We start from the raw sequence: 71,764 nt of genomic DNA on the forward strand, positions 1-71,764 counted from the left end.
ATTCTTTTATATAGCCACAGCACAATTCTCAAAATCAGGAACTTAGTATTGATAGAATACTATTTAAAATCTACACCTTATTTAGATTTTGCCAATTACACCAACAACATCTTTTATACCAAAAGTATCTGATCTCACATTGCATTCACTTGTCATATCTCTTTAATCTCTTTTAATATGGAACAGGTCCTGTCTTTCTTTTATGATATTAGCAATTATTTTATAGTATGGCTCTAAATTTTGTCCGGCATCCCCTCCTCATAAGGGAAAAAGAGAGACTAGAGAGGAGACACTGAGCAGACTCCATTTCAGCCAAATGATCAACATTAATATCACCAGCCATTGCACAGATTGACATCATTTGCTTTCTGATATGATGCAATAAGAACATATAATTTCTGTGCTATTCCTGACAAAAATGCATAAACTGAATCTAATGCCATTATTTTATTTCTTGTAATATGCCAAAATCATTCAAGCAAAATAGCTTCTTTTTCATGCTTTCCTTGTCTCTCTGTTGTAATTGCATGATGAACCATGTAAAATTATATCACAAATATTGAGTTCAACTACCTTATTTGCCTTAAGATCTAGATCATTTGCAAGAGAAGGGTGAGTGCTACAAAAAAGAATGCCAAGTATGTTTTCTTGCTCATATTCACATACCAGTTTCTGAGCTTCCAAAATGTGCTCCACCTTTTGTATCCAACTAATTATGTTCTCACTATTTCTCTGTATATAAATATGTAGACCCAGAATCTGGGACGTTGAAGGGAAAATTTAGTTCCCATCCAATGCTTCAGAATTAGAAAGACACAATATTGTTCATTGTGTTGTTTTTGAACCAATTCCTGAAATTGATTTAGGCTTCTCACTCAGATCAAAATATTTTAAGAAGATCTTACAGTATTCGTTAAAATGAATTTTCTATTTTTCCCACAAATGCCCAAGTATAACATTGCTATTATTTGCATAGAGAATGAAAGCTATATTTTTCCCATTGTCTAATAGCAAAGTATGGCAAAATTCAAATTTTCAGACCCATATGAAGTTTCAATCCTCATGAAACCCAAGCTATATGGAAATGAAAAGAAACATGTTGTCTTTATCAGCATTTGTTATTTATCTTCCTTCACCATATTTCATTCATTTTATTCCTTTCATTTTGTATCAGGGATTAATCTGTAATGTCTGATTTTAATTATAAATCCCCTTTATACAGAACTTTCTAAATATGATTTTTCATATAATGTATTCCTGACTTTAAAAACCGTGGACAGGGAATGTCAACAGCTTCTAATAACTTCCTTTTAAAGATTACATGAGTAATGATCCAGGGAATGGGGCAAATGAGAACCACTGGGAAAAAAAAATCAAAGAGGTAAAAGCAAACATAAATCAGTAAGTAAAAATAGAGCCAGATTTGCTTTCAAAACAGAATAGTCTCCTCCCTAGTAACACGAGTGATGCTTCTCACTCACTGAATGGGCCCAGGATTGTCCCTTAACCTTGCCATTCTTCCTGTTTTCCCTACAGAACAAGATTGATAACCAGACCTCTCTCATATTAGGTCAATTTTAGGTAGCCCCCCCCCAATTATTATGGTAAATTAGTAGAATGTGTTTTTTAACATATTTTTAATGAACCACATAATGAAATTTCACACTAGGCTTTAGTATTTTGTTACAATTTCTCTAGAATATGGTTTTAAACTAATTAGGTAGTGTTATTAAAACAAAGGTGGTGTTATTGCTGCTCTTTTTTAATCAATTCCCTGTACATAATATTTGAGTGAGTTACTCTGCAGAACAAAAATATTTGACTACATCAGTGAGCCAATTATGCCATCATCCTATGCACATTTCTGGTCACCTAGAAAATTGAATAGTGGGTTTTTTTTTTTCTTTTTTACTCCCACTGAGTGAGCTTGTTGGCTAAATAAAGAAACAAATTATTAGATGCACTTTGGAAGTAGGGACTCTCTCCATAGCACAATCGTGTTAAGAAAATTCCATTTATTTCCACATTCCTGAAGATCTGCAGTCTCTCTGCTCAAAACCCCTCCAAGCTCTGGTCAGCTTCCCTCTGGCCTTGTACACAAAGGCTTCAGGTCCCAAGTGCAGGGAAGTCAAGCTGAATCCAATTCACCTTAAATCATTTCATCAGCTTTAGAACTGCACCTTCAAATATAACCATAAAAAAATATCAGTCCATCAAATGCGCATTCCAATATCATTAGCATGTTTTCTCACTTGCAGTTTGGAGGACTTGGTTAGGATTCTTTTTGATATTTTCATAATGCCTGACATCCATCTCTCCTGTGCCTCCCTGTGTTTTTCCTTCTCTCATGCTTCCCTTAGGTTTTAGCACTACATCCACCTTTTCCTAGCAATTCTCTCTGATTAAAATCAGTTCTGACTAGTTCTGGCTTTCCCTCCTATCCATTTTCCTTTTAGACTGGGTCAAACATTTCCATATATAAGTGGGTTTTAACCTCATATATATTGTTTCCCTAATAAAATAAATATTCCCAGGGGCACCTGGGTGGCTCAGTCAGTGAAGCCTCTACCTTTGGCTCAGGTCATGATCCTAGGGTCCTGGGATTCAGCCCCACGTCAAGCTCCCTGCTCAGCAGAGCATCTGCTTCTCCCTCTCCCTTTGGCTACCCCTCCCCCTGTTTGTGCTCTCTCTTTCTCTCTCTCTCTCTCTCTCTTTCTCTCTCTGTGTGTGTGTCAAATAAATAAATAAAATATTTTTTAAAAAAGAAATAAGATACATATTTCCAAAGGATAGAGGAATCCTACTGCAATGACTTCTCACCTCCAGATTGTGCAGTGGCTAGTGCAGGTTGTGGGATAACACATACACTTAGAACCTGGCCTGGCACAGAGAAGCCCCGATAAAGGGTAGTCATCGTCATCATTACCTCAGTGCACTGAAGACAAGTAACAGGCAACTAACAAATATTGATGCATAGTTCACTCATATATTTGATTTTAATTTTTGAGCTCCATTCTCCCATGGTTAAGTGACACACATCAATAAGTTACCAAGATTTGAAAACTTCATTAAATGATGAGCAGCAGCGAATTAGTAGTGTTTTCATCAGTTATTCACAAGCTATCAGAGCACCTGGGTACCTCAGTTGATTAAACATCCAATTTTGACTCAGGTCATGATCTCAGGGTGATGAGATCGACCCCAGCTTTGGGCTTCCCACACAGCAGGGAGTCTGTGTCCCCTTTCCCTCTGCCCTTCCCCATCCCTCACTTGTTCACACACTCTCTCTCTCAATCTCTCTGAAATAAATAAATCTTTTCCCCCAAAGGTTCACAAACAACCATCATTGCAGAACTATAATCTGGTTCAATCAAAAACAGTCCAGGACTGGGCGCCTGGGTAGCTCAGTCAGTTAAGTGATTGCCTTCAGCTCAGGTTATGACCCCAGATCATGATCGAGCCCCACATCAGGCTCCCTGCTCAGCGGGGAAGTCTGCTTCTCCCTCTCCATCTGCCTCTCCCCTCGCTCATGCTCTCTCTCATGCACTCTTTCTCTCTCTCAAATAATTAAATAAAATATTTTTAAAAATAAATTAAAAAAAAACAGTCCAGAACTTTATTATTATTACATTTCTCAGAGGAAAGAGCAATTACGTTATCAATCATCACAAAACTTTCAAGAGAATCTGTAAATGTTAATGTGTGTGTTATGGATGTGCTTGTGTTCTTGTGTGCTTTTAACAAACAGACCTGAGGAATCATAGGACAGGTGCTTAAGCTGTTTCCATGGTGAGTATTAGGAGTGAATTGCAGGGGCAAATTTGGTGGAAGAGAAGAACAAAGAATTGGACGGTAGAGGAACTGAAGGTTTGTCCTGGCCCAACCACTTATGACCTTAGGCAAGTGATTCACCTTTCTGAGCCCTAAGCAAGTGATTCCTTTCTGAACTTGACATAATGGTTCCTTATGTTCCTCCCAGTTCTAACGCTAGTCTTCAAAGTCCCCACACAAAACAGTTAGAACATTATTCAAACTAGTTCTTCCTTATAGTGGACTGCATTTAGTTGAATTGGAATCTATATTAAAAAACATTGTATGGATTTAATTTATATTAAAGATATAAAAGATATCACTCCAAAGCTACATTACAGAATTTTTTTTTTTTCTCTCAGGTCTTCAGGGAAAGAAAGAGATTAACAATACTAAGGCTTCTCCCACGTTTTTGTATACCTCAGACTTGTTTGAGGATTCTGATGTAAGATCTTAGAAATTACAGTTATTCTAAAATGTCCTGTTTTGGTAGTTGGACCATCAAACCTTAGACCAGTGTTTCTCAACCTCAGGACTATTGACATTTTGCTATATCTTTATTCTGGAAATGGTCCTATATATTGTGCGAGTTTTTTAATAATATTTTTTAAATTTATTTATTTGAGAGAGAGAGCCAGTGCGTTCAGAGAGGGGCAGGAGGGGGGAAAGGAAGGATGACACACTGGGTGCTGAGTACTCAGTGCAGAGCCCAACTCAGGGCTCTATCTCACAACGCCAAGATTTTGTCCTGAGCCAAAACCAAGAGTCTGACAATCAACTGAGCTCCCCAGGTCCCTGTCCTATGTAATGTTTAATGTTTAGAAGTGTTCCTGGTCTCTACCCTCTAGAGAAGCAGCACCCCACACCCCAAATTATGACAGTTAGAAAATGTCTCCAGATAGGAGCACCTGGGTGGCTTACTCAGTTAAGGGTCGGACTCTTGGTTTTGGCTCAGGTCATGATCTTGCAGTCGTGAGATTGAACCCAAATCTGGCTCTGTGCTCATCATGGAGTTTGCTTGGCATTCATTCTCCCTCTGCCCTTCCCACTCTTGCTGTCTCTCTCTCTAAAATCAATAATATAAAAAAATCTTTAAAAAAATAAAAAGAGGGATGCCTAGGTGGCTCAGTGGTTGAGCATCTGCCTTTGGCTCAGGGTGTGATCCCGGAGTCCTGGGGTCGAGTCCCACATCGGGCTTTGTGCATGGAGCCTGCTTCTCGCTCTGCCTGCGTCTCTGCCTCTCTCTCTCTCTCTCTCTCTCTCTCTGTGTGTGTCTCATGAATAAATAAATAAAATCTTAAAAAAAGAAAAGAAAATGTCTCCAGATGTTTCCAAATGTCCCCTGGGGATGAAGGTCACAACCACATTAGGATCACTGCCTAGACAGAAAGCCAACAGCCTACCACATGCTGTATGTATCTCTTTTATTTCCTTTCTATTCATTTCTCACTTTCTTTCTCCATTATCTTTCTTTCCTTTCTTCCATTTTAATTCCTTTTTCCTCCTCCTTTTATTCTTCTCCTTTTCTCTTTTCTGTGTCTAATACATGTGACTTAGTTTTGCCACCATCTAACTGGCCCCTGGAAGTCAGAGAAAAACTGACTCTGGGCCCTGATGAACACCCATAAAATAGCTGTGAGGTTAAGGGGACAGTTCTGAAGTCAAAGTCGGGCTCAAATCCTATTTCTGTCATTTACCCATTTTATGACAGTTTGGAAAGGTTGCTTAATCTCTTTGGTCTTTGGTTTCCTCATCTGAAAACTGGAGTGAGAATGCCTTTTTCATAGGCCTTGTGAAGAGTAAATTAAGTTAGCTCAAGTGCTTCATGTGCTTAGCTTAAGGCATGGGACATTTGTGAAGTTTCAATGGGTGGCAGCTATTATTGAATAATATGAGGTCACTAGAAAGAAGGACACCGTGTTTGATCACATGAAGAGATTTCATAATAAAGATCATAATAGAAGAGATCATAATAGAAATTGAAGCATTATTACTCTCAGTTGTCAAATACAGAGAATCTAATCAGTCCACAGAAAATAAATGTAAAGGGCAAAGTTAACAATGGTTATCCTTTTGAGTCTTTGTGCCTAGTTAAATCCACAAATTGCTAATTTAATTGAAGTGTCTATAACGTGAACATTTCATAAAGGAAGAGCTGCATTTATTTTCAAATGAAAGCTGTTGTTACTAGAATTTGTTAATGTAATAATCCTTCCAAAAGCAATGGCTCTCTTCTTCTTTTGAAGAAAAAAATAAGTATTGGCTGGAAACAATAGTTGAACTCACCAAATAATGTTCAGAGAAAATTTTTGAAACACCCTGATGCCAAAAGGCTAGAGCTGGTATGCTTCTATGCTTCAAATAGATCTAATATGGCTTGGAAGGCCTTAGACCTCTCTGGTTTCTGTAGCTGAAACCAGTTTGTTCTTTGGAGTCACTTGGATAAAAGGCCACTTTGCATCATCATCACATTCTCTAAAATTGTGTTTCTCATTTTCTGGTGCTGTCTTTATAACTAGATCTGAAATAAAAGGTATTTGCAAAAATGATATCAAGCTCACTGATTTTTAAAAAAAATTTAAAAAGAGCCATTGCCCAAAGATACCAGGTTAAGAATAAGCAACAGTCAGATTTGCATTACAGAGTTGTGAAAATCAGAAGGGTCTCTGCCAGGTAAAGATCCTCCATGAGCGGGGCACCCCGGTGGCTCAGCGGTTTAGTGCTGCCTTCAGCCTAGGGCATGATCCTGGAGACTTGGAATTGAGTCCCATGTCAGGCTCCCTGCCTGGAGCCTGCTTCTCCCTCTACCTGTGTCTCTGCCTCTGTGTGTGTGTGTGTGTTTCATGAATGAATAAATAAAATCATAAAAAAAAGTAACAGTGAAAGTTTTATAAAGAATCTTCATCTCTCTGCAGTTAAGGAAAGTTTTGGAAAGGATTGCTTTTCTATTTGTTGTGTGCTTATTAAATCACCTAAATATTTTCTGCTCTTATTGTTGTTTTAAAATTATTTATTTTTTATTTTATTTTTTTTTAATTATTTATTTTTTAATATACCTTTCTGTGAGTTAAGATGACACATTGTTACTGTAATATGGAGAGCAAAAAGATTTGCTTATACAAAAGAACCCAGAAATAAAAAAGTTACTGTGCATTGTTTAGAGCAACAAAGCTATAATAGCTTAAAGATTTTTGAAAATTGCTCAAAGGGAGTCTGGTTTGGAGTGTGATCATTAGATAAATCTTCTACAAAGGATTTATTTCTTTTAGGGATCAAATGTTTCTCAAAAATGGTTGTGAACAAATGCCTAAAAGGCCCTTCATCCATACTCTAAGTAAATAAATTTCCTTTTTTTCATTCTATAAAACCACCAACAGAAAATGTTAAATATGCAGAAAAAGTGATAATGACAGAAGCAAAACAATCAGAGACTGACAGACCAATAAGGCTATTGAGTATAATTGCTGTAATGTTATTTCTACTAATAGAAATCAGATAATATATGCAGTACATGGAAACATGGGCTCAGTAAATGTGTACAATTCCCCAATCAGATAACACTTCTACAGAAACAATGGGATCTTCTACATATATCTCTCAATGCCAGTCCTTTAAAATTATTAATCTGCTAAACTCAGAATGCTCAGCATCAAGCTGAGCACGTGGAGTAGAATCACAATATGGTGTCATTGGAAAGGACCTCCCGCCCAGCACTACCACATTCCTCACTGAGGTCATCCAGGCTCTGTTCGAATCCTGTAGGGATTGGCAGATTCAGCACAATCAAAGCTGCTTTGTCCAGTACATCCAATTTTTAGAGAAATGTTTTTTTCTCACACCAAGTTAAATCAACCTCCTGGTGTAACATCCTTCTACTGATCTTTGCTCTTTATCGTTAGAGGAAGAGAATTATTTCACCTAAAATGCTTTGAGCACATTTGCACCAGCCACTTTGCTATATACTGACTATATAGCAATGAACAAAACAAATGCCAACTTCTTTCTCCATCTCTTCCTTCTTCTCCAAGACCAACCCCTAATATTAGAAGACAGAGTTGACATCCCTACATTTTCTCTGTTCTAGGATGGCTATCCCAGTTTTCTCAACTCTTTTTCCTTTGACATGGCTTCCAGGATTTTTAAAAATTGGATTGCTTTCTTTTAGAGACCTTTTGGTTTATCAATGACAATCTCAAAGCAGGCCACTAAAGTGGAACACGGTGCCAAAAATTCAGTTTGATCAGCACATAGGACTATGGCATTGCAACTTCTCCAGCACTGAACACATGAACTTTACTAATGCAACCTGAGAGGTCACTCACTATCTGTGTTTACGAGTCTCAATAAGTTGTCAGATGGAATGTTGATGTGATTGTTGTGTTTCAGACACCATAAAGATCCCACGCAGTGAAAAACTTTTCTTTTTTTTTTTTTTTTTTTTCCTGAGGGGAAGAGAAGCAGGGATGGAAGGAGAGAGAAGATCTCAAGCAAGCTCCAAGCCCAGCGCCCAGTGCAGAGCCTGATGCAGGGCTCACTCTCACAACCCTGAGATCATGACCTGAACCAAAACTAAGGGTTGGATACTTAACCAAATGAGCCACCCAGGCGCCCCAACTATAGATATTTTATTATCTTCCTCTGTCAGTCTCTGATTCTCCCCTTCACATCTACCATTTTTGTTGCTTTTGTGTTTGTCAAAATTATGGATTTGGGGATTTGTTCCAGCATATTAGCCTGTCGAAATGTTTTTGATTCCTTATCCTGTAACACTGTATTGACTCTTCTTCCCAATGTTTAACACCTGAAAATAACGAACACATCTTCTATTTCTTCTTCTGATTCACCTATTTTTTTAAAGATATTAGAATAAGACTAAGGACAAAGTCCCATGCAAACTATTGAAACTACTGCCTCACATTGGTTTCCATTAATCAATCACTTTGGGAGAGAATTACTCAAGTAGCTGTAAAGCTATGATGGTAGCAGTAGACAGAACATACCAAGTGGTTTTCTTTAGCTGGAGGCCATGATACATATTTTATATGTATTATTTCATTTAATCATCATGACAACCCCATCCAATGGTCATTGCTATGTACATGTTTCAGATAATTAATGAGTCTCATATATGGAAGTATGTTCAAAATATTCCAGATAAGGAAATTGAGGCTGAGGGACGTTAAGTAATTTTCCTACTAACCAAGAGAGTAAATGGCAGATCTGGAATTCACATACATCTGTCCCACTCCAAAGCTCATGTCCTTAATCAAAAGACAGACTCCTCTCAAATATCATGGTATCACACAACTCAGTTGGAAGAGCCAATGAGAAATTCTTGAAATGTGTTTGACAGCTCTAGGTACATTATGTCCCTGATACTTGGTCTAGTAAACCTTAAAAAAGGAAGGGGGAATGCATGGAACAGTCTATTCTTCTTGAATCTATGTTGATTCCTAGGGATTTCCTCTTTCCCTTCCAGAATACATGACTAACCACTCTGACAGCTGAAACTATCATTTTCCTGGCTAAACCATAGCACAGGTGCCCACCTGTGGTTTCTAGTACCCACCATTTTCCTCTTTCTGAAAACTGAAGTGTTTTCCAGCCTCTGCTATTAGCCATTGCTTCCCTTTTACATATTTTATCAAAGGTTACTGACCATAATTTCAAGATCAAAACCACAAACTCTTTTAGTACATTAGGATATAATTATTCTAGATTTAGATGCTTGACCTCTTTCAAAGTGCCAATGAGGTAGTATTAAAATTATACCCTCCTCCTAGAGCTGTATTCTTATCCTTTGTTTGCTTTCTTCTCAGATGATATTCCTAAAAACTGTGTGTGTGTGTGTGTGTGTGTGTGTGTGTGTGTGATTAGTATTTATCAAAAGATCAGGGTCAATTCTCTTAAACTCTCCCCCCAGAGGATCCCTGAGAGTTGAGATTCTGCTGTAAAGTGTTCAAAAAGGAACATTTCATTTTAAACTTTTCTTTAATTACTATTTAATGCTTTCATAAATCTCACAAAGTCCATTTCTAAGAAAGAAAATTGGATATCATCCAGTAAATTTGCCTCATTTTATAGATAAGAAAACTGAGATCTGAAAAGGTCAAAGGACATACCCATGGTGACATAGCTGATAAGTGGAAGAAACATCCTATGTTAAGGGAATAAAAAGTCATAAAATGAATATCATTTTCTATTTTATTAAAATGCATAAATGTGATTTTTAGGAAGTAGTTCCATGGTAATGTTAATTTCTCCCAAATGTCCCTTGTACTTAAGAGACATTTCAGTCCTGATGTTTTACATTGTATGTGTTTATTCATGCTTTAAAGGTTATATTTCTGCTCTACATCTTTCCATGTCTTTATTTGCAAATTTTTACTCACAGATATGTATTGGTCTATTGGTTGCATTTTGAAACCAAATTGTTTAGTGTTCTCACCCTTTGAGATTGCTCCTTCTTAAAGCAATAATATGGAAAATGTCCACAATGATGGAAATACCTGTCCTCCCGCATTAGTCACGCCAGGGAAAATGCGCACCTCTCACATTTTGTATATGAAATATCCATTGGTATTGGGAACAACTGTACTGTGGCTGTTTGCATCATTTACCCCAACCGCCCCCCCCATCTTCCATTTCTTAACCTCTTTATCTCCAGGAGATAGAAATTTAAAAATTGTCCCCTTGGCAATTTTATATCTCCCTACAATTAAACAGAATAAGCATAAGGACTTCAGAACATCTAAAATTTGTGATAAAAAAATAAAAAATAAAATAAAATATGTGATAAAATTACTATTGCTCCTCAAAAGCCCAATAGAAAGTAGAAGTTTTCACAGTCACAGTGAATTTCATTCTTACAAGTGATTTCAACTAATCACTTTACAAATTCACAAGTACACAACTATTTTAATACTACAGTTAAAATAATAAATGTTATTCCCTTTTCAATGTTTGCCCCACTCTGTATATGTAAATCTACAGATATTTTCATCCCCATTTAATTTTTGTAAACACTTGGGGATCCCTGGGTGTCTCAGTGGTTTAGCGCCTGCCTTTGGCCCAGGGCGAGATCCTGGAGACCCGGGATCAAGTTCCGCGTCAGGCTCCTGGCATGGAGCCTGCTTCTCCCTCCTCCTGTGTCTCTGCTTCTCTCTCTCTCTATGTCTATCATAAATAATAAATTTTTTTTTAATTTTTGTAAACACTCTTATGGAAGAATCAGCTCCTCCTACTTTGTTTCCTTGTACCCAGACCATCAAAACCTACGTGATATCAAAGCCTTATAAATCCCAGGGCAGGTGCTTGAATTGTGTTTTCACACATTTGACAATAATTTTTCCAAATCGATGTTAAAAATATATGATCAAGGAATGCCTGGGGGGCTCGGCGATTGAGCTGGCTGCCTTCTGCTCAGGGCGTGATCCCAGGGTCCTGGGATCCAGTCACGCACTGGGCTCCTTGCATGGAGCCTGCTTCTCCCTCTGCCTTTCTCTCTCTGTGTCTCTCATGAATAAATAAATAAAATCTTTTTTTAAAAATATATGATCAAGATTCTTTTAAAAAGTATGATCATGAGAAAGCTTCAAGATAGAAACATGTTAGAAAAATAGAGTCAGGCTGTCACCAATAAAAAGTGCAACTGTCATATCTTATTAATAAATTTGGTGGATAATAGTGATTCTGACAGGTGAGAGGTGGAAGTGGCATCTGCACATGTCAGAGTAAGTCAACGCTTCATTTTCTCTCTTCCTTTGCCTGTTTGTAAATCCAGGACAAAAACAACTCTGGAAAAACTTAATTCAAAAATACCGTCATCTTAATTTCAGAAGGAAAGGGGGAAGGAAGGAAGGAAGGAAGGAAGGAAGACAGCATTATAATGCTGTGAATAAAGTGTTCAACATATGGTTAGAAGGCCAGCCCTATGGTTAGTATGCCCATCCCCACTTTCCAACCAGGACCTTAAGTGAGGCCCTGGCACCCAGAATGAGAAGAGTCAGGGTCTTGATTTGACACAATAATCCTAATTTAAAATCTTGGCCTTTTCCATTTGATTATTCTTGTTTGTGGATGATTTAAAAAAAAAAAAAACCAGGCAGCGCATATAATGTGTAAAAGAAAAAGTAGTCTATCAGGCAGCTGCAAAGGAAGATAGTTTATGAACTTGAAATCGGACGTGCCAAGATGAGAAATAGGAGAAGGAAGGAAGTCTGAGAAAATTAGCTAATTCATAATTATATTTTTAGAAAAAAAAAGGATACATGAGACATGAAAGTGCTAGTAGTTGATCTTGATTTAATATAATGGTATTTGTCAGTAACTTTTTTTTAATAAAAGAAGTTATAAACCTACTCCGAAAACCTCCAGCAGAGGGCTCTATCCTAGGTGCGTTAGCTTTCTATTGGTGCCGCCTATATTTATCGGAAAATACTCCATTTGAGGCTAAGAGGGCATTATTAACTCTCCTCTCTGCTCTTAAGAACGGAAATAAATATAAGTGAAAGGGGAAAATACGAATATAACTGTCTCGGCTGTCTCCAGCAAGCTTTTTACCTAGGCGACTGCCCTGAAAAAGAAATACAGGCATAAAGCAAGACGAAAGGAAAAGTGAAACGATGAAAATGCATATTTTACTCGTTTATCTTCCTTTCCACACCAGAGTTTGTTTCGCCTTTGTGTTTGTTTTGTTTCGCATCTATTAAAAGTCCTCCTGGGGATCTTTTCCTACTTCACGTGATTGGAGGTTAAAGCGAAATGTAGCAGAAAGTTAAGAGCAAGCGAAGCAGGTTCAACTAAGGAAAATTTTCTCAGTAGAGATTGAGCTTTGAGTTGCACATTTTTTGAGACTTTTGGACTTTTTAGATCCTGAAACAATCGTTTCAAAAACTAGTAGGTATAACAAGAATTGAATTTTTAAAACGCTTTTAGGGATAACAGGTTTTCAAGAACGGAAAGAAATCGCTAAAAAAGAAATTGAGCGGCCGTGCAGGATTTGCTTTATAAAAATCCCGACAGAGGGCGCTGTTGCCCGCTCGATGACTGAGCGCAGGCTCCCAAGGAAAGATTTCCCTTGCAATTTCTAGGATTTTTTTGAATAATGCCCATGTTGAAAAATTGACGCAGGTTTTAATTATCGTTACGTATTTCTTTGCATACTCTTTATACATGTGTGTATATTTTTAAAGTTATGCTTTATTCTTAATAAAACCAGATTTTTTTTCAGTTTTCCTAAAGAATTTATATAAATTTTAACCAAATATTTCAAGATGTTTCTAATCTCAAAAATACCTAATATTAGCATAAAATAAAATTGCATATGCAAATTTTGAAATTATACACATACAAGGCTATAAAACAGCTATGTTAATAAATTTTAAATAGTTTTACATATGAAAGTATCTTTCATGGGGTTTTTTGGTTTGTTTTATACTTAGAGTCTATTTATTTTAGGCTAATCAATGATATACCAGAAAGAGATTTAAGATATTTCGGGGGGGGGAGGAATTAAGATTTTTTTTCAAGTGCTTTTTATTTGGGTTGGGATGATCTTTAGATTTAAAGAGATAATGGAGCTATTGACTTGAAAGGAAAAGAATTATTCTCATTAATAAATTTTGTCTAGAGCATCTCAATTTCCATGTGTATAATATTTGTCTCGCAAAATATTGATCTGAGACTGACTTTAGTTCTGGAAAGGGTGAGAAGGAATGGTAAAACCCTTTCCAAGTTCTACCACACAATGAAATTGGAAAGGATGCCTTCCCACGTCCAAACCAGCTCTGGGGGCAAAGAAGAAAATCTCTGCTCATGCTCCCAGTGGGAAATCTGTATAGATTTTGTATGGTTTAAGGTGTTAATATTTAACGTAGAGGAAAAGAAGAAGGAAGGAAGGAAGGAAGGAAGGAAGGAAGGAAGGAAGGAAGGAAGGAAGGAAGGAAGGAAGGAAGGAAGGAAGAAGGGTGAGAGGGAGCCAGAAAAGGAAAGGCAAAACAGGAAAATTATAACTGGAAATGAAAAAAGGGTGGGTTTATTCCTCAAGTTCTTTCTGAAGCACCTTTTTTGTGCTCCTTTTATTGGACTTATAGCTAAGAAATCAAATTAAAAACCTGCAGAATTGTTCGTTCTGCATGATACGAAGCTTCTCCCTGTGTTTCATCGAGTCCACGGCGGTTGTCCGGAGCCCTCTCCTGGAAGAGCGTCGGTCCCCCGCGCACACGGCCGCGCTCAGCAGTCGTGAGATTTACAGACAATCGCCCTTTGCAGATTCGCTCTTATCAGGTTTAATAACTTCCACCCAAATTGCCCCGGTCCCTCTTCATTCCCTCCTGTCATTTATTTTCTGCCCCAGGGGCAGAGATCCTCCACTGGATTTCCCTTCTGGCTGTGGGAATCCTTCCGTACTCTGAAAGGGAGTAGAAAAATAGAAGGGGGTGGGAAAAAAAAAGAGGAATGAGGTGAGTATTCCATTTCGTGATGAAATTCGTAAACTCTGTGCCTTAAAGGGCACCCATTTTCAAGGTTTGGTTAACTTTGTTATCATTGTTTATGTGGTCCTTTTTGGTAAAAAAAAAAAAAAAAAAAATACACAGTTCACTAAGGAAAAAAATGCATTCCAAACAAAAACAAAATCCATACACACTAAAATATTTTTCACTATCTCTTTGAAGAATATTCTTTAAATCTTCCATACGTTCAGGTGAACATTTCTTGACTGTCCATGATTAAAACCACTTAAAAGTTATAGACCACAGATGCAAATATAATGTCCTATGCCTCTGCAATGAAGGCTCGAAATTAACGTCGTACGAATGCGTGCGTGTGTTGCTCCCAACATGTGAAAAAAAAACCCACCTCATGATATGGAGACTCTAGCCAAGGCACATGGAATTCGTTGAAAATGCACACAAACAACCATTAAAACGACAAGACAGACTGAGGTGTTCAAACAGTAAGTTTCCAAATGTGTAGTGCAAAATGACCAAAAAATACTAGAAATAGTGTGGTGAGCTGGCTTTTTTTGTTGTTGTTATTCTACACTGACAGAGGTACAGTTTGCAAAAAAAAAAAAAAAAAAAAAAAAGTTTGTAGACATCAATACAGAGAGATTGCCCTAAAAAAATCCTCAAATCCATCTTCAAAATACCCTCCTGCTGAACACACATGAATAGGAGCTTTTGTGTATGAAAATCTCAGCAATGGTCCCCCTTTTAAAATCTACATAGAAAATGGGGGACTGTTGGTCCCATGGCTTCTCATTATGAATCGTAAAGACTTTAGTCAGTGGCTACAATGATTCATCATTTTCCATACAGAGGTTTTTAAATGTGTATATTTATATTAATCACACTGAAGACTATCTCTCCTTTAAATGTATGTTTAGAGTCTGTAGACTCTGTGTGACCCAGGGGTGCTTATATAACTCAATGTGGGTGTCCGGGTGTAAATACGTGTTTATGATTTTTTTTATAATATATATGTCTGTGGGTAGCATCTAACTCCTGTGTATGTAATAATGTTTTTCTCTCTGCTGAGGCTTACTTCTCCAGCCTATTGTTTGAGACAACAGATATAAGTTGCGATGGGAGAGGAGCGTCGGATTTGGTGTGTATCCCCCATTTCCAATTATAGATGGATCATTACAGACAGCGGAGTCCTGAGAAGCCAGACATCTGCTCCTCACATGAATGCACTCACCTCCTAGAGACCAGGCTGCCATCATGCTCTGGAAGCTCGTGGAGAATGTCAAGTACGAAGATATCTATGAGGTGAGCCGACACCCCCAGATGCATCTTAGAGCTTTGCAGATAGAGAATTTGAGCTTCTTGACACCCCAACTGATATATATTTTTCAGCTATTTAGTCGTAGATTCCCGGCCGGTTTTCTCAGCTTTCTCTAACTTTTAGAAAAGCTGGTTGGGGAGAGACTTCGCTATTCGGAAAAAGAACTTTAAGGCTGAAATCTGGCTACTTTAAGTTAGGAGATTTCTCTCTCTCTCTCTCTCTCTCTCTTTCTTTTTTCTTTTATTTTTCTTCCTCTCTTCCTCGCCCCCCCCCCCTCCTTAGGCTCTGATGGGGAATGTGGTGCTACTGAATGTGGGCAGACAAAATAGAGACTAGTAAAGGCAGAGGCTCTCCTCGTTTTGAGTGTGGGAGAGAATTAGATTTTCAAGCCTCATTCGTAACAGACTCGGGCTCTTAATTTTTATTTTCAATAATATTTCTGAAATCGACAACAAACGGATCCAAGTAGGGGACAGAAAATGAGAAGGAGGGAGGTAGATAGACGGTTAGAGGGGTGTAGACAGAGCACCAGCAAAGGAGTCCTAGCAGATCTTTTTAATCTTTTTTCTTTTTCTTTTTTTTTTTTTCTCGTGTTTTGCTTATTTTGAGGGTCAGTGCGTCCAACCACCGCAAGTGTGGGCATTTTGGACGCGGCGCTCTGCCCTTGCTCGGCGCGCAGGGCGCTCCAGCGCCGGGGGCAGCGTAACTGTCGCTCCGGCCGGAGACGCGGCTGGTCCGCCCGGCGGGGCCGGGGCCGGGGCCGGGGCGGGGGCCGGGGCCGGGGCCGGGGCCGGGGCCGGGGCCGGGGCCGGGGCCGCGCCCGCCCTGCCCTCCTCGGTCCGGGGCGCCCGCTGCGGCGGGGCGGGGAGGGCGCGGCGGCCGAGGCCCGCGGAACTTCGCTCGGAGCCGGGGGCCTCTGGGACCCCGAGCTCGGCGCCAGGGGCACGGGGAGCGGAGGCTCCGGGAGGCGTCGAGGGAGGGGACGCGGGCAGAGCCAGGAGGCAGGGCGAGCGCGGCGCGGGCCGGGCGGGTGACGCACCCAGACCGCGAGCCGCAAAGTTGGGGAGAGGAGGGAGCGCGGGAAGCGGAGTCCCGGGCGCGGAGCCGCAGCGGCGCTCGAAGGGCCGTGCCCAACGGTGGCGGCGGGACGCACGGAGGCTCCCCGAACCGAGGGCGGCGGGCGGGGGGTGGGGAGAAAAAGAGAGCCCTCGGCTCGGGGACGCTCCGGAGAGCCCGGCGGGGAGCCGCCTCGCGGATCCCTGGCGGCGCGGGGAGGCGGCCGCTGAGCCCCGACCGCCGCCGAGGGCCCAGGGCTACCCCGCGGACCCGGGGTGCCGAGGCCCCGCGGGCAGCCAGTGCCCCAGCTCCCGCCGGCCCGGGCTCCTAATTCTGGGGGGTGTGTGAGAGAGAGGGAGGGAGGGAGACAGGACACAGACGGAGACAGAGATGGAGGGGATTTCGTCTTTCTGCGGAACGACGATCAGGGTTTTCCTTTCCCCTTTGTGCCTGTGTATTGACTGTAACGAAGAGCCGCGCCTCCGCCCGGTGGGGTTTGTTTCGGTTCGGCCTCCTTTTCTTTCTTTAACAGGCGGGATAATGGTAAAGTCGTAGGCGCTAGAGCGAGCGGTCCTGGAGAATGTGAGCGCCCGGCGTGGGCTAGGCGTGGGCGCACAGGGGGCCGCGGCGTGTCAATAGCTCGGGATGTACACAGAGGGGTTCCCGTGGCTTCCCAAAAGCCCAAAAGTAAGCAGCATCGAACTTGTTCTTTGCTGATGAAAAGTAGACTGGCTACATGGGAGAGGAGGGAGGGAGGGCAGAAGGGACGGAGGGAGAGAGAAGGAGGGGTGGAGTGGAAGAGGGGTAGAGAGAGGAGAATAAAATGAGAGGGAGGGGGGAAGAGAGGGAGAGAAGACAGGGGAGAGGGGTGTGTGTGTGTGAGAGAGAGAGAGAGAGAGAGGAGGGAGGGAGGGAGGGAGGAAAGGAGGGAGAGGAGAGAGAATATTGCAGGTATCCCTATTTGCCTAAATTCTCTGCTCAAAAATGTAGGAGAACCCGCAGCCCCGTGGAAGGAACCTTTTTCAGTCCGGAGGAAGGTTGAACTTTAACAGAAATGGCAGTCAGGCCAGTTGAACGGGTTCCTGAAACATCCAAAAAGGTTTTCTGTTGCCCCTGGCTTTGCCTGGAAAGGATAAGTTTAGTGTACTTCAAGATTGATTGCATATATTTTAAATTGGGGTAAAAAAAATCACAGACCGTATGAGCAGTAAGGAGGGAGAGGCTACACAAGAGACGAAAAGCCCCCATCTCACCCCTGTCCTTTAATAAATAAGCATGATCTCCAATATTCACTGCAACTCTGCAAACGTCACTGTAAACAACCAGGCCCACAGGTTTACTTTTCTCTCCCCTCCAAATGATGAGGCAACGCCTTTTTGTTTTTTAATCTGCACATGAAGCACCTAGGGCGATCAGTTCTTCCCATTAGGAAAGTCCCTCTCCAGGAACCAGGACACCTACGTTCTGTACAAGCCCCCAGCGATGCTCTCCCTCACTGCCTTGTCCAAAGGAGCAGGGGCTGCGTTATGCGTGTCCCGGCTCAGTTAATTGAAGTTCTGCCTCTTTCCTGCTAAACTTTTCCCCCAGTCTGCCTTTGCCAGCCCCCTCGTCTGATTACATCTAGTAATTCTCCACTGAATGAACGTCATTTACAATAGTAGGGGAGCTCTGCGCTCGCTGCTGCTTCACGCTCCATTTGTCCTCCATTCTCCCTTTAAAGTACTCGTGTAATATTAATAGTCATGAATATCAATTATTATGAGGCGGTGTAGGCAAGCGGAGGGAGGAAGGGGCGCCCGAGCAGTCTGAGCCCAGCTTCGGGTGGAAGAGGACTGCATCTGGAGCCCCGAAGAGCGGCAGAAGAAAAGAGGCCAAAAAGACAGCAAGAGACCGATGAACAGATCTGTCTGTGTGTGACAGGCATCGCCAATCTTGTTTGGGGGTGGTGGTGGGGGATTTTTTTTTTTTTTTGATGGCTTGTCCTGGAAACCCCTCAAGCTCGGCTCCTGTGTCCAGCTCGTTTCTCTGCTGGACTCCTTGATTTTTTTAAAAAAAATCATTGTTTGATTTTGAGCAGTAACCAGGCTTTTTTTTCCAGATGTTAGTCCACACCTATTCATCCATGGTGAGTTTGGATTCACGTTGTACCAGAATTGCATGCTCCCTCCTCTCACTGTCTCTCTGTCTCTCCGTCTCCGTGCGTGTGTCTCACTCTCTCTGTCTCTGTCTTCCTTTGAGCGCCTTTGGCTTGGTAATTTAGCACCATAATTGGACGAGGCTGCAGCTGCTTCTCTCTGCATTGTGTGTTCTCCGTCTGAGCTCCATGAGTCAGCTGGGGAGGGGGGAGGCCGCAGAGAAAAACTTTTTATTTGCCATTGCAGTTTGGAAATTTAGGTGACTATTTTTCACAAAACAAAACAAAAAAAACAAAAAACCATAGGGACTTTACCAAGGCATTTCCACAGAGGAGAGGGAGAAACTTAAACAGTCCTTTCACACACACCTCCCCTTCCCCTTCCACTTCCAGTTTGCCACTCTGGATTGAACCAACACTAAGTTGTCTGGGCTTTTTCTTGTTTTCCCCTCTCAACCCCACGTCCTTCATTTTCACACCCTGGCATAAAACAGCACTAGATACAGAAAAGCAACCTAGAAATAACTCCTCGGAACCACAATTCAACTTAATTTAACATGGGTTCAGGATAAGATTTCAAAGGAGATCCATTTCAATCAAACACTATTTAAATTATTTAATTCCTCTTGGGGAGGGAGGGGTGACTGGGAACTCCGAGCAGGCAAATTCCTCAGGGCTCCCGGAATTCTCAGGTTTGCGCGGGGAGCTCTTGGTCAGCTGGCTGGGTTGCCAGGGGAGGCAGAAGTTGGTTTTGAACAGGAGTAGCCGCACAGCAAATAGTATGAAGTTTTATTTGTTATGCTTTGGACCTCTGGAAGAGTCAGGAAGAATAGTTGAAAACCCCCAGAAGAGGAAATACTCTGTGTAAGCCTCCTATATTTTTAACTAAGGAATTTAGAATTGCTGCCCTTACCTATAGTTACTGTACCCTCACCCCTCAGGCCCACTTTGCACTCCGAACATAGGGCTCAGATGTCGGGTAAGTGGGTGGTGATTCTCCCCCATTTTTTCCCCCAAAGCCTGGAGTTTGGAATTGCTGAAATCATGTGCCCTCTGAGTCAACTTGGGAGTTATAAGTTTCAGACTCTTGCTTCCCTGTCCTGGGAAGAATATACGAAGCCGAGCTTCTCCATTAGTCGCTTGTATTTTTTTTTTCTTCCTCTCTCTCTCTCTCTCTCTCTCTCTCTCTCCCTCCCTCCCTCCCTCTGTCTCTCTCTGTCACTCTGTTTCTCTCTCTCCTTCTCTCCGCTCCCAGGACCGGCACGATGGCGTCCCGAGCCACAGCTCCAGGCTCTCGCAGCTGGGCTCGGTATCCCAAGGACCTTACTCCAGCGCCCCGCCGCTGTCCCACACCCCGTCGTCAGACTTCCAGCCGCCCTACTTCCCGCCTCCCTACCAGCCGCTCCCCTACCATCAGAGCCAGGATCCCTACTCCCACGTCAACGACCCCTACTCTCTGAACCCACTGCACCAGCCCCAGCAGCATCCCTGGGGGCAACGGCAGCGGCAAGAAGTGGGTTCGGAAGCCGGCTCTCTCCTGCCCCAGCCTCGGGCAGCCTTGCCCCAGCTCTCGGGCCTCGACCCCCGGAGGGACTACCACTCGGTCCGCCGGCCAGACGTGCTGCTGCATTCGGCGCACCACGGCCTGGACGCGGGCATGGGTGACAGCCTCTCGCTGCACGGCCTCGGCCATCCCGGAATGGAAGACGTCCAGGTAACCACAAACAAACAAACGAAAAGGACAATAAATAAATAAATAGTGAATGCCCCAGGAGATAGGAGGGATGGGGGAGGGGCAGCTCTGTATCCTTTGGGGGAGGTAGTTTTCATCTTTAGAACAGGAATAGCTGGACACCACAATATAACTGTTAATACATGTATGGCTCTGTAGTGGCAATTCGATTTCTGGAGGCCCAATTATGAAAGCTGGAACCACTAGAAATCATAAAGGAGAAAAACCTATGTGTGTATGTTGATAGTTTAGCATCATCAGAATTAAGGCTAGATGTTTTTTGTCTTGCCCTAGCTACTTCCTATTCTCTTGTACTTTGTGCTAGCAAGCTGGGTACCCTTCGCAACTCACTCTCCATGGACGTCCCATAGTGGGCCTGGCCCCCAGACAAGGCAGGTGAAAGACTGGGCTGCCTAGAGCCTGGAGCTTCAGCATGGAGGGATAGGGTCCTCTTGCACTCCAGAAGTTCCTGCTGGAATTTAAGCGTGACGGTGCACATGGGAAGAAAAACATGTGCTGTGATTGTCCAAACCAGGACCCACTTTGAATGACTCATAAGCTGCTGAGCCCTTTTTCAAGATAAGTGATTTCCAGAGTCATCTTCCCAAGAAATGGAATAAATGTGGGGAGAGACCCAGAAAGCCATAATCCGCTTGGGAGTCCGAGAGGAGACAGACCATTTTGGAGAATGTTTTCACCTTTTGATCCATTAAATGACTGGGGAGCAATATTCTCCACATCCCTCTTCAATCCTCCCCCTCCTTTAATACTCTCCTCTCCCCAAAGCCACTATCCCAGTTAAAGAGGCATCACGTGTTTGTTTCTTAAAACAAAAGGCTCAAAACACTCCCCCCACCCACCCACTCCCTAACCCATCTGCAACCTACACAATGGAGACTGATTTGGTTGAGAATACTTGGTTAAACTAAACAAAGAAACATCAAAGAAATGATTTCTAAAAACTGTCTGGGTGATTCTGAGCAGGTTTCCTTTTGCTCCCTAATTTAAATAGTCTGCAGAAAAGATAAATATGGTTGAAAGGTGTTTGACACTTCTGTCTCATTGGCATAGTTGTATATATTACGCATCATTTCAGCCATACCTCCAAAGCAAAGAAAAATGAAATGGGGAAGAAAAGAAGAGTACTTGAGTCCTTCTTTACCTTACTTGGAAAAAAAAAATGTATTTTGAACGGTTAAAATGTGGTGACAGCACCAAATGCTGCCTGTGTGTAGTCTATGATGGTTTATTGCTTTAGAGGAGATTCTGTTATTTATTATTTCCAAGAATGATGGAATCACCTGATTTGTGGCTGGATTTACCCATAGTAATAAGAATGGTAGTGTTGTTGATTTAATCAAGCTTGAGTATTCTATCTGGAGAAATTGCTCGTTTCGGAATACCATACAAGAAGGAAATATTTAATAGCTTCAAAAAAATGTATTGGGGTAATATGTGTGTTGGGGGGGAGCTAAGTTCTTAAATTAACCTTTCTGAGTAGGGCTCAAAGTGCTAGATAATGAAAGTGGATCAACCCATCACCACTGCTGTTGGCAATGCTAACACACTGGCCGCATCACCATCACCCTGCAGGCCGGGTGACTCAGTCAACTGAACCCAGGAGTTCTCTCAAAAGAGGGAATAGATTTCTTTGGTTTCAGTTTAGTTTAGTTTTAGTTTTGTTTTGGTTTTTTTTTTTTTGTTTTGTTTTTGTTTTTTTTTGTTGTTGTTTTTTTTAAGGTATAATTGTAAGGGGTTTTGGGCGTTTAGCCAAAGGTAGAGGAGAGAACAGGACCAGTTCAGTGTGTATTGGGGAGGACACCCTCTTCAAAGCGTCGTGCCACAGGCTGAGTTCTTGCGTCGGAACACGGACCGCGAGGTGCAAAGAGCCCAGAGGAGAGAAGGTGCAGGCCCCGGCCCACGCAGGCTCCCCGCCCACGCACCTCTGCCTGGTTCCTCCCCCAGCAGCTTCGCAGCAGCCCGTCTGGCGAGGTGGGGCTGCTCGCGGGGCTTTCTCTGGACGACCCTCAGTGCAGGGGGTCGAGGAGGGGGGCTGCTATCCTGCGCCAGTCCCGGGCAGCGGGGAAGATCTCTGCCCCCGCGGCGTTGACAGGCCTCCCGAGGCCTGGGTGTGCTTGACAAGGGGCAGGTGACAAAGAAAGGCAGGGGAAGAGGTGTACCTAGGACCAGACCCACGAATGCAGAGGCTGTGCCTCATCTGCTGCATCCCGGAGGATCCACTTCCGAATTAGGGATCTGGAGCGCCGAGGGGTTGGGGTGGGGGCAGCTGAAGTGACACGAGCCAGAGGGGATCTCACCGTTCCTTTGCAGCTACGGATTGGGTTGGCTGCGCCCGACCAGTCTTTAAAAGGGGACCAGAGCGTGTCTCCACCTGGACCTCAGTCAGTTGTTCGATCTTAGGAACCTAGTGTGTGTTCAGGCTCCCTCCTTCCTCCACCCAGCCCCGGACCAGGGCGCTGCTGGGCCGATGGGCCTCAAAGCGAGGGGTACTCACCTGGCGGAGTGGTTGGTATGGGGGGTATGTTGGGTGACCCAGACATACACGCGGAGGGCCACCGCCCCGACCTTGAGAGAAGAGAAGGAGGGGAGCTAATTAACCAAATGCTTCTAATATTTTTTAAATGAAACTATAAAACCCTGTCAATTTCTATTTCAATTTACTCACAGGGGCTATTAAACTAGCAAATCGCTGTTTGGGTTCTGGGTATGCTACATTTCACCCATTGTGTGTATGTGTGTTGGGGGGTGCAGTGTTAAAAACTCAGGAACACAGCATCAGGAAGAAAGATGGAGTGAGATGACACCTAGTTTGGAGTTTTGTTGTCGTGAACACCTCTCTTCTTCCAATCTTTGCTCTCTAACCTCTCATCACCTCTACCACCCCTGAGTATAAACATACAAGGATATTGTCAAACCCACCACACACACACACACACACACACACACACACTCAAACACGCCCTAGTGTCTTAAAGCAACCCCTGGTATCACTTTTAACTAAAGAAGTCTAGTAATTACGAGTCTGAGTTGTTTTTCTGCGCTTCCGCATGCAGTCCTAATTAAATCTTTACGATCCTCCCTGTGACGATTAAGCGCCAGCATGCTGCGTGAATATCCTGTACAAAAACCCAGCAGGCGGCCGTAATTAGATAGAAAATCAGACAAGAGCCTTCTCATTAACTACCACAACTACCCCACGTCGCTGATGAGGCGTATATACATATTTACGTATGGACGTGAGGGTGAGGTGTGGGGGCGCCGGGATCCTGGCCCCTGAGATCCCGGGCCTGCCCGCCCACAGACACGGGGGAGTATTTTTGTCTTGGGTGGACACCTCGCGCTGCAGACACGTGAGCATGGCAAGGCGTGAATCTTGAGCGTGTGTGTGCACGCGCGCGTGTGCGTCGTGGGGGCTCCTGAGGAGTTTCGAACAAGTTATGTGAAGTATTTTTTAAAGACGCTTTTCACTATTAATATGCACATGACATGTTGCAACATGGAAAACCGTTCTTAAGGAGAATAGCAATTTTCCTCACCTTTCCGACAACTGAAGAGTGACTATTAAAAACGAAAAGAAACAAATTAACATGCTCCCTTCGTGATTAGATCATCTCATTTCTAATGTACTGCTTGTTTGGGGTAGACAGTCTCTTCCTTGTGATGAACACACACCCTGTCTGGGGATGCAGCCTGAGTGGGTGGAAGGTGCTGTGAAAACACAATCTCACTCTCAAGCCCTTTGCTTTTTACTTCTTTGTAGAATGGGTGACAGATTGGTCCAAACTTAGGTTTGAGAATCAGGGAAAACAGCAGTACATTCCAGAAAGACTTAGCATTTATTTTTCACTGGGGTGGGTGCGTGGGTGGAGGAAGGAATACAATGCTTTTGGATGCCCTGGGATGCACAACCAGAACTCTGTTCTTGTGCATCCTGACAGTAAGAAACTCATTCCAACAGCTATTTCCCCTCAGAAGTCCTGCCAACCCCCAGGGTTGAAACTTTCCTTCTTTAGGATAAGGCTGTGGCACAGAAGATGAATGCTCTTTGCCATTACCTAGGTGCTGACTGGGAGGATCCAGAGTCTCTGTATCTGTGTCTGTAGTTACTTGCCATCCTAACAGGTGTGCTCCTTGCCGGGAAGTAGCAGCAGCAGCAGCAGCATTGGGAGGGGGAGCAAATCGTGCAGGTTCCTCTGAGGGATTATCATGCAGCAAGAAATTCATAGCACACTAGGACGTGTATGGACTGCATGGGTGTGCGGTCCTGCCAGCTTGCAAACGTGTTCTTATGTGTTGCTGTTTGCATTCCATTCCAAATTGCTCAGACTTTAATTAAAATCCCATAATGTAAACTATTATGTATTTGTAAAATAACTCTAGGGTTAAGATGCGCGGGGATAGAATTGAAAACAGAAATTATTCTTACCAATATTGTTGAAAATATTTCAGCTATTGCCAAATTTTCACAATTCATAAGAGCAAATAATATAAAACTTTATATGTCTGTGTAACATCTATGTTTAATATAATAACTAAAGCAATACTGCATCCCAGATGTCTCTCATAGTTTCCTTTTTCCTCTGCTTCCATTGGAAGAATTTATAATTTGGGTGAATTTCATTTCTATGTTGATTTGGAGGTAATAATGATAATAATAAAACCTCCCTTTGTGAATTAATATAAATGGAAATAACAGAAACTCCAGTTTGGAATGACATGATTTATGTGTGCAATTCTTTAATATCCAGTCAATTTGAATAGTGATGTTTTTATATTCACAGTCAGTTGAAGATGCCAATAACAGCGGCATGAATCTATTGGACCAGTCTGTCATAAAAAAAGGTATGGATTATTCCTCCCAAAAGTAAGCAAAGTTTTCCTGTGCAGTCATGTCTTCATGAGTTTTCACTTTGGGGGAATTAGTTATTTTATAAGACAGAAATGTTTGTTCACAATCATAGGACAGAGGATGTCTAGGTGAAAAAAGGCCTGTCTGGAAGAAGGAAATTGGGGGAGGGGGGAAACGGCAACCAAAGGCAGAAACCCAGATAAGAGACAGAGGGACAGAGACTATTGCCATTTTTCTCATGGTACATTTGGTGGCAATTCTACATACATCTTAAATAACTGAACTAACATCATGTATGGAACTGGCTAGGAAACACTGCTTTAAAAAATGTGCTATAATTATTTCATTGGTAAGTGGAGTTTGCTGAGCTAAACCCTAAGTTGTTGAGACAGTTCTTGTTTTTGCATTTGATTGTTTTGTGTGTGTGGTGATTCTGTTCCCAGCTCTCTGTGTTTTATGAGTTGTCTCTTATTTTTTTTAAATTGTGCCAAATGTGTTGCCAAATATGCACATCCTGAGAAGTTGAGACAGCCTATGCACATTTCTAAATCTTTCTACATATGCATTCATGATTTAGTGTGACTGTGGAATCACCCCATACTGTTAAAGGGCATGTGATATTAACAAATGTTTGCAGTCTCTTGTACAGCTGTAAGCAAAATAATTAACTAATTAAACTAATTAAATGTAATTACAATAACTCATTTTGGGCGTATTGCAGCTGCTTAATTTTTCCCCCTCTCTTCTGACAGTCACTGAGAGAATGCCTGGCGATTAGTGTGGCTGCCGAAAGGCCCGAATGTCACTCACATGCCACCAATTTAGGAGCTTGAATGTGTAAACAGTGCAATCTTTAATTATCGCAAGAACTGGTATTTGGAGATACAATTTTAACTACTGTAACCCTTTCTTATCGATTCTGGAGAAGGCCTGTCCTTATATTTCATGTCAACAATCCCTAGCTTCAGTCATTTGTGATTAATTTGAGCCACGTGACATTCATCAAAACAATTAAAGAAAAAGTGCTTTGGAAAGTAACCCAAAGTCAAGCCTGTACAGTAGGAGGGTCATGAAGTAAGAATTACAAACAGGGTGAGGTATTCTGAATTATCTTTTTTTACAGAGACAGAAAACGTGGCTTTGAGAGGTGGAGGATAGGAGGGAGCAGCTGTACTTGGAATAATGCCATTTGGTTTTGGAATGTAAGATCCTGAAGAAGAATAGTAAGATTTGGGGCAGAACTATTTATTTTATGTATTGCTCCAAACATCCTTCTCTCTCTTCGTTAGACAGTATCATTTCAGTTTTTAATGCCAAGTTTTGGGTTTGCTCAGACACCCAGGCGTGGTGCTTAGATTTGCAACTGTGCTGACAGCTCACTTTCACCATTTTCTCTTGGGTCTTCTCTTTTGGTTAATTGCTGGTTGATGGGGGCGAGTAGGGGAGGGTGGGGAGGCGCTTCTCCATTGGCTTTTTTGTTTCAGCTCCCCCTCCCTTTTCATGGAAGGCTAGAATTTATCTCAGGGCTCTGAATCCTAGAAACAACATTTGGGCTGTCAGTGGGGCATGCCCAACAGATGACCAATCAGAAATGTTATTAATAGGCAGGCCAATAAAAATATTTGGAACTTAGCTTGCTTAACAAAACGGAACTGAAAATATTCTTAGATGTGGGATGCTTTGGTTTTAGGGCTTGTATATGTTTGTCAGCAAAATGTGATTATCTGTGTAGAAGGGTATCTCTGGTAGTAAGGAAAGGAGAATATTTACTACAGTTGCTCGTTCTGTTTTGAAGAGTACTTTTCAAAGTACTTTTCCTGGCCCTGAAAGCCTTTTTTTAAATTGTGTAGTTTTTAACATCTAAGTGGCACCCCAGTCACTTTATTGATGTAGGCGGTATGGTATGAATATGAACTGTTAGTTTAACTCCATTATTTAGTATCTCAGGTATTTGCTTTATTACATGAAGAACAGATCCTAATATATGTTTATCTTTAGAGAGTCATGGGCAAAACAGTAATAAGTGATTGATTTACTGTTCTAGATAACTATGAACCACTTAAACTAAGGATATGGATTCACTTGCTCCTTCCTGGCCCTCTGGTCTCTCCTCTTTGTCCCCTCCCCTCCTCTTATGAAGGATATCTCCCAGGGATTAATTTCATAAAAAGAGAGGTGAGAAAGTTTCTGAACTAAATTTTCTAAATTTCAACAACTGGCAAGGGACCTGGTTGCTTAATTTATTTTCTAATGGGCTTTTGGAAAGATTTAAAATTTTTTTTTTGTAGAAAGATTTTTTTTTAAAAAGTCTACCTCCTTAATAAAAGTGCCGCCACTGACCAGGTTCCATGTCTCTGCCATTACGTATACTGAAGCCAGAAGACTTAGGCATTAAGGATATGTCTCCATGTCTCTCACTCTCTCTAATTATGGAAGGACTCCCCCCTAAAACTTACCCAGTCCAATTTTTCACCCGTGTTGATATCACCCCATAGATTATAGGCTAGCTCTCTTGTTATGTTTGCTATCTGGGCTTAGCTGACATTTCTGAAGTAATTTAGTTAAGAGGAAATGAGTTGTTCCCAGTAGAGAGAGCAAACGAGTGGAGTGAAGGTAGCCAGCGTGATAAATGGCTCTTTCATTTGAAGATCTCCAGAGCTCGTTTACGGCTAATTTTCTGTATTGGCCCCCTTTGAGCTATTAATGCAATCGGCAGGGACCGTGGCCCCTCTCCTCTTAGCTGCCCCATTAGAGCTCCCATTAAGCTGCCGAGTCTCAACTCCAAGGCAGGAGTGGAGGGAGTAATGAAAGGTGCTTTTTAAACTCTCCTAATCTAAACCGGCAGAGGGTGGTTAATACGATTTGAAGGGGGCTGGTCAATGAGCAATCAATAAAGTAATAATGAGAAGGATTCGGTACATTAACAGTCTAAAAATCCAACGAGACATTAAAAAATCATTCTTAACTATCAGTTCCATTAAGATTAGGAATCTGGGCTGGGGAGGGGGCAGGTTGGTGCCCAACTAATATAAATGATCACAGCCATCATCCTATAGCCTAACTAAAAAAGGTTCACCTAGGCTTTAAGAAAAAGTTTTTGGTGCAATCAAAGGCCAATATGCAATCGGGTTGACACCTTAGAGAGCAGAAAATATGCTGGGATTTCTTGGAAAGGCTAGCGTGGCTGGAGTCCAAGGTTCAAATGTGACTGTGGGGCATTTTCATTGGGCTTAGGGATATCCTGTTTGGTTAGTTTCAGTTCAACTTCAGTTCTCTCCCACTTTTTTGCCCGTTAGTTCTGGCCCCTTCCCCATATAAACACTTTGATTAGTGTGGATTTTCTTTTTTTTTGGGGGGGGGGGTTATGAAGAAATTGCCAATTTCAGTTACAATGTTGGGATTCTTCCTTCTGACCTAGAAGGTAAAAAGCACTAAGAGTATGTCAGAGCCTCTGAAAGGATATGAGTTTCCCCTCAAAGGAAGAGGTTCACATTTCCAGAGCTGACTTGGATCCCAATAGGTATTTATTCAACTCGAGACTCTGAGATACATTCCAGCCACCCAGGGAGTAATCAGAGTTCACAGAATTTCAAAGTTGGAAAGGTTAGACGCTCTTCTCCAACTCCCACCCCAACTCCTAGTGAAAAAAAAAAAAAAAATCTTGGACAGAAGATAAATTACTTTCTCAAGGTCCCACACACCAAGTAAGTGATGGGACCCAATTCAGTTTCCAGACTATTAGACTTTGCCCCTGAAAGACGCTAACCATGAATGTTTGTAGTTCTTAATATTCCAGGTTTCTTTGTGAGAATCTTTTTGTTTTTCTTTCCAGAATTTCAGTTCTCACACTTATAGATGTGCTATATATCCATGTGAAATAATATTTAGCCCTCAGGTAGATGAGAAACAATGCAAGCATAAAAGAAAGGGTGGTATGCTGGTGAGAGGTAGTTATTTCAAGCAGTGTTCAACCCCTTGGTGGCTTCCTAGTGTCACTCAGGGGGACTTACCCTTCAATCTATTAGATGGGTTCATTTCTTCCCTTCTTCCCCACCAGCAGATCAGAGCCACAAAGGGTCTGTTTGCAGTCAAACACAAAGATCTCAAGGCTATGATTTAACACTTAAGTTTAAAGAATACAGATTAAGTGCTAGTCTATTAACGCTTTGGCTGTCTATAGTCCACTAATGAATAATATTTTCTCTAATCAGTCCTCCTTCCTCACTCTTAAGTAAAACTCCAGTCACTGTAATGAAATATTGATCAGTCTTAAACCCCATTTCTACTCCCCAATATGATGCAAGGAAAAAAGAAGAGGAGTAAGTTTTGTGGATGTTATATCCAGAAGTTGGTCATGATATGCAACTGAGAACCAAATAGGAAAAAAAAAAAAAAACGGTTTTAATGTATGCACAGAAAATTGTAAACATGTAAAGAACTGAAAGCTTCACGCTGAGTTTTGCTATGCTCCATTTCCTTACCATTTCCTGCTGTCGCTTTAAACCTATCTTAGTCATCTCTGGGTTCCATGAGCAGGAACAGTGTGCTCATAATTACTAACAAATCAACCGGGCCCTGTTGCTCTCTGGGTTTATTGATAAGCTGGAGAAAAGCAGAAGGGAAAAGACAAAGAGAATAAAATATGGGGTTAATCAGCTGAGCTAAGCAGGTGTGAGAGAGGGGAAGGTAGATAACAGTGCCAGGGATTTAAAGGAAAGTTAGGACAAGAAATATGCAGGGTCTAATCTAAGATACCAGGATTAAGGCCAGAGTAGAAGAGGGTTAGAACCTGAAGATGAGGGAGTAGATGGTAGGAATATGATTTATACTTAAATTAAGAAAATGGAAATAAAACCTGAAGCATGTCTGCTCAAATAGTTTGCATCTTTGGGGGGTGGTGGACAACAACAACAAAAGAAGACAGCAGTGTGCTGACAGAAGCTGACTGGATTGGTGATATTTAGGTGATAATGCGTTTGTGGAAAGGTACAGCCCACAAGAGGGAACAATATACATTCCCCATAGGAAATGGCTCTTGTCAGGTAAATCAGGCAATTAACAATAGTGAAATTAGAGGGCAGGTTATAAAGTGTCTCTAAAGGCCTGGGTTTTCAAGAGATTTGGCAGCTGGGACTCTGAGAAGAAGATAAATTCTAGTCCTAAGAAGATATTTGGTGTCCGGTATGGGAAATAGGAACTGAACTTATTATTTTCAGCTTAGTGAGGTTTTTTTTACTGTTAACATATTATTTCTAAATAGTATTTAAATATAAAAACATTGCTGTGTGTCAAAGATGAGATTTTTGTGCAATTTATTTCTGTAGTTCTTACCATGTTAAAATTACAAAAGGCCATCATGTATATTTTGGGAAAAAGTTTCTCCAAGACTATCTGATGCTAATTCCCACGATCATAAATTATTTGCTTATAGTTCTTGAATATGAATCTGAAACAGAAATCGAGAGTGCTGTGAAGAATAAGATCAAAATAGATGTGGATGTTGTGTAAGAGAATTAAATGATAGAGTGCTCCCACCCAAATCACTGTCTTTTAAATAACTTTAATTCCATATTTTACTCAAATTTAATTCATATTCACACTTTGAATTCTCATTGGTTCACTCTCAAATGGGAAGCAGCTTCACTGATAAGAATATGATGAAGGGAATCAGAAAGAAGAAAGCACCCTCTGTAGCTCCCCACCACCACCACAGCAGTGCAGAAGATCCACTGTTACCTAACATCTTTTACCTGCCGTGAGACAAGGCCTTTGACTCTGTAGACAGATCCAGAAATACTAAAATGCCTACTAAGTAGTAGCAAAAGGGAATTCTCGAGGACACCCATCCATTCTCCTAGGAAAATCCTTTTCTACAAGGTGTTTGTAAAGGGCCACATGCAATACCTAATAAATAAGAAATTTGGGACCTACTTCGGCTTTCGGCAGTCTCTAAGCAATCATGGATGTCTGAATGCCAGAATCTGTAGGAGAGAGAATAAGCTGTTACAAAAAATACTCAGTGTTGGTTAGTCTGTTCTGTACAAGAGAGGTTGTGCAACTTGTTTGATATGCAGTGTCTTAGGCTCTAAATGGTGGAAAGAGCTTATCTGTCCCCTACCAGAATTATAGGATGAGACATTGTGTTTATTAAAGAGAAATGGAAACTTCCTTTTTCACGCCAGATGCACATTTCAATAAATCCCCAGGAATGGTGATCAACTAAATATATCTGCAGATCCTTTTTTTTTGGGGGGGGGGTATATTTTTTTATTGGAGTCTGATTTGCCGACATATAACGCCCAGTGCTCATTCCGTCGAATGCCCCCCTCAGTGCGCAGACTCGAGGACTTTACATACCATTGCAAGAAGCTAAGGTGTAAGGCAAGTCAGGAAGTCACCTGCCCTGTGGCTTCTAGAACCTGAAGAAAATGGGCTTCAACAATGTAGAACTCCAAGGGAGTAAGCCTGCCAGCGAATTGGGAGGTTGACCATTCATTGTTCTTCCTTCCCAGCCTTCTGGTTCTACTGAGCCCCGCCTCCTCCTGAGGTGCAGATGATACTGAAATACAATTAAACAGAAATACAGGCTGGAGAGGCTGAATGCGCCTGGGTAGCAGTGGCAACCAGCTGTCAGCTCTTATTAACTTCTGCATAAAACATACCTTGAGTGCGGTTTGTTATCAATTACTTGCCGAAATGAAACAACTGGGGCAAGGCAAGACCTCCGCTCACATGAATTAGAGTGATTGGTTGATTGATCAGGGCACCTGTTGTAAATCATAACTGCTCCAAATAATCACCAGCCGGTGCTTTAGTTAATTTGTAAACAAAATTCATGTCTCTGTGGAATTGCTTTCACTGGAGAGGAGCATTTGGGTTCATTTCTAAAAGAATGTGTTATGATGTAGGAAAGAATGAGATCCACTCTTGAGAAATGAGCAGCTCGTCTGAGCCCAAGGTTCCTGGTATCACTTGGCTGTTCTTGAGCCCGGTGTCCGATAGCGCCCACTGTCCAGGGCTCTCCAGGGCTCTCCAGTGATGACCACAGATTTCGATCCAATAGGAAAGGAGGGAGGGGTTCCCATAAAGAACACTGATACTACCCTTTTATATCATTGATAGTGTAAACGCTTTCAGGATTCAGCACCAAACGTGATTATCCTCGGGAGACGGATGAGGAATCTTAAAAGATTCCGAGAGGCTCACGGAGATGTCTCAGGTCACAAGCTAGCACACTGATGGACTAGGAGTGGCCGGGTTTCACAGCACCATCCAGGCTCTGGGCCGCGTGTTTTCTTGATTTGTAGAGTGAGCGGGGCTGTGGCGAGCGACACGGGGTAAGTTTCCAGAGGAGTGGTGACTTTTCCATGTGTGCGCACACGGTGCTCTGAACGCACGGCAGCCCCACTGGAGCAAACACTTCCTCCTCCAGCTTTCCACTTGGCGCCCGTCCTGTGGCCTCGCCCCTGCGCGCGCACCGGCACGTTCTATCAGCCGGTCACCAGGATCGAAACCCGGTCACCTTTATGGCATATGTTTCTCTCTCTCTCTCTCTCTCTCTAGTTCCGGTTCCTCCCAAATCTGTGACTTCTCTGATGATGAATAAAGATGGCTTCCTGGGAGGCATGTCCGTCAACACCGGCGAGGTGTTTTGCTCCGTCCCGGGCCGTCTGTCTCTGCTCAGTTCAACTTCAAAGTACAAAGTAACTGTGGGGGAAGTTCAGAGACGGCTCTCGCCCCCCGAATGCCTCAACGCGTCTCTCCTCGGCGGCGTCCTCAGAAGGTAAACCCCACCCCCCAACCAGTCCTCACGGGGGTGAAGGAAGAGGGCTCCCTCCCGGAGACCGGCAGAGAGCGGGGGCGCAGTTGCCTAGCAACCGGGCGTCCGGAGCGCGCGGGCCTCCGCGCTGCGCGTGCGGGGAGCCGCGGCCGCCGCGTGCTGGGGGCCGCGCGTGCGCGCGCGCAGACGCCGCCGCCGCCGCCGCCGCCGCCGCCGCCTCCGCCTCCCTGGGACCCGCGCGCCGCCAGCACGCGCCGCCTCGCTCTCGCGCAGCTGTCGGCGCTGGGAACCTCCCACGCTCCCGGCCCTGGGCCTGGCACCTGGCTCCCTCCTAACCGAACCCCGGGGACGCGTGGAGGGCATTCGGTAGCCGGCGTGAAGCTCAGAACTTGCACACACTTCTCTAAAACAGACGTCTCGCGGACTAACCTACTGTGTCCCCCTAATGTGCCGTGATATTTCTGTTTCGGTTCAGAGTATGGTTAGCGAGCAACTAAAGTGCTCAGTACGCACCAAAGCATTGTTCCCTACGGTTTGCAAAAAAATTATTTTTAAAGATTTTATTTATTCATGAGACACACAGAGAGAGAGAGAGAGAGGCAGAGACACAGGTAGAGAGAGGAGAAGCAGGCTCCCTGCACGGAGCCCGATGCGGGACTCGATCCCAGGACTCCAGGATCACACCCTGGGCCAAAGGCAGACAGACGCTCAACCACTGAGCCACCCAGGCGTCCCAATTCCGTGCTAGACTTGCGACCTCCTGCCCTCGGTGAGAACACCACCAGTAAGAACAGTGCTATAGTGAGCGACATCTCGGGGGCGTTCAAACAACCCCCCAATATTGAAAGAAGACCTTCCAGAGGCTCCTTGTGGAAAACGGGGGAACACATGGCTTTTATCTTAAGATTTAATAGCCTTCCCCGCAGAATCTCTGCCAATGCCTGGACAAACGACACTTCGGACGTGTCTCCAATAGGAAGGTGACCCGGTAGGAGATGAACTTCTCAAGTTAGCCTCTTTGGGAAGCTGAAAGTCCCTTTCTTTCCTAACAGTGGCAGTGCGAACAGTACTACAAGAGAGGTCAGGGTAACTGGGTTTTTGCTTGTTTTTTGTTTTGTTTCGTTTTTTTTTTTTTTTTTTTTTTTTTGTATTTTTGCTCACAATTTAGCACGTACAGGGAGAGTTTGGGGAGGAAGTAAGGGTATGATTCGTGGGTTTCTCTCTGAATCCTCTTGGTCTGCTCTCCAGGAGTGAGTCCTTGGAGCCCCGCAGTGCGGAAGTTTCTTTCAATCACCCCTGGGCATTGAGCGTGTGTGTGTGTGTGTGTGTGTGTGTGTGTGTGTGTAAAACTTGCTGTGAGATTAAGTGAGATAATCAATATACAGTGCTTATCGCATAACTAAACTCCCTAACGTGTTAGTTTAACTGTTATTGTGATTACCATCATCATATTGGTTTCATGTTTCAATCTTCCTTCCCCTCTTAACCCGACTTCATTTTATAGCCCTTGACCCCTTCCTTCCTCAAGAAGCCCACCTGTTTCAGCTAGTTAGTGCCTTCTCTCTGAACCACTTAGTTCTTTTCCTCTTTTCAGCAAGATTGTAGCTTGCCCAGTTTCTGTTCACCTAACTGGCTCCCTTACAAGGAAAAGAGCTTGTGTGTTTGCATGTGCAATTTATACCTTTTCTGGACGCACAACCTACACCCTAATTATTCCCATCTGGTATCATTTTTTTTTTCCTCACGAGATAAAAAAAAAAAAGAAAAACGACTCAATTTTTTTATGCTCTGTATTGCAGAAATTAAGCAAACCTCAGCATACTATCAGCAAATAACCAAAAGGAAAGGGGGAAAATGTGTTAACCTCAAGTTAAAACCTCTTCAAGCTCCACTGGGCTTTAGATTGCTAAGTCTAAACTTTGTTTCAGGAACACTCTGAGGTTAATCAGAATGTTAATTCTTGCAATTTCAGAGCCAAATCGAAAAATGGGGGGAGATCTTTGCGAGAAAGGCTAGAAAAAATCGGTTTGAATTTACCCGCGGGCAGGCGCAAAGCAGCAAATGTCACGTTACTCACCTCCCTGGTGGAAGGTAAGCAAGACGTGTGGCCATTTCAAGAAGTGGCTGAGTTTAACTGTTGGCTGAGGGCTGACATTTTACACGTTTCATGATTAACTGGAAATCACTGCAATTGTTGTGCCCTTATGAGGTGGATGTCAAGCGGCTGCCTGAGAGAAGTTCAAAGGTCTTTTTACTTAGAGGGAGATGGCAATTGTAGAGAGGCCAAGGGACATGTGAGAGGGTCCCTAAGCTCTGAAGAGTGCTCGGTTCCAGACTCTAAGGCAGAACAGGGGTCACTTCTGCCACCAGGTGCAGGACTCAGTTTGTGAAACACCCACTTCTGCCACCAGGTGCAGGACTCAGTATGTGAAACACCCTCCGTATGAACTCTTGTGAGAGTAACCCTATAAGCAGCAATCCATTCTCTATCCCTCTCCTTCCCAGCTTCTACGGTCAGTAGTAGGAAACACATTGTCATTTTATGAAACGATTATTGCATTCCCGACCCCTACAGTTATTTTAAAACTCTTGCCACTCCCGGGGCCCTATCTCCTCCTGATTACCTGGGACTTACTATTATTGAAATATGGCTTAATGAAGTCAGTGAGGCCTAGGAGAAAACAGGGTTGAGGATGGTGGTGAGGAAACAAGGAGGGGAGTCACATATGACTTCAGTGTAGATTCATCAATTGTGAATTAAAGACCCATAATTATAACAAGCATGTTCTAATTTGCTCATCATTTTGGGGTTGGGGGTGATATTTATGGTATGTAATAAACAGGATCTTCTACACAATCGAGAACAAGAGGATCTGCAGTTAATTTGTGGGGTGGGGAAGGGATAGGAAATACAGCCAGATGGTCCTAATGAAGGAAGTTGTAGAATTTTCTCTAGAGTCTAACGTGTTGGTCTTGGTTTTTTTTTTCTTCTATTTTTATGAATGTGATATTATGACACCCTTGTGGGGAATTGGTTTTTGGAGGAGAGCTTAGAATAAACCATAAAGTCATCACATTTATAGGCATTGCACTTTGCCATCTTTAAGGCAAAGTTGCCTGGCCCAAACTCACCTTTCAGGGACAGCAGTCACTAAATTTCCTCATCACACTCATTAGCAGTTGACTCTGCCCTCCAGGGGATTGCTAATATCACAGACCTCATTTTGTAAAAAGCAGTTAAGGTCATCTGACCAATTGTGAATTTGGGTGGAGAAGGGACAAAACTGGAAAACCACTGAAATCCCAATATTCGTTTGGCAGTTTTCAGCTTTCTGGATCTGGATTGTTGTAAGCACCAAGCCTGAAGTCTTTTGTTGTTACTATAATAATGATGATTAAAAGTAAGTCATGATCCTTAGAATAATGTAGCTGTTGGATAATTCAATATTTCTTTTTCACGTTTGGTATCTTCCCTTGGACACCTAAGGCCGTGCATTAAAGGGTAATAATGCTTTATTTGAAAGGGGCTTCCACATGAGCTGAAGAACCTCTCAGCTGTCTAGGTTTTCTATAGCTGCTATGTCACCTTGTGCAGTAGAAAATCCTTAAGTAGGTAGATGATGACAAGAACCTCTGAGGAGAAACCTGAAACCTATCAGGGAACTGACAAAGAATAAATATTCCATTGCTGGACAGAAACACTCATTCCATGTATGTTTTGCATATGTTCTTTAATATATGTGAACATGTACACACATGAAATGATGTTTGCATATATTAGTTATTAATAAGAGGTTTTTTCCTAGTACAGTTATAGGAAGATACAAAAGATAATATACAAGATAGAAATACTTTTAAATTTTAAGTTTTATTTAGAGCAGGTGTAACAGGTGCTTTTAAGGGGGGGGGTGGAATCTGGCTCAAATATCCAGCCAAGTGTCTAGGTGCAATTGTAAGGTGGCCCTTGAACATGCCTGCCCACCTTTCCTTTAAGAAAAATCCCTGAAAGCTATTCAGGGGATGTCTAGTGAGGACTTGGCTAAAAGGATCATCAGGGAGAGGCTGAGAAGAGCAGCATGAGGAATTTGTTCCATCAACTTTGATGGCTTGAGAATCATTTTTATTTGGGCACCAGCCTCACCTTTGCTTTTGCCCCCAACAGCTGGCCTCTTTTGTAAATAACAACAGTTAACCAGGAAGTATCTCTTGTCCTGGGATGACTAAGAACTAGGTGCTGATTATTACCTCTGGTGCTGTCTTTTCAGGAGAAGCTGTTCACTTAGCTCGGGATTTTGGGTATATTTGTGAAACGGAGTTTCCTGCTAAAGCTGTTTCTGAGTATTTGAACCGGCAGCACACGGACCCCAGTGACCTGCACTCCCGAAAGAATATGCTGCTGGCTACCAAGTGAGTGTCCCAGACCCTCAGCCCTCCTCCCTGACTCCCACCCTGCCGCATCACCTCCCTTGGGAAGGAGGTGTTGGGGAGCGGCAATGCAGATCTCATTTGTGGAGCAGGGATGCAGCTCAGTGGTAGAAGTAGTTTTAGCTTTTGCAGCCTGTGGATTGCTGGCTAAGAAGCCCTCCCGGCTCCACCTTGCTGCCCTTCTTCCTCTCCTTCCCCCCGCCCCACCCAAGTTGATTATGGGCTGTGGGTTTGCCCTGGTCTCCCTCTATTTCCAAGTTTCTGAGGGAGGTGGTGTGGAGAATGGCCTTATTAATATGAATCCAGGCTTTTTACAGTTCTTATCCCCAACCCTGGGGATGCCAGGCAGACCTTTCTTGGGTTGGTCGTGGTTCCAGTTCTTCCCTAAATCCCTAGGTGCACATTTCTGCCTGGTTTCACATCTCCTTGTCATATGCCCGCTCAGAGTGTCTATATGTCACCCACTTGTACCCGTCTCTACCCGCAGCTCTAATTATTCTCTTTCCAACGTTGCTGTTTGGCATCTTCCACAGACGTAAAATTTACTACAACTCCAGAGGGGAAAATAGTAAATCTCTGGCTAAATTTAGGTCTAGAGCTCATTTGAACTTTTACAGTGGGTTTTCTATTTATTTGATTTACTCCTGTCTTTGGCTTCGGTGTCATATTGTTGGTGTTTTATGGCCGGCTCAGGCCTGCAGTGGGCGGCGCTGCGTGCACCCGCACGTTTCTCTCGCAGGCTCGGTCCAAACAGCGGCGCTCATTTATTTAGTGCTGGAGGACGCGGTTTGTTCCGTTGACAGCGTAATTTAAAGAAATATATGGAAGGCTGAAAAATCATTTGCTCAAATTTGTCCAGATGTTTTTGAGACGTGATTGGAATTTGATTGCCCCTTTCCGCAGGGTCAAAAAATATTAATGTCGCAGAACTTTAATTGCTTACAGACCCTGCTTTGGGCTTTGAAGATTTAGAATGTTTGACTCTAAGCATTTGTTCTCCCCAGTTCAGAATTTCCTTTTTGGCACTTTGGTAATGAGTGCAAACTTAAGGAAAGACTTTAACCATCTCTTCCAACGATCAAAACCTTGGCGCCCATCCTCTTTTTGGAAGGTTTCCTTCTGATGCACCAACTAGCAATATCACAGATCTACTGCCCTCCTGTGCCATACCTTGCCTTGCTGCCTGGTATTGGGGGACCCGTTGGTGCTTTATAAAAGAATGAATGCACTTTGGGGAAAAAATAAAACTAAAGTGTATAAATCAGGTAATAGGATTCCACAAATTCTATCATTTCCCTAAGGAATGCTTGTAACTTCCTCCACCCCATCACCTCTTGAAGCCCTGTGGCTTCACTTACAACACCACTTCTTAACCAGGGGTATCAGAATCATCTGGGGAGCTTTTCCAAGATTTTTATTTGTGGACCTAGCCCCAGGCTCCCTGAATTGGAATCGTGGGGGAAAAGGCATGGACATGTGCATTTGAGCCCCGACGGTGTTTCTGAGGAACCCCCGGCCTAAGAACTGCCCCATTTAGGTAGAACCATTACCCATTTCCTCCTGGTTGTAAGATGTATGTGTGCATTTCAAGTGGAGAAACCCGTAGAGGAGAGGGTAGAGAGAGAGGATACCTGTTAGGATTCTCTACCCACCAGCCTTAAAGCCAAAACCGTTTCACCTGCTGCAGGTGGGGGTGGGGGAGGTATTATCTGTCTTGTTCAGCCATTACTCTTCCTGGGAGTAATCCCCCTGGCAAAGGATGCCCCAGGGTCACTTATATGGGCCTCTAGGTACCTGCCTTGTTTATCTGTTGGCCAGGCCCCATGAGTCAGGCCATCCCAGGGTGGGGGTAGGGGGGCAGGGGCTGGGACTGGAGCTCTGTGGTTTTTCTTTCTCATCACCACCCGCCCCACCCCTCCCACCAGTGGAAGCAGGCTGACAGGAGCAGTCTGCCAGTCTGTGAGAGGCTGTGGCCTTTGGGATGCCATTCCTCTGACTGGTAGCAGAGCCAAGCCATTGGACCTTCCGGGCTAAAACCCTCCTATATTTACCTTCTTGTCCACCTCCTATATTAAAAATTTCTTAAATAAGCTCAATTCATAGTTAGGCACACAGGATTTCTAAGGCTGAGAGGTTCCTCTAAATTGTAGTTGCCTTGAGGAAATAAAAACCTTCAACAAATAAAAATCTACCCTCCCCAGTGTCTTAACCATCTACCTGTAGGTTTTATTTAAACAATGTAGGAATCCTTTTATATTGACAACAATCCTGTTGTACAAAGATTTTTCAGTAGCCTTTACTTAAAAGAAAGAGGAAAAGGGGGAAAATATACCTTCCTTCCCAAATACTACAGGTAAACAGATTTTTGCTTTGGAATCAGCATTCTCTCCTGGAATAAACAGTTGCTTGCCCTAGGCATGCAAGTCTCCGCAATCTGCTAGTGTGCCAGGGACAGGCTTGTGGCTCAGGGGCCTAAATCTTTCAGGGCTTTTTGAGCCTGATCATCAAGAGGTTAGAGAAGCAGAAGAGAAAAGGGAGAAAGGGTTTTTGTTGTTGTTGTTGTTGTTGTTGTGTTTTTTTTTTTTTTTTTTTTTTAGAACTGCCAGGTCAGAGCCAAAAATGACTGACTATTCAAAATCAAACGCTAAAGCCTAGCAGATTTCCCAAGCAGAGTTTAAGTGGTCCTGGAATGATGGAGGAAAGACTGGATTTGGGGGGGAGGCGAGGCAAACCTTTGGGATAGAAGGGGTGCATAACTCCCCCCCTCCCCCGCTTTCCTTCTAGTCCCAGCTGCTCCAGAAGGGAGAGCGCTAGGAAGGGAAACAGAGCGGAATCGTCCACATTAGCCTCGGTCTGGTCTCCGGCTCTATGGTGACCGGGCAGACGCCTCTGGGCTCGAGTGAGCGTCTCCTTTCTAATGCCAATGACAACGACACTGAGAGTGATTTCTTTTTTTCTTTTTTTTTTTTCTTTCTTTTTTTTTTTTTTTTCTTTTCCTTTCCCACGTCTTCGCAGGCAACTCTGTAAAGAATTTACGGATCTGCTGGCGCAGGACCGGACGCCCATCGGGAACAGCAGGCCCAGCCCCATCCTGGAGCCGGGGATCCAGAGCTGCCTCACGCACTTCAGCCTCATCACGCACGGCTTCGGCGCCCCAGCCATTTGCGCCGCGCTCACTGCCCTGCAGAACTATCTCACCGAGGCGCTCAAAGGCATGGACAAGATGTTCTTGAACAACACCACCACTAACAGGCACACGTCTGGGGAAGGCCCAGGTAGTAAAACTGGCGACAAGGAGGAGAAACACAGGAAATGAAAAATTTAAAAAAAAAAGAAAAATGTTTTAAATACAAAAGGAAAACAAAAAAAAATTTAATTTTAGCTTTAAAATGTTGGATTGGCTTTGGAAGAATTATATTAGGTAGAATACACATACAATCAAATTTTAAAAAAAAGAGCTAAATAACTTTAAAAAAAAAAAAACTGAGGCGCACAACGGAGCAACAATATCGGTTCCCAGTGTCTATTTCAAGATACATTTGGAGACAAACGTCCGGATTTTCCACTTCGGTTCTTTCGAGCTTAGTAATACTGATAAATAAAAGAAAACCATGATTTTCCCCCTTTGGAAAATAAACATAAGACTAAACAGGAGAAAACGCTAACTTATTGGAAGAAAATCGGAGAAACATTGTTGGTGTCAGTGCTTTTGAGAGTTGGTTGACTGAGATGCACGAACTTTTTAATTTTTAATATTTTTTTAGGAAACTCTCTCGCAGTCCCCGCCCTTCCACCTCACCTCACCCCTCTCCCAGCCACCCTTTTCTTCATTGCCCGCCCTCCCTCAAGCTGTCGCGGGGATTTTCCGGGACGAAAAGGAGTGTGGTTAGCCCCTTTGCGTTGTGTTGCGGTCCCCGCGGTGCCCCCGCCCTCCCCCGCCCCGCCCCCGCCCCTGGATCTTAACAATCCGGCACCCAGCACCCCTCCGCCCCCGTTGGCACCCTTGGGAGGGGGAGGGCGAGGGCGGGCGGGGAGGGAGGCCCACGGAGGTGCCGGCGGGGGGCGGGGAGGGTGGGGGGCTGCGGCTCGAGCCGGCCTGCCGAGCAGAGGCTCCTGCGGCTGAGGAAAATCCGGATCAATAAGTTGATTCCGACTCATCATCAGTTCCTTTCAGAAATGTTACTAATTCCCAGCCTTGCCAGCACCTGCATACAGAGAATCTTGCATTTGTTATATTTGTGTCATCTACCAATTTTAAGAACAATAGTAAAAAAAAAACAAAAAAGCACAATATGAATACGTTGATTAGTATGTAATTCCTTCGGAGGGGTATGTACCATTTCATTCTCTTCTGTTTTCCAAAGCTTTGCCCGCATGGTTTATGAGCTTCTTCAAAGAGGACTTGGGCTTCCTACACAATCTATAAGGTACAGAGAAAAAAAAAAAATCCGATCCCTTTTTAATCAAAGCCTGTGTGTCAGAATTCTGCAGGTGCACTTCTTTAAAGAAGCTCAAAGGGAATAATTTAGAAAGTGGCCAATAAGAGATTGAAGCAGCTTTGAGTCTAGTTGTTAACAGATACCTCAACACGGAATTCTAGGGGAGGGGGAGCTGAAAAATGAATTTTAGGGGAGAAGAATAAGTGTTCTTGGAGCCCAATGTTTTAGCAATATTGCCCTGCCTTTGATATAGATTCCATTTCTCTGGGCTCTTTGGTGATTGCTGTTTTAGCGGGCAAGGAAGCAGCTTTTCAAGTGGTCGTGGGGAGGAGGGTGGTGAGAGCTCCCGTGTTTCAGCAACAATTGCTTTCTTACAAGATGCTTTATGAATAAGACACTCCCCCCTCCAGACGCACACTTGTTTTGGCATATAATGGCAAAATAATGAATGCAAAGTGAAAGGAGATGTATTTCAGCTTTGAATTTTACCGTCTGTATACACTGGGACTATTCCCAGTAGATAAAGTTTCCTGCGTTTAATGTCTCTCATTCTGGCAGCCCTGCTCCTTTCCTGGGGTCATCTGAGCATTATCATGAAACAAGATCTGGAACCCGTTGTCCTCATCCTCCCCAAAGCAGTGGGGAAATCCACCCCCCAGTGGTCTCTAAATTTAGTGTTGATACATGCACCTCTTTATACAAACTAGACCTTAGGACCTTTGCAACATCCCTGAAAGATAAAGATCCAGATGTCAGTTCTGCAGGATTTACACTTAGGATCTACTGGGACTCTCAGTTCTGCCGCCCCCATGCATGGGCTTTGGCCTTGAGGGGAGGTTGGACTACTGGGATTTAGGCACCTGCTGAGAGCTTTGTGCGGACACTTTTATGGGGGGAGGGAGTTAGGGAGCTGGTTTCAGGTCACCAGGAAGGTCCAAGCAACGGTTAATGTCACACCCCAGTCCATCTACCGCTAGCTCCTTTGGGGGCTTCTGGGTGTGCAGGGCTCAGCCCTAGACGAGGTGACATACAAAGGCTGGGAACTAAACCTTACGGAGAGTGTAGACACTCCATCTCTCCCCAGCTGAGAAGCCTGCGCCTTTGTCGGAGGGCCTGGCCGCTTGCATTATATGTATTCTGATTGCAAAAGGCCAGGAGAAACCACACTGAAAACCATCGTCTCCTTTCCTTGCAGGGCAACGCGCCCCACGCGTGTGACGTGCGAGAGACGCGATGGACGCGCCTTGCTCTTACTGTGCAGGTCCTGAGAGCGTGTGGGCCACTCGCGCCCAGTCGTGTTGAGGACATAGAATCAGCCGCTGGAGAGGCCTCGGGCCGCGCGGGCCCTTTTCGCTCTCGGTCTCACCCTAAGGGCTAAGGCGACCGAGAAAGCCCCATTCTCCAGTAGGTAATGGGGCGGCGCCACGCGGGCTGCAGGCGGGGAGGGTCTCAGCGCTGCCCTTGCCCTTTGCTACCAGCGGCCGCTCCGGGCGCCTGCTCCAGCAGAGCGAGTGGCCTAGACACGTCCGGGGAATCGAGAGCTTCCCCAGCCTTTGGCAGGACGAAAACTCTCTCTCCTCACGCTCCTAAAGGCGGGTGATGGGATAGGAATTGTCCTATGTGGCTACGCAGTCTCTCCTCGTCTCCCTTCGCCCTCATTTGAGGGCTGCTCCCGCGCCCCGCCGAGTAGAGCCCTCTGCGCGCTTCCCCGCCCCACCCTGGCGAGGAGAGCCCACTGCCGCCGCCGCCGCCGCCTCCTCCTCCCCCACTTCTCCTTTTATGTACGACCCCCACCCCTTTGCTTTCGTAAGCCAGGCCCGCTACGTTTATCTGATAATTGAGTTATTAAAAGATTTGGTTTCCTTGGGCCCATAAATCAATAAACAGTAGGATTAACGCAAGAGTTTGCCTTTTAAGTCAAGGGAAACATTTAAAACAAGGACTTTTGAGCTTTGTTTTCAAACCAAACAGGTGAGTCGCAGCTCTTCCTCCACCCCTGCACTCTTTAGGCATTTTATCCATGCCGCCTGCCCCCTCCCGAATGCTCAGTCCGAAACCCAAATAGCTAAAGATAGAAAAAGAAAAAAAAAAAAAAAAAAAAAAGGGAGTCAGGATGTGGCCGCGCTGCCTTCACACTTTCCACTTTGCAAGTTCCTTTGGAGGTTCCAAAGGTCTCCTGTCCATTCTCTGTCTAACCCCGCCTCCTCCTACAGGTATTAACGGGTCTCAAGGGAGAAGAAAAAAAAAAAAAAAAAGGAGGGAGAACTCCCTGAGAGAGTCTTCCACCATCAAAATCATCTTTATTTTCTCCCCCAGCTGGGAAAGTAACTTTCTCTCACCACCTCCACCCCCAAAATTATCTTGCATTTTCCTTCCTTCTCTCTGGCTCCACATCCTTAGTTTTCTCCACTCCCCCCCCCCCCCCCTAAAGAACCAGAGAGGCTTTCAAAGACCTAGCTGTTTTATTTTCTTTGGCCAAGGAAACCACTTTCTCTCAAGCAATTATTTCATATCCTATGAAAACTTTGGTTGAATGGAAAACCTGAAGCCCCGGACTTATCTACACACTGTTCCTCTGGTACAAAGCCTTACTTAAAAGGGCAACTCCTTCCTACTTAGAGTGTTTATAGAGAATTTGTCATCACATCTGATATCCTGTATGCGTAATACATTATGTGGAAAGGAAATAATAACCTTAAGCCATCTGATGTTGCCTCAAGAGCCCAAACAGTGTTTCCCCTCCTGTGCCAATATATGTTAAATTATCTGGGTTAAAAAGAGAAAGAAAAGAAGGAAAGAGAGGAAGAAAGAAAGAAAGAAGAGTAAGAAGAAATATCAAAATACAAAATTCATTTTTGTTTTCTTTCAAAAAGTGTAATGAACACTATTCTTTAAATGCCAAAATTGACTCCACTGTTGAGTTGGTCTCTAATTCACTAACATTGTTTTTGCCACACAATCGAGAAATATCAATCTATTGACTCTTCAGAAGAAGAGTTCTGGAGGGTATCCATGTTAAGTTTGTATATATTTATTTATGCTTAATTTAATGGGAATGTGTAAATATGGCAAGTAGTTTGGGATTATTTATCTGTGAATCTATACCTCTGTGAATGGGTGGTTAAAAAAAAAAAACAAGAAAAAAAAAAAAAAAGCTTGACCCTAGGTAGAATCCTATCTGAATTTTTCTTTGTTCTTTATAGACAAGCTGTTATGGTAATGGGTAGAAATTGGTTTATTGTCCAGTGTTGATCTGATTTACACAAATAAAAAGACTGTTGTGTTTTTGTTGTGTTTTCATCTTCAGTTTCTTGAATATGGACATTGTTTAATTCTACAGACAGAAAAAAAGGATAGCCAAGAATTTTTTTTCTTTTTGTCCCCTCTCACTGAAACACAGGCAATGTTTTCGTTACAACATAAATACAATAAATTTTGCTTCTAGAAAAACAGACCCTTTTGTTTTCACTAGGAGGTGTTTTTTTATTTTCTCAATTCCAAGTTGACACTCGTCTCTCCTATTTCTAACTAGATTTGCAATAAAAGCTCATGTTAACTGCATCTCTTCGTTGATTTTGCCCTTTAAAAAATGAGGCGTCAAATTTACTTCCCAGGTAACTAAAAAAGACTCTGTGTCCCAGTAATTAAAGAGCTTTGGGTCCAAGTCAGAGATGATGCTCCCCTCTTACTGCTAACGGGATAGTGTTCTGGCATGTTGTTCCTCGGAGGAAATGGTGCAGGAGATGCCCACAGGGCCAGGTATGGTTCCTGCACCCTAGCCTTGGGATCTGGAGGAGTTAAATGGCTTATTTCAGGATTGAACCCAACCCTGACCTCACCAGCTGTGCAAGGCCCTCCATAAACAAATGAGGAACAGTTCCTTTGACCCAGAGGAGGAAAAAGACATAGTTGTCTTAGGACGTTGGTTCTTACCTTAGGCTCAGAGGCTGCCCAGAGAAGCCAGAGCTTTTCTCATTTGGGTTAATGGGCTGCAGCCCAGCCCTAATGGGCTGCAGTGATCAAACATCTTCTCAATCTGTATTTCATCCCAAGGCTTGGGCGTCTTCCCTGAGGCGAGGAAAGTAAAGTCATCCAATATGTTACCCAGTTTGGACAAGTCACTGTTTCTCTTTGGGCCTCAGGTCTTTATCTGTAAAATGTGGGCCTCCTAGGGTCCTTTCCAACATCCAAATATTGCCTAGTTTAATTATAAAAAGCAGAAACAGTAACGTGTTCATACATTTAAGGATAATCAGCAAAGTAGAGTCTTGGTAACTCCAGATTTTGAGAGTACTTAGCATGTAGTTGGTGCTCAGTTAATTAATAATATGCCTCCTATATCAATTTTCTGTTTTTCAGGTGAATCATTCCCAGTTCTGGACTTCCCTATAGGGAAAGACAGAAAGGACAATGGAATCTGCTTTATGTGAGATTTTCCACTTCTTGGCTTCCTTATTAACTAAAGAAAGGTGGGGGAGGGTATCATGGTTAGAACTATAAATGGCTAAATCACAGAACCACCACCCCACCCCACCCCAAAAAAAGAAAGAGAAGTAGAAGGAAGGAAAGACTTGCAAGGGAAATGTGATTAAGAGGTCATGCAATCCATTTATCTATAACGAAAATAGGTATATGTATTTGTGGCTCAACTGTATTACTTTGAGTTTCCTTTTCATTTGCTTTTCGGAGAGTGAGGGCTTGGTGACCACTGGGATTATACAAAGGGGATGGTGAGTAATTTCCCTATCCTATGGCAAATCTTCCTACAGAAGAGAAGTGTCAGCTCCAACTCTGGAGCCACAGACCTGCCATCTATATTATCCCATAGGTAAATTCCAGACCACCTCCCCTTCCCACCACCATTTGACAAGGAGAGTATCTGAGACAATCACCTTTACTAGGTAAAACCCAGGATCCTGAGGGTCCCACATGTGAGAAAAGAACTAAGGGAAGACATAGAAGGAAAAACTAGAAAGGGAAGGAAAGGGGTAGGAAGCCTGAGAGGGCCATGCCTAACAAATTGGCCTCGTCGTAGCTCCCCAGTCCCTTTGTTACTGTTTCACCAGGCTGCGGGGGGAGTAAGGAAAGCCACAGCTGGACCCGCTAGGCCGCTAGGCCGCGGACCCTGACCACAGGCCCTGCACAGGGGCCCCGGGTAACCCTGGAGGAAGTGTCGCTGCCTCCCCTGCTGCCAGGAGGCAGCCAGCCGGGTTGAGCGGCTTACAGTGCCCCCAGAAGCCGCGGGCCCACCGGTATTAGCGGCTTAAGGACCCTGATTAAAAATAATGCTAGGAGGAAGACTCGATTATTTTTTTATGAGGCCACATTCTTTTCCTTCGTTTGCAAATAACAGCCCCGTGGGGTCCTTCCCCTGGGAACCCCGGGCAGTCAGAGCTTAGAGCCACTAGAGAGACGCTGGCCCGAAGGGATGTGTCCCTTCCTGGGGGCGATCACGGTTCCCTGACGCAAGCCGCCTTCCACGCTTGGACTTCGAGGGCGGTTGTCTGTCATGTAGGAGCCTCGGAAATTAAACGCGCAGCTCGCAAGTCCATTAATTTTAGCTTCCCATTAATCTATTTATAAGTGAGCCGGCGCTGGCTCTATAAATACAGTCCTATAAAATTGAACTCCTTCCCATAAATCTTCCAAGTTGTTTATTTACATGTATTCCCTCGCCCTCTAACGAGCCTCGTTTAAACCTGGGGAAGATTCGGGACCGACTTGACCCGGGATGGGGTGTGCTCACCCCTCCCCTAGCTTCCCGGTTGCAATCGCAATGGTGGGCTCCTGGGGAAGGAGGGAAACGCACGGAGGCAGAGGGGGGTGGGGGGGAAAGAGGGCGAAAACTCATTTTTCCTTCTTGACTTTGTTTCCTTGTTTCTATCCCAAACTCACGCTCTCCATATTTCCCATCACAAGCTCCACGTTGATTTATATCGTCATAAACAGCAGTCTTGAGACTATAGCTTCTTTCATAGCTTGGGGTGAGCTCCTTTTTCACTTCCCTAGCAGCCACTACTTTTAAATCAGGACTCATAAATAACCCCGTCGCTTCTTTAGGATGAGGTCAGTCAAACGTCTCGTCGGGTCCCCTTTCTTGCTTGGATCCTCCTTGCCCTCCCCCCAGGTCACAGGCTGGCACACTCCCAGCGCCTCTCCCGCACGTTTCCAGAACGCAGCCCCGGACAGCAAGGTCGAGCCTGGGCACCAGAGGGGTGACGGTGACCCTCACACCCGGGCAAGGTGTCGGGCGAATGCGCGTACCACGCGTGCGCCACCCCTGCCTCCGCCGGCCTCCGCCGAGCCGGTGCACACCGCGCGGCTGCCCGAGCCTAGGCACGCTCTCCGCTTGCAGGGCCGGGTGTCAAGAATCGCGCACGCGCAGACACTCGCGCCGCGCCGCCCCGGGGCGCAACTCCAGCTCCCGCGCTCCTGCCCAGGGCGCGGCACCCGCTGGCAGGGGTTTCTACTGTGCGTGCGCCCTCAGGACTGAGGCGGCGTTTGCAAAAGAGCTGTAATGTGGGCCGGTGTGTGTGTGTGTGTGCGTGTGTGTGTGTGTGTGTGTGTGTGTTCAGATTGAGGGAGCAGTTTTGTCACACAAGTTCAATACGTTCCACGCAGGTCACAACCGAGCAAGGTCAGGCGGTGATTTTTTTCTTTTTCTTTTCCTTCCCTCGCCCCCCCCCCCCCACTTGTTCAAAACCTATGGGGTCTGTCCACCCTGCTTCTTTTAGCTTTCTCTCTTCTCTCCAAAGGGCTGCAGCCTTCTGGAACTGACTCGAGAGGCGTCCAGACCCAAGTAGGGGTCACACCTGCTGCCGGGAGAGGCCTCTGCATAAAAATGCTTTTTAAAATCTTTAAAAAGCAGTACAATAGCCAATGGACTTAGCAAAGCGTGACTTGCCCAGACCGCAAGGAAGGCAACTCTGGCAGTCATCTGTAACTCGCCCACCAGTTAACCCACGTCCTGGACGTGCCCGTTAGTGGAGATCTTAGCCAACGTTTCTAGGGTGTAGTTGTTGAATGTCATTAGCCAACACATTTAGCTGGAAAGGGGGTTTAGGGCAGGGCCTATATGCGTAGAGTATTTTGGGGACGTCACAGTCTGCGCTCTGTAAGAGTCAAATGTCCCTTCCTGTAAGGACATTTATCAAAACGACCGGCGAAAAGAAGCTGGCACAAGAATAGTGGGGGTATAGAGACGTGGGAAGGGGACTGGGCTTGCGAGGCTTTTCTGAGGTGGAAACTTGACCCAGGTCAGGCCGGTATGGTATACCACGGAGACTGACGTGAAGGAGGCTCAGGAGGACAGAGCCAACCACCCAAAGAGTTGTAGCGCTCGCCGTGCAAATCACTGGGTCCCGGGCCGCTAGAACCTGGCTTTCGAATACGCAGTTAGAAGCTAGGCAGCTTGGGGGATCCCTGGGTGGCTCAGCCGCTCAGCGCCTGCCGCCTGCCTTCGGCCCAGGGTGTGATCCTGGAGACCCGGGATCGAAGCTAGGCAGCTTGGGAACACCTGATCACAGAATCACAGAAGGGTCCAGCCAGTGGCTAAGTGGGAAAAGTGAGGGTGACCATAATCTGAGTTTCTAAGGAAATAGGATTTTAGACAGTTTCTACACAGTAGTTTTTACTGTTGAAATGTGGACCATTCTAGGTTTTGGAAAGGGGCCGGGAAGGGTTGTACAAAATGACTAGGAAAATCACAGTCAGGCAAAGAAAACAATATAAAACTAAAGCAAACCTCAGTGTTCCATCAATCCTCACACACACACACACACACACACACACACACACACATCCACACAAAGGAGAAGGCGCCAGCACTAACTTTGACATCAAGGTATTAACAGTGGACCAGGATGAATTTTGTGTAAATGTTATCCTCCTTTATACAAATTCTACCAGGAAACTAGGTGAGAGACTTCTGGGGGGAGGAGGCACATATTGTAATTAGGGCTATTTACACACACACAAACACACACACACACACACTTCACAATATGGAAAGTCCTCCAAGACCCGGACTAAACAAAAAACAGCCACAGTGAAGCAACATTTACCAGTGTGAATTTTCTTTGCCATGAGAGATCCATGTGTTGGAAAGATTTTTGTTTTCAGGTCTTAGGTTTCAGGGCTCTTATTTTCAAGATCAAATTCTTAAAAAAAAAAAAAAAAAGAACAAACCAAGATCAAATTCTTTTGGCCAGAGATTCCTAAAAATATGAAACTTTTCAAGAGTTGAGGCAGAAGCACACTTGACTCTTTTTAATACGTTGTTTCACACATTTTCCCTTTTATTGTCTTTAGGAAGCAGAGGGCACAGGTGTGAGCCCTACCAACTAAACGGGCCCACTGAGTGATTCATTCACTTTTACGCTCAAACTAAATATTCTTTTCTTTTTTAAAAAATAAGAGCCATTCAAGACAATGGGGCCAAATAATCCAAAGAAGGATCTAGCTGATCTGGGTCCCCGCGACCTTTTACCCTTCTTTAATTCTCAATAGTGAACATCTGTGTTTGGTGGCCAATGTCTGAAAGTAATAAAGACAATTAGAGCATTTTATTTTTTCTTGGGAGAGAGGGGTTTGGTTTTGGTTGACAGTGTATGGAGGTAAAAACTTTGTCTAAGACACTGTTTGCAGGATTAAACTAAGAGAATATCAATGACTAGGCCTTGCTGCTTGGTAGGCCTTGAGAAATTGAGCATAATAATTATGTAGACTGAAGTTATTGGTAATTCATATTGCTCCATTGTTTATGAGTCTGTGGACAATTTTTAAAAATAACCTATCATTTATCAACTCTACCACAAAAAAGAAAAAAATGTCCACCTTGTTCTGAAGTTTCTTCCAGTTGTGAAGACTGTTAAATTAGGTTCCTGAATACAGGCTCCCTCTTCCACCACTTTTATGAAAGTTGCTCTTCTCTCCCTTCCACCTAAGAACTATCATCAAGCCAGAGCCAAACAACTTGACATGTTAATTGATTGAAAAGTATTTTAACTTTTGGCATGTAAAACTGTGAAGTCCACTGATCTTGAGATTATTTGAAAGGGTCAAAGTTCTGAAAGAATAAGATAGTCTAGAGATAATCAGTTAGAGAAATTTATCTCCTAAATGATGTCAAGGTTTTTCTTAGTATGTGTTTTTCTAGTATGTGTTGTCCTCTTGGCACTCTACTGTTGGTTTTTGATGATGCAAAGGTGGTTTCTTGTAAAGGACATATAGATGTCCTTGTATGAATGAGGAGACCTGTTATATACCCATGCAGGAAGCTACATAACTTTTTTTTAAAGATTTATTTATTTGAGAGAGAGAGAGAGAGAGTGCGCATGTGTGTGGATGAGGGGCCATAGGGAGAGAATCTTTCAACAGACTCCCCCACTGAGCGAGGAGCCCAATATAGGGCTGGGATCCCACAACCTTTGAGACCATGACCTGGGATGAAACCAAGAGTCACTCAACTGACTGAGCCACCCGGTTGCCCCACTACATAGTTTATTTTTTAAAGGATTTTATTTATTTATTCATGAGAGACAAACAGAGAGAGAGAGGCAGAGACACAGGCAGAGGGAGAAGCAGGCTCCCCGGAGGGAGCCCGATATAGGACTCGATCCTGGGACTCCAGGATCATGCCCTGGGCCAAAGGCAAGCGCTAAACCACCGAGCCACCCAGGGATCTCCACTACATAATAATTTTTTTTAAATTGGAGTTCAATTTGCCAACATATAGCATATCACCCAGTGCTCATCCTGTCAAGTGCCCCCCTCTGTGTCTGTCACTCAGTCACCCCATCCACTACATAATAATTTAAAAATATTGGGTGAAGTTAAAGTTGAAGAGTGACCATATTATAGACTATATTATATATGAATAGTATATGTTGTATATAATATATATATATATATATATATATATATATATATATATATATAAATCTCCTGGAATCTCAGTTGCAGTGAAACTTTTTAAAAATGGAGGTCATTTGGAAATATTTTTAATGTTCTAAAATTTGTAGAAGGGTGTGTATTTAAGAAACAGAGCATGAAACTTTAAGATGAGGGTAGAGTTCTCCTGTCCACTAGACACTGGATGGCTTCTGTGCACGTCAACACTCTAATGCGTACACAGAAACGTGAGTTTGTAGTCGAATTGTTCTACATTTAATCACATATGTGCATAGGCACACACACAAGACTGTTTTCATTCACCATTTCCCCTTGATGTTAAACACGTGTTGGGAATTGTGGAACTCTGACTTCTCCAGATCATATTTGTGACTTTGTTCTTACACATGCAGTTTAGAAACCTACAAGGTGATAACTAGGTTATTCTTCCTCTCTCTCTCTCTCTCTCTTTTTTTTCCTGTTAATAACTCTGTCCTTCTTCCTTTTCTCTCCCCCACTGGTTTCACCCCTCCCCAGCATTCTGTCAAGCAGTAGGCTGTAAAATAGTTATCCAGACCAGCAGCCAGGCAAGTGCCGGTTGAGAGTAATTTCTGCCCCAAGCATTTAGCCCAGGGCAAAGCAAGCGTGCTCTCTAACTGATCAACCTGGATATTTCATTATTCATTAATTTACTGTTTAACCAAATCCCACTCATTATCAGAGGCAACGCTTGGCAGAGCCCAGCGAACAGTAGCAGTTGGTGTCAGGCGTGGAGAATTGGCCCATTTGATCCTGGGCTGTTTTATTATTCAACACCACTGACTGAGAAAAAGGTCCATGAATAATAAAGAGCCAAAGCGTGTTTGAACTGAGAAGCATGACACAGCCTTACAAAACAGCAGTTAGAAAATTAAAGGCAAGGTGGCCCAGACTTTGCATTTTTTATCTTGGCTGTGGGCACAGACACTTATATCCCTACATTGTTTTCAGTGATTTTTTTTTAAGTCCTTAAGACAGAGGCATTTGTTTCAGTCAGTCTCACCCTTTCAAAACAGACCATTGAAGAACTCAGGAGTGAACTTACACAGCAAGAAACAAACATGCCTCCAGATGGGAACTTGAAAATGTAATTTCTAACCTTATAATCAGTTAGGTCCTTTGTGGCCCTTCCGAGCAATTGGGAAGATTTGGGTGATTTTAATTCTCCTTTGGACCTGCCATGATTCATACCCTGGGTTAGTTTAATAATATAATTCATGATGCTGATCAAACACATGTTAAATTCCTTGCCTGTCCAACTAGTTCCTTGATAAGGCTTTGGGTCCATGAGTGCCTGGCCACAAAGGTCACATAAGAAGGGCTTTAGGGATCCTCTAGGTAATATCTAAAATCTCATTACTATGAGAGAAGGGTCTATGAAATATATGGGGATGAAGGGAGGAGTTTATGCCCCCTCGGAAGCATCTTTTTTTTTTTTTTTTAGTGTACCGAGGTAGTAGTGGTCATGAATTCTTTCAGGCTCTGTTAGGTCTGCACTTGTCGAATCCAGTAGTGGTGGGCTTGAAAGTATGACTGCCTTTGGACTATTTATCCTATCATTCCACTCATGTATCCTTTTTACTCACTGACTAATAGAGTCTTTGAATAAGCATGATGAGACCTAAAACAATAATGATAACAGTACCTTTTGTAACAGCTGCCTTTTACTGCCTAGCACCTCCTTCACTTTATCCACACACTGCGAAACTTGTGCAGAGAAATAGGGCCCAGGGGCTGTGGCTCTTCTATTTTGAAGAGTAATTGAGTAATAGCTGTGTAGGAAAAAGTTTCTTGTAACCAATAAAGCAACCATTTAGGCTGCTATACTCATCAAATGTTTTATATATACATATATAACATCTATCTATCTATCTATCTATCTATCATCTATCATCTATCATCTATCTATATCTATATATCTATATCTATCTATATCTATCTATCTATCTATCTATCGTCTATCTATATAAAAAATGTTTCAAGATTCTTCATAACCTGATCAGGGTAGAACTGCCTTGGTGCTAAGATACTTAGTGTGACACATGAAAGACTCATCCAAAGATATCGATGGTGAGTCAAACTTTGCATTATTTTTTTAATGTTCAAATCAGTAAACAAAAGTTGAAAACACTAGAAGGAGGCTTGGCTTTTTCTTTCCTCAGGATATTCTTTTGCCTGCCTTGGATGGATTTGGAAACTTTTGTTAGTATATTAAATTTAAAGTAGGACGGGATGTTAGCATGGAAAAGATTTTTCTAACATCATCAACCTGAACACTTCATTTTACAAATGCTTAGAGAATGGCTCATCCAACCTTGTGCATGTAGCTCCTGGTAGAACCATAATTAGTTCCAAAGTGCTTTTTCATTTATAGAAGGTCTTAGGGCTTTGGTTTTTATTCTAGATAAGGATGTTGGATTTTTTTCTACATATATTTTGGTGGTGGTTTTGAAGAAGAGGCTTTACAAAAATTCTGATCCCATAAGGACTGAAGCACAGTATTTTGAAAAACAGATCTCTTACAAAGGATATTCTTTTGGCATTGCAATTTTTGGCACTAATTATAAAAAGAGAATTAAAATCGTTCTCCCAACTTAGTGGGATTGGAGGATCAGGAAAATAAGATGAATAACTCCATTGTTTTCCTTCCTAATACAGCGGAAAAGATTGTTCACTTTTATTTTTTTTAAGATTTATTTATTTATTTATGATAGACAGAGAGAGAGGCAGAGACACAGGAGGAGGGAGAAGCAAGCTCCATGCCTGGAGCTTGACGTGGGGCTCGATCCCAGGACTCCAGGATCGCGCCCTGGGCCAAAGGCAGGCGCCAAACCTCTGAGCCACCCAGGGATCCCCAGATTGTTCATTTTTAAATAGATGTGAGAGTAAGTTAACATTAAGTGTGAACATGATTGAAACCTAGGACAAAGTTAATACCTTGACTTCTCAGATCCTACCAGCCCTCATTAAATCATAAAACCACACACACTTGAGTATGACCACATATAAAGAACTCCCAAAGTGAAGAAATCAGGCAATTTTAAAAAATACTGATGTCCGAGTTCCATCCTCTGATGTATTTGTTCTGATACACTAGTTTTGCTTCAAAAGATCCCTAGGTGATTTTAATGTACATAAATCAATGCTTTATGTTCTCAGAGCATTTTCTTCAAAATATAGCACTTACTGCATTGTCCTATTATAAAAATTTCTCTCTGGCCACCTTATATTATATACCTTAAGTGTAAAGGCCATGTCTTAATCAACTAACATAAAACATGGCATATTGTAGTTACCAATTCATTTAATAGATTCTTCTTAAGTTACTAAATTGTAGGATTTGGGGATACCTCAGTAAAAAGATACATCTGGTCTCTTACCTTGTGAAATTTGCAGTGTTTTGTCCTTGAAGACAAATGCCGATTCTGCATTTGTCAATCTCTCTAGGATTAGCTGATAGCTGGCCAAGAAACATCTTACTACAGCAGGTTATTATTGAGTGCCTCCTATGTGCTAGCCATTATGCTAGGTCTTGGCTACATTATAGTAGATGAACTGGACTACAAACGCTCTTGGTTGAGGCATAGTGTTGTATCTGCTCTTTGGATTGGCCCATCAGTGTCTCCTAGACTCTGTACACTTGCGAGACTTTCACTAACCTATGTAATGAATCTCAGATTTTTAAAATCTAAAAGATTTCTCAGATTTTAAAATTTAAAAGATTTTGGGATGCCTGGGTGGCTCAGCAGTTGAGCATCTGCCTTTGGCTCAGGGTGTGATCCTGGAGTTCTGGGATCAAGTCCTGTATCAGGCTCCCTGCATGGAGTCTGCTTCTCCCCTCTGCCTGTGTCTCTGCCTCTCTCTCTGTCTCTCATGAATAAATAAATAAACTATTTTTTAAAAAGTCTAAAAGATTTCATTACCTACATAATGAATCTCAGATGTCTAAAATCTAAAAGATTTCTTTTGGGGATCCCTGGGTGGCTCAGCAGTTTAGTGCCTGCCTTTGGCCCAGAGCGTGATCCTGGGGTCCTGGGATCCAGTCCCACGTCAGGCTTCCGGCATGGAGCCTGCTTCTCCCTCTGCCTGTGTCTCTGCCTCTCTCTATCTCTGTGTCTCTCATGAATAAATAAATAAAATCTTTAAAAAAGAAATATATATCTGGATATTTTATTTTTTAATATTTTATTTATTCATGAGAGACAGAGAGAGAGAGAGGCAGAGACACAGGCAGAGGGAGAAGCAGGCTCCACGCCCAGAGCCCACCCTGGGACTCGATCCCGGGACTCCATGGTCACGCTCTGGGCTGAAGGTGGCGCTAAACCTCTGAGCCACCCGGGCTGCCCTGGATATTTTAATATAATATGCCTCATCAACATTTCCTTTTAAATCGTAGATTAGTATCCATTATGTAGATAAAATAATTGCATTTGCATTTCACTTTATGTAGTATTTTCATTAATTTAAGTAACTACACTGAATTTGATCCTTGCAACAAGATTGAGATATAAGGTGGGTACTAAAGCACCTCTCTTGGTTTTATAGGTAGGAAACCTAGGTTCAGGTTTAGAAAGCAGGCTCACCTTGCAGGAAAGTGGCAGGGCACATAAGTTGGATGCTCTTGCTATCATTCCATACTGCCATACTTAAGTATGTATCCAAACATGCCACAGAAATGCACAGAGACTTTTTATAGTACTTAAAATGTAAAACAATACAGCTAGCATATTAATGTATAATAGCATGATATATATTTTAATAATTTATTAATTTACATCAACTGGACAAAGATGTGCATATACACTTGTGAGAAGTTTGAACTACAGAAAATTTTAAAGGGATGCAGTGTTACTTCTTTCAAGTATATAGAAGTGGACCTGCAATAATTAAATCTTCCTTTTAGAAGTCCTTAGAGTACTAACTTTGATTAATACATAAGATTGGCTTGTAATTATACTCTCAATTATTTGTATGTAAATGGGTGCTCCCCAAGTGCTTGAGGATACTGAAAACGGTGTATTCTCTTAAACAGTTTATATACTCTCCCTGTAATCTTTATTTACACTAGCAATTTGTTCAGCAAGTCTTTTCTCCATTGATATGGTAAAGACAAACTTCACTCAGCCCGATCTTTGTTAGATCAGAAATTCTGATTTAAGTGATTCTGAATTAATGAGGTTTTACTTTATTTGCAATGTAATAGGTTTTCCACCACACATCTGCCTTTACATACACATATAACCTTATTAATATATGTTTTTCCACATTTAAAAATATTCTGCTGAGCTAATGACTTGATTTATCAATGAATCTGAGATGTTTCAAATTATTTTATAGCTTCTTAGTATAGACTTGCCTTAGTCCATCTGTAGCAGTGGAGGAAAAATTCTGTTTCCTTAAGTCCTTTTATGAGGGTGCCAAAAGGTATAAAAATATGAAGCCATTTAATAGCCAAGCTCTTTGAAAGTACCAAGCACACATAGTGTGCATGCTAAGTTTAATCACACTGATGGATTTCCATGTAATGTCTCAATTCCAGACTCCCTCATTAGTGCAGTCAATCTTGAAGTTCTCCCCGGTGAGTGAAGGGTGAAGGTGACTTGGACACCCGTGAGAGGGTGGCAGGAGATTGCCAACACCCAGAAAAAGACAGTGGGAAAAAGCTCTACCATATGAGGCTATAATCCTAGCTGTGGTCAATGTGTTGAAAGCTTTATATTTCCTGACCACAGGATCTTTCTATAAAATGAACAGGGAGGAGGGATATTCCCAGGATTAGCCAGCTGGCTATTTCTATATGCTTATTAAAATTTCTGGAAGAAATAGTGGGGCCTTTTAACCCTTTTAAAATATATCTGCTTGGGAAATCATAAGCTTCTCCCTCATCCAAACTATTTAGTACAAGAGGGCTGGATAAAATATTTTCAAACTTAAATTTTGACAGTTGTAGTGAAAAAAAGGGAATATGGAAAATGGTGGTAAAAACAACAGCAGTAGCAGAAGCTGGGAGAGAATCCAGATGTCACCTTCGTAGGAAATCTTTTTCTCCTCTAAGGACCCGCAGGTCAGGCTTTTTAATTTTGGACAAAACAGAGTTTCATTCTATCCCACGCAGGGTACAGGGATAGCCTCATTTTTTAGAGGCTGCATTTGGAACCTGCTGCCTCTTTGTATTCAATATCCACATGCTATTCCCCTAGCTTGCTGAGCGAATCCCTGCACAATAGTGGTATTAAGGAAAGCAAAGCACAGGCAATGCATTTGGCTCTTTCTTTAGGGAAGAAAAACAAGCAACTTAATGCTTAACATTCATCAAAAGACGCTGGGTCATCATGCATACTATTGAAGTAGCGGTAGAGTTGTGTCCATTATATAAGAAGTGCTCCGTTTTACTCAGAACTGTGACAGAGGAATATTCTTGCAGTTCTTCTTATTCTTTCTTTTTCTCCTCCTCCTCTATTCTCCCTCTCTCCCTCCTCCTCCTTCTTTGAGAGAGATTTAGTAAATAAAGCCAAGATGCTCTCTTCCTCTGTTCTCTCCCTTCCTCCCACTATATATATATGTGTATATATCAGGAAGAAAAAGTATATATATCTATATCTATATACATATAGCAAGAGACAGATATTGATATATATATACACACATATCTATAGTGAGAGAGAAGTAGATATAGACATAAGTGAAGATAAACAGATACAGATATATTAATTACTCTTCTTCATTTCCTTCTTCCTCTTCTCCTCCTTCACATAGAATTGCAAAGCTAACCAAATCAAATCTTCATTTTTGGTTGTAGGGTTCCCAGGATATACATAAAGGAAATCTAATGTACTTTCAGTGTCTTGAAATTTTATCATTCCAATTGAGACACCTTGTCATTTTCTTCTAGTTAATACCTTCAGAACAGTGCATAAGCATGGATATTAGATTGGGGCCTTAAGCAAACTTGAAGAAAAATCTGTTGTTGAAAAGGGTCATGAAAACAAGAGTTTATGTTTGTTTAGTTTTTTACATTTTATAGCGGGCCTCCACATACTCTGTTTCATTTGATCTCTCCCAAGTTCTCTGTAATATTATGGACCTCATGGAGTTGGTCAAGGAAAGGGAGGATGGAAAGTTATTAAGCTTGCCCAGAAACAAGGAATGAAGAGATTCTCAACTGATTCTCTGGAAGTCTTCTAGCTGGCAGCAGACATCCTGTTATATGCTAGAATCCTCTAAATTGTAAGAGAAAATACAGACTTATCATTTGATAAAAAAACTTAGGTGAAAAGTGAAATAATGAATTTGATGACTTGTGAGTGTGTGTATGTGTGTGTGTCCCCAGTAATTTAGTTCCCAAAGAGGGGTTGTATGTCAGTTCAAGAATATCAGAACAGGAGAGAGAGGGGGCACTGACTTTTGAGAAATATCTCTGCTTTTTGGCTTCTAACCATTAGGAGTTCGGAACATAGGAAGACAAAGAGTAGGTTAAATGATTATCCAAGGAAGGAATGAATGATGGGAATACAGGGATAAAATGACAGAAAGAAGAAATAAAGACTGAATTAAGGAATGAGCAAATGAAATAGCTACTAATGCCATTTTTCTTTCTTACCAAAAGCTTGATATTTAGAGCTCTAAAGTATTATGTTTACATTAGAGTTAGGCAGACATTCAATAAGACTGAGTCAAGAGAAGGCTTCCTTCCTCCTAAATATCTCTTCACATGGCTTTTGATACCAGAAATTTTTTTAACACCAGGCAAAAATTTTCAATTCTCTATTATAAATTTAAGATTTTAAAGCAAATATGCAAGTAAAAGAGCACATAGCATGAATGATTTTTAATCAAAGTATAAAGGATTATTTCAATTTATTTACTGTTTGGATATAGGAGATATTCATAATATTTTCTTTGCACCTTGGAGAATGGGATGGAGTTTGTTATCAAACTGAAAATGAATGGAAAAAGTCAGTGGAGACTCTTAATATGTCAGTGGAGAAGTGCTGTGTGCCTCCTGTTGTGATACATTGAGAAGAAAATGTCACTTATGTTGTTACTATGCACTTTGACATCTTGCCAAAAAATTGCATAATCTGAATTTGATCATAAGGGCACATCATATACATCCAAATGTAGACTCCATGTACATATCAGATAGTATGTACTCTTCAAAAATATCAGTGTCATGAAAGAGAAAGAATGGCCAGAAACTCTTTCAGATTGGAGAAGACTAAAGAGACATGCAACCAGATGCAAATTACAATCCCATATTAGGAACTGGATCAAAGAAAAATTTGCTATAAGGATTTATTGAGGAATGAAGAACTTGATGAAATTTAAATATGATTACTGTGTTAGAAAATAGCATAGCATCAATGTTAAGTTTTGAACTTTGTGGTTGTACTGTGATACAGGGGTGTATTATATGCAACTCCTTGAATAATTCAGGAGAGAAAGAGAGAAGGAGAGAGGGAGGAAGGTAACAAATGTAGTAAAACTGAATCTAGGTTAATACAAAAGTTCTTTGTTCTATTTTTGTACTACTTGTGTAAGTTTGATAATATTTCTACATAAAAAATTTTTAAAAGTAAAGAAAGCATTTTCTTTTCAGAGAATTTGCTTCTGTTGGAGAGGAAATTGAATTATGCACCTGGGTTATGTTTCTATAATGATAACTTAGCAGCTCTAAAGAGCAATAGGTTTAGATAATGTCGTATTTCTTTAAGTTCAAATTGTCAATTTTGAGGGTTCAGGTGGGTCACACAACATAGCTCATACATTTGTAATATTTTAAAGAATAGTATGTCCTGTCCTCCACATAAAGGTATATAATATGAGATACATTCACATAGGACTAGACCTAGAACAGACATTTTGTTTAACCTGCTTACCTGGATATGAAGATTTTGATTGAAAACCTAATTTGGGACATTTTAGTAGAGTTTACGCTCTTTAAAAATGATCAAATGGAGTTATTTGAAGTATTTATAAAGATTCTTTATAAAGATTACAATAATTAAGGACAATTAAATGTTCATGATAGAATGAATTAGATGTGTTTACTGAATCATGAATGTAAGCAGCGCTATAGATAAACTCTAAGTTATATTTGGAAATAATGATATTGTAGTTTTATGTTATTTCTTAGTTTCTTCTCACCAAATCCATGAGAAGCAGCAGATAGGGCTGGAAAATATCTCTGCCCTGGATCAGGTCCAGCCATTAGATTTTTTTTCAAATCACCAGGTTTCCCATTGATCTGTTCATACCCCATGTTGATGCATTCCATTTTACGGGGGCCAATATAGGCACAATGTACTTATGTCAGGGCTGATATACAAATTATGGAGAATTCTTAGTCTCTCAATCTGCCACAACAAAGTTTTGTATTAATATTTGTTTTAGTATTTGAAGTGCATCTTTATATACTGATTTTCATTGCTTTCGCTATTTACTTCTTTTACTACGTGGATTCATGTTAATGCTGGAAATGTGATTAGTTTCCCATTTGGTAATTGTATAGTTTTTCTGTAGCTGCTTAGATAAAAATATCTTTCTTTTGTAGTAATGATGAAGAGGTTTTGAAGATTCTATTGGCTTTTAGGGATGGGAAATAGAACAAACTTCAGGCTGAGCACTAGTTAAAAAATTATCTCCCCCACTACTCAGAAGTCATTTACTTTATTGTTGCTTCCTGTGTTTTGCTATCAACAACTCCCCCATGACATCAGCAGCCTTTGGTTAAAAGCTGTTCACTGGCTGCTGTGACAGGCATTTGTTGTTTAACTATTTCATGGCCACTTAAGTATGTCTTATATATATGCTTCCCAGTGATTCAGTGGGTTTTCCCATGACATAGGTCCTGGATCCAGATTACAATCTGTAAAGACATGGCTGTTTTAAAAATTAGCAGGTTTTGAGTTGAACTAAAGGAAAAAAAGCGGCAAATGTACAGAATCTGTGGGTCTCTCACAGTAAATTCTTTACTGTCAAATTTTCATCATGATTCAGGACACAGCAGTGTAGTACAATGTAATACAATGGCAGTGGGGACTTGGGGGTTGAGTGGGCAAAGTAGGATGTTTCTGTTCCTGCCTTGTTCCTGGAGAATTAAAAGTTGTACAACTCTCCAAGCCTCTACCCAAGAATGTTTTCCACTGAATCTGAGTTAGCTCTTTACCAGCATCAGTCAGAACATAGGCATTAGCAGGAGCTGTCACAAATGTAGGGGCAGGAACATGGTAAGATTCTCCCTTCAGCAGCGGCAGTTCCTTGGGATCTCTACAAACATAACCTCCTATCAGGTTGGCTTACAGATTGCCATAGTGTTTACAGATTGTCCTGAAAATGAGACGTCATGTGAGGGGATCCCGGGCTGCAGCTCTTGAAATGAATTCAATATGAAAAATTAAAGTGATGTGGGATCTTAGAATGAGTCAAAAAACCTATGCAGAATTGTAGATGAAGGGAAGTTAGTACTGTAAATTATGTTATCATGGATGGGGAACATTTATATCAATCATCAGAGCTGGAGGATGAATTTATATAGGGATAATTGATGAGACACATTAAAAAAAACTAATGTAGATAATAAGTGAGTAGAGAATAATACCCCTGGTGTTTGGGCCTGAAGCTGTCCTCTGGGTCACAGTAGCTAACAGTCAAGAAATCATTTTTAACTGTGTGTATAAGAAAATGCTGAGTACCTTTTTCTTTAGACATCCCTGAACATCCTAAGTCATTACAGGTGCTAAAGCCATGTAAGGATTTTAAAGCATTACTTCCAGATTCCACAAGAGAAGTCCTGTGTGGTCTGTTTTACTGCAAGAACAGTAAAAATTAGTGGGCCCTATTTATTCATTACTAATCTGGTGGCAGAGATGTATCTTAATTCCTCATGTGCTTTAAGTGCTGCTGTTATTATTTGTTGGGAAAATTTCCCTTTTTTACCTATTAAATCTTCATTCCAGGAGTTGTGTTTATTTGGCACTAAGTTAAAAGGAGAGGATGTTGTTAAAGGAAGGGACCACTTTACTGTTCTTATTAACACAGCATCTCACTCCCTACTGCTACTAAAATCCAATTGATTCAGTCTCTGAAGTCTGTCATCAAAGGGTAATTTGGAAACTATTAGGATTCACAGATATAATTTTTTAATTTAAATACAGATCATGGTAAAATGGTTGAAATTTAGTACAACATATTTTTTTTCTAGGTTTTGGTAATATGATATTAGCCATATCATATTTTAGTTTTAATATTTTTCCATGACATTCATAGAATACTTTAGAGTTTCTGTCCTAGAGGTGCAAATGCATTAAAAAAGGAGAGAAAGAAAAACTTTTATTGGTAAACTGACATGTACAAGTAAGAGGATTTCAAATTGGAGCAGATTATGGGCAATATCCAAAGTCTTACAAGATTGAAGTGGCTAATGAAGATGTATCTGGCCATGTTTTTTTTTAAGATTTTATTTATTTATTTGAGAGAGAGAGAGAAAATGCATCAGCAGTGGGGCAGGGCAGAGAGAGAAGCAGACTCCCCATTGAGCAGGGAGCCCGATGTGGGACTTGAAACCAGGACATACCAAGATCATGACCGGAGCCGAAGGCAGATGCTTAACCTACTGAGCCACCCAGGCTCATTTGGCCATGTTTTATTTTTATTTATTTTTTATTTTTAAAAGATTTTATTTATTTATGCATGAGAGACACAGAGAGAGAGGCAGAGACACTGGCAGAGGGAGAAGCAGGCTCCATGCAAGGAGCCTGACATGGGACTTGATCCCAGGTCTCCAGGATCCCACCCTGGGCCAAAGGTGGCACTAAACCGCTGAGCCACTGGGGCTGCCCTGGCCATGTTTTAAAACTGAAGTCGACAACATGGACAGAAATGTAATGAAATCCAAAGAAATATTAAATAGTACATTTTTTCTCCAAAGAATGATAATTTATTTCCTGAGATTTCCCTCTCCCCCAAAGAACTCAAGTGATTAATACGGTTAAGTTCATTTCAAGTATTTTAAACTTCATATTACATAGGTATAATTGAGTGAACATTCCCTCCAAATTCACGTTGAAACACTACCCCCCCCCCATATGATATTATCAGGAGATGGAGTGTTTGGGAGATAATTAGGATTCAAGGAGGTCACAAGAGTGAAGCCCTTATGAACGGGGGTTAAGCACCCTTATAAGAGTTAAGAGAGCTTGCTTTCTCCCTTTCTGCTCTTGGTCATGTGAGGATATAAGGAGAGGTCAGCAGTCTGTATCCTGGAAGAGTCTCACCAGAACCTGATCGTGCTGGCACCATGATCCTAGACTTCCAGGCCCCAGGTCTTAAAGAAATGGATTTCTGTTGTTTATAAGCCACACAGTCCAAGTTATTATTGTTAAAGCAAGCTGAGTTGAGACACTCCCTGAGATAATCCCCCGTATTTTTTTTTGAAAAATATTTTATTTATTCATTTATTTTAGAGAGAGAGCACACAGGAGTGGGGGCGGGGAGAAGAAGGTAGAAAGACTCTCTAGCAGACTCTGTACCAAGTGCAGAGCCCCAAGCAGGGCCCCATCCCACTCAAGACCACCACTGGACTTAAAACAAGAGTTAGATGCTCAACTGACTGAGCTGCCCAGGCACCTCAACCACCTTTTACTTTTTAAAAATTATTTAGTTATTCATTCATTCATGCATTCATCTATTATTATTATTATTTTTAAATCTTTATTTATTAATGAGAGTCACAGAAAGAGAGGCAGAGACATAGGCAGAGGGAGAAACAGGCTCCTCACAGGGAGCCCGATGCAGGACTTGATCCCTAGACCCCAGGATCACACCCTGAGCTGAAAGCAGATGCTCAACTGCTGAGCCACCCAGGTGTCTCCCTTTTTCACTTTTAAACCTGGAGTCCAAATTGATGTTTCCTCTAATATGACCAAATTTATTGATGGATTCATTCACTTATTTATTTAAAGTTTTTTTTTTTTTTACATTTAAAAAAATTTTTTATTTATCTATGATAGTCACAGAGAGAGAGAGAGAGAGAGACGCAGAGACATAGGCAGAGGGAGAAGCAGGCTCCATGTACCGGGAGCCTGACGTGGGATTCGATCCCGGGTCTCCAGGATCGTGCCCTGGGCCAAAGGCAGGCGCCAAACCACTGCGCCACCCAGGGATCCCTATTTAAAGTTTTTTTTAAGATTTTATTTTTAAGTAATTTCTACACACAATATGGGGTTTGAACTCACCACCTTGAGACCAGGAGGTGCATACTCCACCAACTAAGCCAGCCAGGTGCCCCTAGTATGAACAAATTTATAACTAGGACATAGTATCTCACCAGTCCCTACCTAACTCCTCTGTTCAGTTAAGAGGCTCAGAAAGACCACCCCTGGTTTTAGCCTATTTTGATCTCAATGGGAGCTTCAGAGGTTTTAGGAATACTGGAATTTAAAGTTGGTACTATTTTTGAGGGGTACTTGACAGAGTCAGGAGAGTACTGTGGTTGGTTGGCTTCTCCCCCTTGTTACAGGCCCTCTGGAGGTTGGGAACAATGACCACTCAATGTGGCCTGGGCAATTCTGGGTAGGGAACATATCAGGGGTCAAAGGTTATTTTTGACTTAAAATGGGGGGCATGATCATGATTCATTGATTGGCTGCCAGCCCTTTCCTTTTCCTTGGAAAAGCTTTCAATGATAGTGCAAAAACAGTATAACTTGTCTCAATTAGTAGTTTTCTTTCATTTAGCAATCTTCATTTTGTCTTTTTCCCAGTTCTTCTGAATTGGGCTCCCCAAATTGGGCTATCTGAGGCTTGATGAAGAGGTTGCTGAACTCTCATGGCTACTCCGAAGACTTTCATGGCACTGTGTCTGCCCCTTCCTATCTCTTCTGATGTTCTTACATTCGAGGGACATTCAGACATTCTTGAATATGAGTCTTTATTTTTTGTTGCTCAGAAAGGAAGTCTTATATAAGAATTCAATTTATTTTAATAGGAAAAGAATGCCTGTTACAGGTCAAGGATTATGCACAAAAATGAAGACATGATAAAAGAGGAAACATGCTGCTTCCATGCGATAATCAGAGAGCAACATGAAGCAATGAAAACTAGTGCTGTTATGGTCCAATATGTCATTTCATTTCCTTAAGGTGCAAATTTGGGAGAGAGTACAGACTAAGCCTTATGATTGTGACATCAGCATTTCCTTATCAGGAAAATGGGATCCTTCTCTTTCACAGAGTTCCCCCCACCTCCCACCCCTCCAGAAAAGGAGAAGAGGAAACACAAGAAGAAGCGCCTAGTGCAGAACACCAATTCCTACTTCATGGATGTGAAATTCTCACAATGCTATAAGATCACCACTCTCAGTAGCCATGCACAAGGAGTGGTTTTGTGTGTTGGCTGCTCCACCATCCTCTGCCAGCCTACAGAAGGAAATGCAAGGCTTAGAGAAGGACTCTCCTTCACACAGAAGCAGCACCCAAAGCCCCCTGTACCAAGATGAGTGGGAAACTATCCCAATAAACACATTTTTTTTATTTATTTATTTATTTATTTATTTATTTATTTATTTATTTATTTTTCAAAGTATTTTTGTTTACTTATTCATGAGAGACACACAGAAAGGCAGAGACATAGGCAGAAGGAGAAGCAGGCTCCCTGCGGGGAGCCCGATGGGGAACTTGATCCCAGGACCCCGGGATCACGACCTGAGCCAAAGGCAGACGCTCAACCACGGAGCCACCCAGGCGTCCCCCAGTAAATACATTTTAGATAAAAAAGAAGAAAAGGAAACAGGACCACAACATTTATACGTTGGTGACATCATAGTTGTTTCAGTGGATATTTGAAAGAATAAGCTCTTGAGAAAAAGCAATTCACTCTGTTAAATCTATAAACTATGAAAATAATGAAATAGCATATAGATATTACTTTTAGCCAGGTGAGGAGAACCCTAGATCAGTGGTCAAGATACTTGAGCACGACTGCTGGCTCTGTCACTATATAGCCACATGACCTTGTACAAATCTCTTATCCTCCTTGGGCCTTAGTTTCCTCACCTGTAAAAGGAGAGAGCTAAGGTAGACCAGTTGGACTTTATGAGCTCTTTGAGCTCTGTGATTCCATGCCTTACAAAGGTATTTTAAGAAATAATAATCATTTGGCCTTCTTTCCCTCTTTATTTTTTATTCTTCTGTTGGGGTATGTACCCAGGTGACAGCTGTGACTCTGTTCAGTCAACTTATTAATGAAAATATTACTGAGTTTGTTCAGGAGATCTACAGATATGCTAATTGGCAGCTGCTCCATTCTTCTCAGGGAGCGATTCCAAGTGAAATATTTGGAATTGGGTTTGAAATACTTCTTCCTTATTCGTGCCTGGGGGATTTATGTAAAAGAATAAAAAATTTACCCTAAGTCAGAAGATTCTCTGGTCTGATCCACCTTTTCTTGGACTTTATGAGCAGGAGGGAAGGTTATGGCAGTTTTTCATTTTCTATGAGAATGTCAGAGCTTGGAACAATAATGGAGTCTGGAATTGGTCTTCATAAAAGTGTATGAAATTATCAGCAGAATGGAAGGGAAATGCGGCAGGTGAGATCAGAGATATAAAAATAATTTTCCTATTACAAAGTAGTTTTCTTTCTTTAAATGGCATGCAGGACTAATCCACCCTGATATCCATGCTGGGTATTTATCTGGTAATATATTTCTTTGCAAATAACTTCATACTGTATTATTATTATTGTGATAAATTCTCCTCTATCTGGAGTTTTTCCAAGTGGCATAACATCCTAAGCTAAGTTGCTTCTGTCGATGGTGCAGGTGACTCGGTACACTCTAGAACTCCAGAGCAGGGATGAGGTACTCTGGGACACATAACATCCAAAAGGTTAATAAAAATCATGAACTTTAAAAGTCTTGACTAAGTTTGCAACAGGAATGGGGATAAGGCAACTCAAGTATCCTGGGACAAGCCAACCACAATGCCCGAGAGGAGCTGGCATTCATGTAACCCTAAGAATGTAAATTGAATAATAATTTTGTAGACTTTAAAGCCACAGAAGATGCCTGGGGTCAATATTAAATGCAGAAAAAAAAGACTCTGTGCTTAAAATTCTGTTATAGAAACTTGAAGACTTTGTCACATTTTCAAGGCTTTCTCTATACAGCAAAAACATATTCTGTTGAGTACATGCATGATACATTATACATGCAGACATTCTAGGGGTTTCTGGGTGGTGGTAGAGGGAGTAATTACAGGCTACTGTTCAGAGAAAAGGAAAGAGGAAAGACAGAATTGCATTTTAATGTCACAAATATTTCAAAGACAAGCTGAGACATTTTTAGAAAGGAAGAAGCTGAGCAGGAAGATGCAGAGCTGTCTCCAAAGAGATTTGGAGCCCTCCAGATCATTCTCTGGAGAGTGGTCTTACAGTTAGAAAGAATCACTGAAGACTTTGAGCTTAAATTTAATTCTCTGCTCAGTGTCTGTCTGGAAATGGTGCCTTTCTTTTTGTGTTTGCTTTTTCTTTTCTTTTTTTTAATGTACTCTTTAAAAAAAAACAATTTTATTTATTTATTCATGAGAGACACAGAGAGAGAGGGAGATACACAGGCAGAGGGAGAAACAGGCTCCCTGCGGGGAGCCCGATGTGGGACTCAATCCCAGGGCTCCTGGAATCATGCCCTGAGCCAAAGGCAGACGCCCAACCGCTGAGCCACCCAGGCACCCCCACTTCTGGCATTCTTGTAGTGAAAACACTTTACTTCACCATGGATGAAAATTATGATGCAATTGAGAATTTTGGCAATAATTTTGCCCTGATGCAAACAAAAAGAAAGATGAGCAACCTTGTGTAGTAAAAAAGAATAGTAACTCTGAAGTTAGACAGGCCTGTCTGGTTCTACCTTTAACTAATTGTTTGGTCTTGGTGAAGGTTGCTTAAGACCTAAGGTTTAGCTTTCTGATCTGTGAAATGGGTTTGTAATATTTATAGCAATATTCTGAATGGTTAGATGATTAGGGAGTATAAATCAGCACGATGCTTGGCAAATTACATAATTCAAATCAATATTAGTTAGCAAACCCCCTACTCCAATCCCTCCCAATAAAAACTGCACTCACATGAAAGGAGATGTGTTCTAGGAGTTATGCCACTCAGCAATAGTTGAATCAAGTAGTGTATTAGCAGTGCAGCTGTATTGGCCCCAAATTGTGGCATTTCTATCTTGGTGGGCAGAACTCCTAACATTTTTCACCTTTTTGTCTGTTTCTTTTCTTTTCTTTTTTTTTTTTTAAGACTTTATTTATTTATTTATTCATGAGAGACACAGAGAGAGAGGCAGAGGGAGAAGCAGGCTCCATGCAAGGAGCCCGATGTGGGACTTGTTCCCAGGACTCTGGGATCACACCCTGAGCTGAAGGCAGATGCTTAACTGCTGAGCCACCCAGGCGTCCCTTTTCTTTTTCTTTTCTTTTCTTTTCTTTTCTTTCTTTCTTTTCTTTTCTTTTCTTTTCTTTCTTTTCTTTTCTTTCTTTCTTTCTTTTCTTTTCTTTCTTTTTTCTTTTCTTTTCTTTTCTTTCTTTTCTTCTTTTCTTTTCTTTTCTTTCTTTTCTTTTCTTCTTTTCTTTCTTTTCTTTTCTTTCTTTTTTTTTTTAATTTATTTTTTATTGGTGTTCAATTTACTAACATACAGAATAACCCCCAGTGCCCGTCACCCATTCACTCCCACCCTCTTTTCTTTTCTTTTTTCTTTTCTTTTCTTTTCCTTTCCTTTCCTTTCCTTTCCTTTCCTTTCCTTTCCTTTCCTTTCCTTTCCTTTCCTTTCCTTTCCTTTCCTTTCTTTCTTTTCTTTTCTTTTCTTTTCTTTTCAGATTTAATTTACTTATTTGAGAGAGTGAGAGAGAAAGAGTGAACACACATGAGAGAGCACAAGTGGTGGAAATGGAGAGGCAGATTCCCTCTGAGTAGGGAGCCCGATGTGGGTTGGATCCCTGGACCCTGAGATCATGACCTAAGCTGACGCTGGAATTTGGATGCCTAACCAACTGAGCCACCTAGGCACCCACTTTATTTTTTAAAGATTATTTATTTATTTGAGAGAGAGAAAACACAAATGGGAGGGGCAGAGGGAAAGGGAGAAAGAATCTCATGCCGACTCCATGCTGAGCCAGAAGCCGAATATGGGGCTTGAACTCACCACCTTGAGAACACAATCTGAGCCCAAACCAAGAGTTGGTCACTTAACTGACTGCATCCCTCAAGAGCTCCCCAGCTGTTTGTTTCTTATTAGCACCTTCCCCTTCTAGTTTTCTCCCTCAGGACCACAGATCTTTGTCCTAAGGAGTGTAAATGAATTCAATTCCTGTTGGTTATGGTTTATAAATAAACACAGACTACTTTTTCCAAGGGGCCTTCAATTAGTGGTTCAGAAGTAACATAGAAAACCCACTACCTGCTGGGACGCCTGGATGGCTCAGGGGTTGAGCGTCTGCCTTTGGCTCAGGGTGTGATCCTGGTGCCGGGATCAAGTCCCGCATTGGGCTCCCAGTGAGGAACCTGCTTGTCTCTCTGCCTGTGTCTGTGCCTCTCTCTGTGTATCTCTCATGAATAAATACATAAAATCTTAAAAAAAACCAAAACAAAAACAATCCACTACCTGCTAAACCATATCCTCTTTTTTTGTACTTTTTCTGTATTTAAATTTCAACATTACTATTTCACTCTGTTGTCTAACTTATTTGATTAAAGATTTCATTAGTCTTTATACGATTTTGATATTCATTATAACTGTACAAAACTATAATATCTATAGAATCATATTGCCATTACTTTTTTTCAGTTATGTATCTTGTTTATTTCATTTAAACACAGATCCCTGGGTAGGGATTTGTTTGATAGTAGTTGGAAACGATGACACTTCACTTAGGCTAGGGGTCATCCAAACTAATACCACTTATGCTGAGACTTTTCACTTTGGTCAACAGATTGCTGGAGGCCTTTAGGATAAATCTGGCTTATGTAACTGGATTTTATTTTATTTTTTAAAGATTTTATTTATTTATTCATGAGAGATACAGAGAGAGAGAGAGAGTGAGAGAGAGGCAGAGACACAGGCAGAGGGAGAAGCAGGCTCCACGCAGGGAGCCTGACACAGGACTTGATCCGGGGTCTTCAGGATCACGCCCTGGGCTGAAGGCAGGCACTAAACTGCTGAGCCACCCAGGCTGCACATAACTGGATTTTAAAACGAAATAGTGTGAGTATGGCACCAATGCTGTACTTGGAGTGTTAAATGTTATTTTTGCCATATGTGGCATTTTATAATATATATATATTTAAAGATTTTATTTATTTATTCATGAGAGACACAGAGAGAGGCAGAGAGATAAGCAGGCTCCTTGCGGGGAGCCCAATGCCGAACTCTCTCTGGGACCACAGGATCACCCCCTGAGCTGAAGGCAGACACTTAACCACTGAGCCAGCCAGGTGTCCTTTATTATATATTTTAAAATAATTGTCACACTTGATGGGTCTGGCCATTTTAGAGCTCCATCTAGTTATGTAGCAGGCCAACCATCGGGGACAGTCCGAGGTCAGGATCTTCTCCCAGAGTGTGTTTATTGTAGTCTAATCTACTCATAGGTGTTTTCTTAGCCTAGATCCTCCTTAAAGATGCTGAGAAAAGGGCTTGGTATGGGTCCTTTATCTTGGGAAGCGACCCAAGGGAAGGGAGTGAAGGGACTAGGTGGTACAAACCCAGGGAAGAGGGAAAGCCAATCAAAAGGTGTCTTACAGAAT

At 42.3% G+C, this 71,764-nt stretch overlaps 2 protein-coding genes and 2 long non-coding RNA genes across 5 annotated transcripts; 2 read left to right on the forward strand and 2 right to left on the reverse strand.

Annotated features, from left to right (window-relative positions):
- Positions 1–14,083: 14,083 nt before the first annotated feature.
- LOC119874178 lies at positions 14,084–16,216 on the reverse strand. The gene is made up of 2 exons (XR_005367817.1): positions 15,514–16,216; positions 14,084–14,221 (listed from the first exon to the last, which is right to left on the reverse strand). It is a non-coding gene; the product is annotated as an uncharacterized LOC119874178 (long non-coding RNA).
- Positions 15,454–41,239, forward strand: TFAP2B (transcription factor AP-2 beta). Its single transcript, NM_001002977.1, is given in 7 exon segments — positions 15,454–15,584; positions 20,046–20,504; positions 25,325–25,385; positions 32,956–33,175; positions 35,145–35,263; positions 37,438–37,579; positions 40,613–41,239. Coding segments are annotated over 7 exon segments (1,350 nt in total). The 5' UTR covers positions 15,454–15,536; the 3' UTR covers positions 40,914–41,239.
- On the reverse strand, positions 19,390–33,281 carry LOC102155090. Of its 2 annotated transcripts, XR_005367816.1 has the most exons (6): positions 32,055–33,281; positions 31,750–31,951; positions 31,324–31,373; positions 30,724–30,838; positions 29,874–29,994; positions 19,390–23,108 (listed from the first exon to the last, which is right to left on the reverse strand). It is a non-coding gene; the product is annotated as an uncharacterized LOC102155090 (long non-coding RNA). The 2 variants fall into 2 exon arrangements; XR_005367815.1 differs by lacking the exons at positions 29,874–29,994; positions 30,724–30,838 and having other exon boundaries at positions 32,055–33,275.
- A 24,719-nt stretch (positions 41,240–65,958) lies between the features above and the next one.
- On the forward strand, positions 65,959–66,516 carry LOC111098159 (40S ribosomal protein S27-like). The gene has a single exon (XM_038553344.1). The coding sequence runs from the start codon at positions 66,175–66,177 to the stop codon at positions 66,460–66,462; it is 288 nt and encodes a 95-aa protein (XP_038409272.1). The 5' UTR covers positions 65,959–66,174; the 3' UTR covers positions 66,463–66,516.
- Positions 66,517–71,764: the final 5,248 nt, after the last annotated feature.

Source organism: Canis lupus, chromosome 12, assembly GCF_011100685.1.
Source record: "Canis lupus familiaris isolate Mischka breed German Shepherd chromosome 12, alternate assembly UU_Cfam_GSD_1.0, whole genome shotgun sequence".
Lineage (NCBI taxonomy): Eukaryota > Metazoa > Chordata > Mammalia > Carnivora > Canidae > Canis > Canis lupus.

What these genes read in the sequence shown, in the direction of transcription:
- LOC111098159 (XM_038553344.1), top strand. Translation starts at nt 66,175, where the DNA reads ATGGGATCCTTCTCTTTCACAGAGTTCCCCCCACCTCCCACCCCTCCA.